Below are 72089 nucleotides of genomic sequence, written 5' to 3'. Positions count from 1 at the left end.
ATAATTTTAGGAATAATAATTAATATTGGGCCCTCCTCTAGATCATTGGGCCGTATTAAAATAATTAACCGGGCCCAGTCTAGTATTTTGGCCATAACTTCCTCAATATTTATCGGAATTGGGCTTATAATATGTCGTTGGAAAGGTCTCTCCGAGCCCCATCCATCTACACTATTATTGGACCTTAATTATGGACCAAACTAAACTAGTTCGGCTATTTTCAAATAAATAAAGTCATTTTCAAAAACAGAGAGAAAAGAATTTAATTAAAACTAAACCGCAACACTTGGCTTTCAAATCACTTTCACCTAATTCGATAATAACACAACGTGCAAGGCATTCATCACTGGGTTTGGTTTTGGGGAGACATAAATGGGTGTCTACAAAGTCTAAGGAAAGAAGTGTCACTAACAACTACTTAAACGAAGAAACCAAACAAAATAAAGAGCTAGGGATCAGGATCAGCAAATAATAGCAATGAACATAGCAAATTGGAATGGAAATTCGACTAAGTCAAGCAATGGGAGGGAAAATCAAACATGCAACCAAAAGAGCATATCAAGCTATTCTCCTAGAGGTCTAACTAGCGTCAACTACGATAAACTCTAGCTAGGAAACATCACAAGACACCTCAATCGTGTAAATGCAAGTCACAAATCAATGGTCCGTATCAATGTGAACTTACAATGCAATCTAGTGCAATAATCAAAGTTAGCTACTCTTTAATTAATCACACACATGCACATGATCAATCAACCAAGTTTAATCATATCATCAACTCCATCAATTATCCCCAATTTACATCAATCCGTTACATCCTAAGCTTCACCAAATCCCTAACCAAACAACTACTCTAACATCATCATCTAACCAAAAAACGACTAAAGAAATCAACAATCAACAATCTAAGAAGAACAAATACACTAATCAAAGATCAAATATCAATATCAAACCAAACAAACATGAATATCAAATATCAATCATCATATTCCAATCAAAATCAAGTAATCCAAACATGAATATTAAACAAAGCAATAAATGAGATAGAGTTTAGAAATGCTCTTTGATAATAGAGAAGATCTCCAATACAATTGCCACCATTGAATCTTCAATCTCTCAATCAATCACCATTGAAATTCCTCACTTTCTCTCTCTAAAATCTACTCCTAAAATTAACCCTAAATCTAGAGAGAGAAGTTCTCAACTAAGCTAGGAAAAAATGATCTAAAATCTTTCCTAGGATTTGTTAGGATTTGTTATTAATCTTGTTAGTATCATCACTACTACAAAAAAGGGCAAAGAGACCCGTTAAAATATGCATAAGAGACCTCATTTGGACGGGTCTCTATCTCAGGGGTCTCTTTGATAAAGAGACCCGTCAATAGAAGGGGTCTGTTTAGTAGAACAACAAGACCCGTTGTTAGAGATAACGGGTCTGTTAGGTAAGGCATGAAATTAATATTTTAGAAGTTAAACAAACCCGTTATCTGAGATAGGGGGTCTCTTTAGTGGTATCAGTGAAACCTGTTATGTTAAATACCGGGTCTCTTTGTTGTATTTTTGAAAAATAAAAAAAATTAGGAAAAAATTGCTTTTCATATGTATTACGATTCACATTTGAAATTTGAAATTTGTATTTTTATTAGGAATTTAAATTGGCGGAAAATTTCTAAAGTAACTTCTAGAGTTCAAGACCAAACAAAATACCATTGGACTAAATAGAATTCATAATATACCATCAAAATCAACAAAAAAATAAATTAAACTATATAAAACAAATTAAAATCCAATACAATAAAATAAATAAAAATACAATACACAAAAATAAAATAAAAATACAAAACTCTATAAATGATAACTTCAGGTTCCTGGTCTTCTAGATGATAACTTGTAGAAATCTTTACCTGTAAACAAATATGTAAAACCAAACAAAAATTAGTCTCCAATAAAATAAAACAGAAACTTTGTCAAAAAAAAAAAAAATCAGAAAAAATATACCAACATAATTAAAAAAAAAAATCAAAACAAAGACAATTACGGAAACTTAACCAAAAAAAACAAATAAGTAATTTAAAACATATGAAAAACAAACAAAAACAAAGATCTAAAAATTGAAAAGAAAAATTCATAATTGATGAAATATGGGGTGTAAACTAAAAATTTGGTTAAATGGAAATCTTTAAACACAATAAGAAAAAATAAAAACGAAACTTGTAAAAATAATTTTAACTAAGTTAAAAAACGAGCAAAAAGAATGATTGACAGGAAAAACTAAAAAGATAAATCTTAAAAACGAAAAAAAAAAATCTAGCACTTCAATCTGAAGAACTAAAAAAACAATATTGAATATGAAAATAAAAGAAATACATCAACATATCAGATCTGGCTATCATTAAAGAAGAATAAAACTAAAAATAATATTAAAAAAAGTGAACAAAAAATCAATTAAACTAGATCTAACAGTACAGAAGATTTAAGGGAAAGAATTGTAAAAATAAAAAAATTAAAAAAAAATTAAAAAAAGGCATAAAACTAAATGAAAAATCTATTATCATAAGTAATGAAGAATTTTAGTATAAACAAAATTTTAAAAACAAAGGTTATAATCAATTATAAGATGGTCAGATTTGTTTTAAAGACGACGAAAAAATGAAGATCTACACTTAAAAACGGGAAAAAAAAAATGCAAACTCACCTTCACAGTTTCGAAGGAGGAGAACGAAGCATGAAGCGATTATTTAAGCTTTGATTGATGGTGATGAAATTACATGAGGAGGCGTTGAGGAGGAGTGGAAGCGACCATCGACGCTAAGAAGGAGGCCGGCGAAAGCAGTAGTTTATGCTCAAGAGAAAAAAAAAATTAGAGGGGAGAGAAAGAGAAAAGGAAAGAGGCGTGAATAATGGAGGATGAATAGTGATGGGAAATGGGGAATATGAAGATAAAGAAATAGGGTTTTGCTATCAATCTTAAGTGGTGGTCCCTTACACATATAAGAGACCCGTTAAGTCAATTAAGGGTCTCTTATTTTTTTTTCCACCATTTGGTGGGCCCTTACACATATAAGAGACCCGTTAAGTCAATTAAGGGTCTCTTCTCTTATTTTTTTTCCCTCCATCATTTCGTGGGCCCTTTGATATATATACGAGACCCGTTATCTCTAATATCAGATCTATTATATTAAAGAGAGCCGTTGAATTAATTAACGGGTCTTTTATTATAGGTTCCTTTGACCATTTTTGTAGTAGTGCATGCCTAGGATCTTGCTATTATTATTAAGCTTTATTATGCCTTATCATGATTATGATTATATTATGATTATGATTATTATGTTGCTTGATATTCTTTATTGTTATTGCTTGATCACGCCTTTTATGCTTGTTAAAGGGAATTTGTACTTGAAATCACGCTTAATAAGATAATTAATAATTTGGTTTAGGCTTATTTGATTTTAATTCAAGTGTTCGCCAATAATAGTTTTGTTTGTGCATTAATATTCAACCAACATGGATAAACAGGTTTAGGGTTAAACCTAATGTTTGCGTGTTAGTCAAGAAGCGCACATGAATACGAGTAGAATAAAGTAGAGGCCTATTTTATAGGGCGAGCTCAGATTGGATTCGTACCCTCATCCCCGAACCCTATTAGGTTCTAGGCCTTAAGAAAGTTGACGATCTCCTGGATCGTTTAAGGGGTGTAACCTTCACCTCGTGATTAGTTTACAATTTCCTAAAACTTGTCAGCAACTCTTTTGCTCTCTTTTCTTTCCCTTTGGAACGCCACCATACTTAAGTGTATGATCACAGTGGGGTTCAAGCTTGGGGTTATGATGCTTGAAATATTCACAACAGTTTTTTAGCGACTCCACTGGGGATCGAACCCAGAATCTCTAAAATAGTGACCGTCGCTTGTAAAGAGCTTCTGTCGCCTGGCGACAAAGGTTATTTTGCGGCGACTGTTCCTGTAGTCTGGCGCCAAGTTCTTCCAATACCGAGCCAGAACTCTGCCTTCTTGTTTTGTCCAATTCTAGCACTGTTGGCTCGATTCTACTTCCTGATTGAGTTTTTCTCACTTTTCTGAAAACCCATATGTGTTCTACATATGGCTATAAACCTCAGGGGGTTCACGCTCCATCTACCCAATCGAACGCTCCTGGCAACAACGGGTACATCCAAGTTTGTGAATCCACCAAACCGTGGAAGCAAGTTTTTAACTTGCGGGGTCCCATCCATACGCGCCAACCCTTCCAAAAGTAAGGCTTCCGCGCGATTCATCCGGACTCATAACCATGGACCCTCTTTGACTTAACCTATATCCTTGAACATTACAGAACTAGAGCCATGGTTAGGTTGCAAACTCATTGCATCATATTGTGACTATGTGAACTACTTGTGCATTCTTGCTTGTGCATACTATATATGTACTAACCGTTTGTTTGACTTGTGTTTAAGACTAAGTAAATCGACTAATGACTAAAAAGGAATTTGTCTAAATTAATTAATTCATTAATTTGACTAATTAAAGGCTAATAAATTAATCAACTTGACTTAGTACGACCTTAGGCATGTCCCTTTAGAGTAAAATTACTGGAAACATTCCTAATTAATGTCCCAGCAATGGCGCAAAAATCTGGGCTCTGGCGCCTCTGTTTACTGTCTGTCGCTTGGCGACATGCTTTAAACAGTGGCGACAGTCCTGTTTTTATAGCAACAATCCAGTTTCTTACTTGAGTCCTCACGACGAGTCTAATGAAATAAGTCTACTAATCAGTTCACCGATTTATTAATGGTTTAAACCATGTTCAAGTCTTTAATTGTGTATAGGCACTTAAGTCCCATGGTCATACACAAGAGTCAAAGCATGTCACTCACACACACTTATAATGCACACACATAACATGTTTGTCACACCATGACCATGTCTAGAGAGTCTTGAATGCGTGTTTTCCGTCATTTTTTTAGGGGGGGTAAGTCGAATATTAATCCTCCAATCAACCACTTGATTGAACCCATTCCTAAAATATGCACCCTATTTTGCACCCTATTTTTGCTTTTTTTCTTTTTTGCTTTTCAAACCATAAAATAAAAGTCGATTAGAGTCGGGTCATTAAAACGAATATGGTTTTATTTACAGCGCGTGGACAAGAAAGGAAGGGCGTCGAATCAAGGACAACACTTTCGTTCAAGTAGCACTTTTTGACAAACTAATCGGTAGGAAAAGGAAAGCTAAGAAGATAATGGCAAGTCAAGAAGAACTCAATGAAGTTAGGTGAGAGGTAGCTAACTTGGCTGAAATATTGAAGGGTTTAACTCTTCAAATCAACGACCCTGTGAAACAAGAACAAATGGACCTAATCCAGGATAGTTTGAGCAAGCTGTCCAATGACTTTAGGTTCCAAGGCATTAGCTTACAAGGGGTCTCGGTGGACAAGGACCTTCTTCTGCAGAACTTCAATGCCAATGACATCCCGAAGTTCAAGCCTATGGACAACCCTTATTTTCATTTAAGAGCTTTCGAAACTATAATGAATATTAAGGGAATAGACAAAAAAAGCATTTCATTCTGTATTTTCTTTATCATTAGAAACTGTGTGTCAACAATGGTACTTTTCTCTTGACAAAGAGAAGACCTCTAGTTGGGAGTCCATTGTAAGTGCCTTCATTGATATATATAAGTGTAATATTCAAGTTGAAACTGATCATAGAGAACTTGAAATATTAAAACAAAAAGAAAATGAAGGCTTTACTTCCTTCTTTAATAAATGGAGGGAAACTACCGCAAAAATGGTTGAGGTACCCAGTGAAAAGGAATCTGTAAGGATGTTCATTAAGAACCTCCAAGAAAAATATTGAAAGCACCTTAGGTACCAAAGTAATTTACACACTTTTAAGGCCGTCTATGACATTGGTATTAATATTGAAGACGACCTAGCTAAACAAAAAGCTGCCAACAATAACTCAAACAGTGGCTGGAAAGGTAAGAAGAACGAAAATCCTTCTTCTTCCAAAACCACCCACTCAAATAATGTTGACACCTTTAATTTAAATGAATTCCTAGCTATGAATAACAACCAAGGACAAAAGAAACCGTTTAGGAAGAACTTTACTCCTATAGGTATGAGTTATGACACCGCGTTTGATCGCCTACACGTAAAAGGTCTTATAATTCCCATTAGACCATTTAGGGACCCACCTGTCGAAAAGAGAACGGCTAGATGGAATCCAAATGCACATTGTAAATATCATCAAGGTAGGGGCCATCCTACGGAAAATTGTAGGAGGCTTAAGGAAGCCATCCAAGATCTAATTGATAGCAACAAACTTCCATTGCCACCTGCAAGTAAGAAGCCAAGCATCAAAACCGCACCACTGTCGGATTCTTTGGCCATTTCCGACGAAGAAAGTCAAGTAGACCCATCAAGTCTTATTGAACCTATTGAGACTGTCGAAGAAGAGGAGATCTTCGAAGATGCTAGTGACTCTTACGGGCAAGAATCTGTGACTAAGCAAGACATATATGCACTTACACTTATGGCAGAAGCAAACAAGCTATTGTTTCAGGCCATGGAGGATCTAAAAGAACAAAATGAGTTACTAAAAAATAGACCTCCACCCAAGGAGAAGAAGCCTTTCTCCATACAAGTAATTGACACTCCCAAAAGGAATAACAGGCTATACACTCCAATTGGGACATCCTATGCCAACATGTTTAAAATGCTCTCCGAGAATGGTAAAATCCAACCTCTCGAATCGAGACCATTTGAATCACTCAAAAGGACAGACAGGTATTACTGTTCATATCATCAATTAGGGGGACATACAATAGAGAACTGTTTCAAGTTCAAAGAATTAATTCAATGACTGATTGATGAAAAGAAACTAGTCCAACTCCCACAGGATGTCACAATTAATGGAGTTTGGGACAGTGACGATGAGGATGTCTACCTCAAGGATTTCGAAGAAACTCCTCTATCAACAATGTATCTAGTAAGTGACATTTGGGACGAGGAAGATTCACTCATAGATTTCCTCACAGGGTCCGGGAGAATGCAACCTCCCATTACAACACAACCTATGCTTACTATTCAACAAGTTCCCATACCAATCATGGAAACAAAGATGTTGTCAAGCAATGAAAGAAGACCAAGGTTGAAATGAATGTATGGAAACTCCTAGCCACATCTCCAGAACATAGAGTTGCAGTTATGGATGCTTTGGCTAAGGTAGGCATAGATTCGGACACCACTCTTGAGGGGTTAGCCAATTTCCTCATGAGTGATCTCCCAAGTCCTATTAACTTGGTCACTTTTTCTGACAAGGATTTACTGCCGGAAGGTGACAAGCATAACAAGGCTTTTAACCTCACAGTAATCTGTAAATGGATGAATGTCCTATGACCCTTATATACAACAGATCGGCAATTAATGTTTGCCCACTTAGAACTGCAATGATGTTAGGCACAAGAGATGAGGAATTATCCCCATTAACTCAAGGAATAAGAGCCTACGATAACTCACGTCGCCAAGCATTAGGTACAATTACCATGAATATAACGGCGGGAGCAATCGAGCATGCTACCACATTTCAAGTAGTGGATATTAAAGCATCCTTCAACCTACTATTGGGACGCCCTTAGCTTCATGACCTAAAGGCCGTCCCTTCATCTCTTCATCAACAAGTGAAAGCTATAATCGGAGGAATACCAATTACGATCGATGCTTCACCTATGAGAATTAAAATAGTGGAAAACCCACTAAACAATGTAGAACATGATGAGAATGATGAAGACTTGTGGGGCTTTAGCGAAGAGGTATCCTTGATAGAGGAAGATGAAAGGACCCCTTTCACTACGACCTCCACTCAAACATGATGACTAATGCTATCTTAAGAAAGCAAAGACACTTCCTTGGAATGACCCTAGGAAAGATGAAAGAGATAGCCAAGTACATGGGATTACCTGGCTTCCCTAAGTTGGACACTTTCGGACTTGGTTTTGAACCAACTCTCGAAGACCTTAAGCGAGCCCAGGAAAAGTCAAAAGCACGTAGGAATGCTCGCACACAAAAGAGAGTAATACCAATGGATCAATATCCTCTTACCTTAAATGGACAATTCATAAGAGAAGGAGAGGATTATCCATGTTATGAATTTCCTGAACCCTTTGTCGTAAATGGCATAAGACAACCTGGGTTCGAAATATTCTTAGACTGTTACTTTCTAGATGAGATGCCAACTCCTAATTATAAGGAAAAAGCACCCCCTTGCTTTGACTTTAATGTCATGGCACTTCTCTTTGGGCGAGAAAAGAATGAGCCAAGATACGTGGAAGACAACTCTTCACTCATTCAAACGATCCTACAAAGTGAAAACTTTGATCCATCGAAGTTCATCACTCCAATAGAAGATCAAGAGCGAGGATGGCGCAAGACGGTAAAGGTGACCACTACAAATGGAAGAAAGATCTCCGTAACTACAGGACAAGAGCCAATGTTTGAAGAGTCGTCCGAGTTAGAGTCCGAGTCAGAGTCTTCCCCTATCGAGTCTTTCAAATCTCTAGTTGTAGCACCTCCAACTTCTACTTCTACTCCTAGGATAGTTAGTAGTCAAGTCCCAACGGACATTTCTTTATTCGATGTAATGATTTCTGAATTTAATAATATGTCTTCTTCCCCTTATTCCTCGTGTTTTTCTTTAACCAAAGATGACGATCATTGCTTAACTAATGCTGAAAATTACAAAGAAATTATTAAAGCAATGGAAACACTTGAAAATAAAACACCAATAATTGATGATACTGAAACGGTTAACATCTCAAAAGATCCAACCACTAAAAGAGAAGTTAAAATCGGACTTACACTAAGCAAAGATGAAATAACCGATTTAATTAATCTACTTAAAGAATTTATCGATGTATTTGCTTGGTCATATGAAGATATGCCAGACATTAATAGAGAAATAGCTCAACACACAATACCATTAATTCCTGGAATGAAACCTGTAAAACAAAAGTTACGTCGAATGAAACCCGACGTAGCTCTTAAAATAAAAGAAGAGGTACAAAAACAAATAACTGGAGGTTTTATTAGGGTATCCAAATACCCCGAATGGGTCGCAAATGTGGTCCCAGTTCCGAAAATAGATGGTAGGGTTCGAATGTGTGTCGACTATCGAGATTTAAACAAGGCAAGTCCAAAGGATGACTTCCCTTTACCGCACATCGATATTTTTGTAGACAATACAACAAATCACGCACTTCTCTCGTTTATGGATGGATACGCAGGGTATAACCAAATTCTCATGGCTGAAGAAGACATGGAGAATACAACATTCATAACACCTTGGGGTACTTATTGTTACACGGTAATGCCATTCGGGGATGAAAAACGCGGGTGCTACTTACCAACGAGCAGCGACTGCCCTACTCTATGACATGCTGCACAAGGAAGTAGAGGTTTATGTAGACGACATGATCGTAAAGTCCAAGGACCGTCCAGGACATCAACTAACCTTAAGAAAGTTCTTCGAAAGGCTAAGGAAATACAACATGAGGTTAAACCCCTCCAAATGTGCTTTCGGAGTAACCTCAGGAAAACTCTTGGGATATATCATAAGCTCTAGTGGAATAGAGATATACCCAACCAAGATTAAAGAAATCATGTCTATGCCACCGCCCAAAACCGAAAAGCAAATTCGGGGATTCATTGGCCGGTTGCAGTACATAAGTAGGTTCATATCTAAGTTAACCACGATATGTGAACCAATATTCAAAAAGCTCAAGAAAAATGTGCCAGTTATATGGGACGATGAGTGTCAAAAAGCCTTTGAGAAGATCAAAGCCTATCTCGCAAATCCTCCCGTATTAGCTCCAGCACTTTCAGGAATACCTCTAAGGTACTTGACAGTTACCAAAGAAATAATGGGAGCTATGCTTGCACAAGAAGTAGAAGACAAAGAAAATGCTATCTACTACCTAAGTAAAAACATGCTCGAATATGAAACACGCTATACATCACTTGAGAAATTGTGCCTCGCATTGGTGTGGGCCACAACCAAGTTAAGACACTACATGCTCGTCCACACTGTCTATGTAATGTCACGAATGGATCCTCTCAAGTATTTATTCGAGAAATCGACACTTAATGGACGAATTTCAAGGTGGATAGTTAACTTAGCCCATTTTGATATAAGGTTCATGCCTCAAAAGACAATTAAAGGATCTGTGGTCTCGGACTTTCTAGCGGATTTTCCAATAGAAGATTCGACGCAAATGCATGATAACGAATTTCCAGACGACGATTTAATGATGACAGAGGATGATACATGGACTCTATACTTTGATGGGGTCTCAAACCAAAAGGGATGTGGCGTAGGAGTCCTATTAGTATCACCTAAAGAGAAACACGTTCCCATCTCGATAAAGCTAGATTTCGACGTTACCAATGACGCGGCTGAATATGAAGCATGCGTGGTAGGCCTCGAAACGGCTCTAGCCTTAAGTGTAAAGAAACTCTGAATTTTCGGAGATTCCTCTTTAATCATCAACTAAATCTCAAAAAGATGGAAGGTTAGGAGCGAAAGCTTAGCCCCTTACCAAACATACCTGGAAACTCTTACTAATCAACTGGAAAAGGTATAATACACCTATCTACCTAGGCAAGAAAATCAATTCGCCGATGCTTTGGCAAGACTAGCCTCAATAGTTAGAATTCCTAAGGAAATTGAGCAAATGCCTTTAACCATAGAAAAAAGGCATAAACCAACATATATTCAAGCTATAAAAGATGACGAAGTAGTCCAAGAGGAAGAACAAGAAGAAGAAGATCCATGGTACACCGATATACTCAATTATGTCACCAAAGGAGAATACCCTCCTCATGCTGACAAAAGAGCAAAACGAGCCTTAAGAATTTTGGCTTCCCAGTACGTGCTCATAGGAAATGAGTTACACAAAAGGGTACCAAAAGGTCGAGTTTTATTATGTGTAGGCAAAAAGGATGCTAAGAGATATGAGAGTCGTCCATGAAGGAATATGTGGAACACATGTTAATGGCAAAATGCTAGTCCAAAAGATATAGCGGGAAGGATAATACTGGACTACCATGAATAGGGACTGTCATTAATATGTAAAGAGATGTCCCAAATGCCAAATCCATGCAAATTTTCAACATGTTCCTCTGTCTCTTCTCTACACATACACTTCACCATGGCCCTTCTCAACATGGGGAAATGACATAATTGGAAAATTACACCTCCTGGGACAGGAGGTCATGAATACATTTTAGTCGCAATAGATTACTTCACAAAATGGGTTGAAGCACAATCATATGCTAAATTCACTGCAAAACATGTAGCACTCTTTATCGAAAGAAACATAATTTGTCGATACGGAGTCCCACATGAAATAATAAGTGACAATGGAACTCACTTTCAAGCCGAATGTGAAGAATTGCTACAAAAATATGGTATTCGACATCACCATTCTTCCCCTTATAGACCTCAAGCTAATGGAGCAGTTGAGGCCGCCTATAAGAACATAAAGACTATCATCGAGAAAATGACAGAGAATTACAAAGATTGGCCTGATAAACTCCACTTTGCACTGTGGGGTTATCGCATGTCAATCCGAACATCAACAGGGAATACGCCAATCACCTTGGTATATGGAATGGATGCCGTACAACCTGTGGAGTTAGAAATACCTTCTCTACGCATCGCGTTAGAAAGCAAACTCGATGAAGTGGAATGGACTAGAGCATGGTATAAAGAGCTAATTCTACTCGATGAAAAGCGACTAGAAGCTCTACATCATACGCAATGTTATCAAACTCGTATGGCTATACACTTCAACAAAAAGGTCAAGACTAGAAATATCAAGGTTGGGGACTTGGTATTAAAAGCACTAAGGAAAAATGTTTTGGATCCAAGAGGCAAGTTCAGGCCTAATTGGTCCGGACCATACATTGTCAAGACAATCCTTTTACCATACATTGTCAAGACAATCCTTTCAGGTGGCGCAGCTAAATTCACTGACATGGATGGCAACGAATTTTCAAATATGACGAATCTTGATCAAGTTAAGAAGTACTACCCATAATTACTTGAGTAAGATACTCAAGAGAGCTACGTTTGGTCTGATTCCTTGAGAAAGGATACGTAGGCAACCCATTAAAGGGTGCGGCCACTTTAATTTTTTAAATTCTCGCATCCCAGAATTGAAAGAATCAAGACTGCAAATAAACAAGTCTGGTGTCAGAAAAAAGACCCTGTCGCCAGACAACATTTTTGTCGCCAGGCGACAGAAGAAATACTCCGGCGACAGAACAATTAAAAGCAGCGCTGGTCTTTAGCGAGCATCTGGACAAATTTGGTGCATTTCGGGAAATTTTTTCGACTTCCGTACTCGAAGAAATCTTCCGAAAATAAATATTTTTGATTGTTTTCATTGCATTAAATGTAAAGTTAATTTAAAAAACAGCTGAAATTGCATTAATTAATAAAAAATTACATTATTAATGAAATAAAGCTTAAAGAAATTAACTTAAAACAAATTTAAATTGTCTAATAAATCAAAGGAAAAGCAATGCTCTAATCTTTCTTTTCTTTCTTAATTCGTTTCCAAGTTTTATCCGCATCTTCTTCTTCCTAATCCATCACCTTTGCTAGGAGGCACCCATTAGAAGATCTACATTCTATTTTGGTGTAGATAGTCTCTCCCTCCATTAAAACTCCATGCTTCTTCTCCACCCAAACTTTCTTTTCTGTAGAGTCAACTTTTCTTTTCCCTTTGTCTTTGTTAGAATTCTTCTTTTTAGGCATAATAGGAGTCTTAAACTCGCTTCTTCCACCTAGGCGTTCCTTAACAGGAGCTTTCTTGTCTCCCAGACGAGTCTTCACATTGATCTTCTCACTTTTGATTTGGTCCTTTTGAGATCTTCCATAAAGCCATTGCTTCACACTATTGGACAAAGAGGGTGGAACCTTCTGGGTAATCACCTCCCATAAAGGTCTAGCACACCAATACTTATCAAAGTGCTCAACTTCTTGTGAAACAGGGATTTCATAAGGACGGCGAAGATCTCTCGTAGGGATAGTTTGTGCAATGCCATATTGTCTCTTCACTCTACATGGATAATAAAAGGTTAATTTCGATAAACTAGGGAGACGACAAAAAGGTTGGTTGTTAAAACCAATCATCTTCACAATCTTCCACCAAGGGACAACCCAGTTTATGGATAAGTCACCAGCAGCAAACACCTTGCCCCACTCACGGCGACCCATCTTTAAAGAAAAGCATTTCTTTCGCCGAACAAAACAGTTGGGAGTATACTTGTCAATATCATCAGGAGGACTAATTCATCCTAGTCTCTCCATGAGCTATATCTGTAAAAATGCACATGATTAGTATTACAATACAAAAATAATTTATTAATTTCTGTAATTAAGAATATTATTTTTCTACCTGTAATTAAATTGGAGAACCTCGAAGGGGTGCTTTTGGATTCTTTTTCAATTCATCAAGACCCAACATAGTTTCTCCAACAATTAATGGCATCGGGTTTCTCCCTGATTCAATTTGTTCTAAGACAGATATGATTATTGCTTGGCCCTCATTATTTTTACCACTAGTAAGGAGATATTGGCTAAGCATGGAAAAGAGGAAAGCTCATCTTCTATAAACATGAAAAGATTCGGAGCGTGGTCTATCAAAACAAAAACCTGCAAATTCTTTTAAATCAATAGTATTACCGTGCAGTATGTTTTTTTTAGATCTTTACCCCTAAGATCAAAGAAACGCTCATAATATTTCTAATAGTACTCACTTATCCTAGGCATTACCGCAAGATTTAAGGAGGGGAAGCCTAGAATGGCTCCAAATTCATCCGGTAAAGGGCAAATTTCATCATAGAATAATTTAAAACAGTGAGAATTAGAATCCCAATATTCTAAGGCGGTATGAATAAAATCTATGTCAAGATCTACCCCCTTTATGCCACAAATACCCCCCATGTGAAAAAAGTCTAGTTCTTTTCTCTCTTTAGCAGTTAAAGAACGACACCACTCACGTGTGAAATCACAAAAATTTTTCTTAATTAAAGACATGATTAATTGTTAATTTGTTTAATTATTAATCTGCTCGAATTATGCAGAAAATGTCAGATCTGGGGGCTATTTATAAGTTTTTTCTCGCCAGAATTCGATTTATGAAAGGATTCAGAAAATCAATTATGTCGCCAAGCGACAAGTCTGTCGCGTGGCGACAACGTCTGTCACATGGCGACTGGCGACAGACTCTGTCGCGTGGCGACAGAAATAAACGGGTGACCCCAGTTTATTTTTTCCAGCGACAGCCACGCGCTTCGTAAACCGCGTTTTTCCTAATTCCAATTCGACTTTGATTTGGCCTTTCAAACCCATATCGTTTCATCTTTATCCTTTTCTCTCTCGATTAAATTAAGCTTAATTAATTTTAGGCTTATTTGAAGAATTTTAACTTCATTTTATTTTTTCATTTTTTCTTTTTGGGGGAGACAGTCGGTACCCTTCGTTAATAATAAAAATGACGAAACTTTTTGCGCAAAAATCACAATTTTTTCACACACTTACATGCACATAAAATAAAATGAAAAAATAAAATGCAAAATATAAAATGAGTTTAATAATAATAATTGCATATATACAAATGTCTAATATATGAGTCATATAACACAAATTAGACAAAGTCCTACAAAGTCAAAATAAACAATAATAAATACAGGTACAACTACGGTGCGGGAGGCCGCAAATGATGGGGTACACCCATCGCATCAAAAAACGCCGTAGTACGGGGAGTGTGTCCCTCACCATCTCCTGATCCACCAACCGTCGGATTCCGCAACTCATAGCCAGCCCAACCCGACTCACCCTGATATCCGATAGACAGCGGCTGAGGCTGTAAGGGCTGTTGCGACGACGAGCCAACCTCGTACGTCCCACCACCCATGAAAGGAGCCCCTGTCATACCTCCTCGGTTGGTCGGCCCAACTGGAACCTCCTCAGGAGATGAGGCTGAATCCTCTGCGGGAGCGGCCTCAGAACGACCACCCCGACCACCCGAAGTAGTACGGCGACGCCTCGCATCGGACCTAGTAGTCTCCCTCCTAGGCTCAGGTCTCGACCGTGTACGTGGAGAAGGAATAGGCTGTTCCTGCAAGAATGAATCAAATCAAAAAGCAAGTAAAGATAAACAAAGAAGTAATGCTAAAGCAAAAAGTAATACCTCCTCGGCATCGTTGCTACGACAAGTAGCACGGTTCCGCAACCTCACGAGCTGGCTGCGAAAGGCGTCTATGCACCTCGCCATAGCTGTCACCACCTCGCAAGAAAAAAGTCAAAATGACAAAGTTAGTAATAGTATCTGATACAAAAACAAAACAATATACAAATATGCTTACTCGAGTCTGGTGACGAGGAATGGAGCGCTCCACGAACCCCTCCTCCTCCGGAGCTGGCGAATCAGCTCCTCAATCGGCCCGTACATGCCCTGGTAGCGTATGGACATCCTCAAGGGAAGGAACTCCCTAGGACCCGCCTGATAGGGGTAAAAACAAAAGGTTAGAAATGACGTGGGGAAAACTAGGTCGTTGGGCTAATTCTCCCTAAGCCAAACAAAATTTATAAACACTCAACAAACTTAAATACAAGTATAGAGGTAAGTCAAGGGTCGAACCCAAAGGAACGGTAATGTCTAAGTGCTTCCAATTATATACCTAAGCTAGGTCGAAGACAAGGGGTAAAAGATGACTCTAACAACTAATAAAACGAAGAAACGAAACAAATATAAGAGCTAGGGATTAGGATTCACTTATAATAGCAATGAACAATGCAAATTGGAATGGAAAGTCGACTAAGTCAAGCAATGTGAGGGAAGATCAAACATGAAACCAAAAGAGCATATCAAGCTATTCTCCTAGAGGTCTAACTAGCGTCAACTACGATAAACTCTAACTAGGAAACATCACAATAAGACACCTCAATCGTGTAAATGCAAGCCACAAATCAATGGTCCGTATCAATGTGAACTTACAATGCAATCTAGTGCAATAATTAAAGTTAGCTACTCTTTAATTAATCACACACATGCACATAATCAATCAACCAAGTTTAATCACATCATCAACTCCATCAATTATCCCCAATTTACATCAATTCATTACATCATAAGCTTCACCAAATCCCTAACCAAACAACTACTCAAGCATGATCATCAATTCTATCAATACAAACATGAATATCCAAAATCAATCATCAAATCATAAAATTCCAATCAAATCAAACAATCAAAACAATGAATATTAAACAAAGCAATAAATGAGATAGAGTTTAGAAATGCTCTTTGATAATAGAGTAGATCTCCAATACAATTGTCACATTTGGATCTTCAATCTCTCAATCACCATTGAAATTCCTCACTTTCTCTCTCTAAAATCTACTCCTAAAATTAACCCTAAACTAGAGAGAGAAGCTCCCAACTAAGCTAGGAAAATGATCTAATTCTATTACTACTTGTCTAATTGTTTCTCTCTCTACCCAAAAATGGGTATTTATAGATACAAGGATCAAAGAAATAAAAATAGAAAAGAAAATAAAAGAAAAGAAAAGGAAATAAAATAAGAAAAGAAAATGGAAAATAAATAAACAAATTAAAAATAAAAGGAAAAGAAAATCATAAAAACCAAACAAAAATCCTCACAATACGTCAGCCCAAAATTCACGAAGTAGCTGCTTGAATGAACGGGATTTAATCCCCTGCTACGCAAGCACAACAATCCCCTGCCACGCACAAAACAGACCCAGCCACGTGCGGCCGCACCTGCTGAGGTTCAAATTGAAGGCGGTGCTGCTGGTGGTTGCGGGAATTGTTGGCTGCGGTTGAGGAGGTAAAAGGGGCAGCAGTTGCGGGATGATTGGTGGTGTTTGTGTGGGATGATGGTGGCTGGAGTTGGTGGCTGAATTGGGGGTTCGATGTTGCGGGAATAATTATTGTTGTGGTTGCGTGGTGGCTGAGCGCAATTGGAGGTGTAATTGCGGTGGGTGTTGCGCTGGTGGTTGTTGCGGTTGCTGGAGTTAATTGCGGTTGTTGGTGGAAATTGCGTGAGGGAGTTGGAGCAGCAGCTTGGTTGTTGGAGCAATAAGGAGGTGCGTGGCTGCTTTGATGGAGTTGCTGTTGCGAGGAGCTGCGTGAGGATTGGAGCGTGGCTGGAAAACAGGGGAAGGCAGGGGAAATAAGGGAGGAGTTGCTACTGCGGGAAGTGCGGGAACAGGGGAGCCGTTGGAGGAGTTCCTGGCAGCTTTCAACACCATCACCATCATCACCATGATGGTGATGAAGGTTCAACTATGCAGTAGCTAGAACCAAATTGGACTTGAACCAACACCTACAAAACACACATAAAACCGAGAAATAAAACAAAGTGAAATAAAACTAAAACCGACAAATAAAGTAAAAGAAATGAAATGAAAATAAAATCAAATAAACTAAAATAAATTAAAACTAAATCTATAAAATCTAAAATAAAGAGAAAACAACTAAAATGACGAAAATAAAAGAAATAAGGGAGAAAATACTAGAAAACCATAGAAAGGTAGAAAAGAGAGAGAAAGCATAGAACCGAGCATTTATTGAGCAAGAAAGCTATGAAAAGAGGATAAAAAGGACCTAAATGCTCATCAAATGTGTGCCATTTATGACACACATCAAATACCCCCAAGCTTACCTTTTGCTCGTCCTCGAGCAAAACAAAACCAAGGGAGTGAAAATGACGAGCTTATTTAAACAAACTAAACAAGAGACGAGATGAGAATATACACTAACTCACTGTCGTAGGAATCACGGTTGTTTTTAGCTACAACAAGCCCTTTAAACCCCAAAGTCGCCTATGAGGACGAGTGAGGGTATCCTAAGAGTTTGACCCATAACTCTCATAATAATACAAAGGAGGCAAAGCATGAAAAAGAAAACAAAATACAAGAAAAACAAACAAATGTTCATGAAATGACTTTTTGCAAATGTACAAGCACAAGTGGATGCAAATCTTTCTAAACAAGTAAGGGAGTGCACGTTCCAACATACCCAAGGTTGATTGAAACATAAGTATGCTAAGCATAGGAACTAGCTTTCACAATCCACTTTCATCCCAAACGATCTTACCGCGTTCTTCCTAATAGCTTCAAATCGACCTTTAAGGAGCATCCCATTGATTCCACGAAGGAACCGGAAAAAGAGAATTTTTAGGCTACTCGACATCTTGACTTTTGCATCCCCTCTCTCTATTCCTAAAACTCACATTCCTCTCTACCGATGAATGACTCAACCATTTAGGTCAAAAGGTCTTTCCCCAAGGTTGTAACGTAAGGCAATAAGGGTGAAGGTAGGCTAAAAAATTGAAATTTGGTGGTTTTCCTAAAAGTGAAGCAAAGAACGGGCCCTTTCTTAGAATCACAATCAAGTAATCACCAAACAAAAACAAACTAACACCCCCAAGCTTATTCAAAGCTATAAACCACAAACATATACACAAAAAGCGTGAGAACGCTTCCCCCCAAGCTTAAATGGAGCATTGTCCTCAATGCTTAAAAAGGGAGAAAACTCACATCAAAATATTTTTGAATTTTTTTTCAATTTTCACTTTTTTTTTTTTAATAGTTCTTTGTCCTCGCGTCTTTTAACTTTGGACGGCTTTTTCGATTTTGCACTTATTTGTCCATGCCTATTAATTATAATATAGGACGGCTTTTACTCAAACTCATTTGCCATTATTCATAAAGAAGACATAATACAATCTTGCTTTCATAAGAACCAAAACCAAATTTACACACCACAACTCCAAAAGATGACCATTTGCCTCACAAAAACCAAAAATGGAACAAAAAAGAAACAAAAGGCTCAAGAATCTAAGTACGTGGCTAGAAAAGAAAGGTATAGGCTCAAATGGTTGCAAGAAGGCAATTGTAAACCCAAAAATAACAAAAATGAATAAAACTATCCTAAAAATGAAAAATACCACCTCGAAAAAGGTGCCTTTGTCCTCCTTAAATGGTTCGGTCTCGGATTCAAGATCAATGAGTCAAGTTTCAAGATTAGGTTTGGAAGAAGTCCAAGGATCCATGCCGCTCATACAAGTAAGGTAGAAGGCTTGAAAAACAAAGAACTCACACGGATGTAGCAAAAACTCACTATTGGCGTCAAATCGACTATAGGAAGCAACTACCAAACATGCCACAATCAAGTAGAATCCGGCTTCATGTTCCCACTAGTTCTAACCAACTACCTTAGCATGCTTTATCCTAGAATCAACCAAGCGTACTCTCAAACCGTGCACACCGTTACCATTTAGGAAGAAAAGCATTCAATTATACAAGTCCAAATGTTATTATGTCCAAAGCAAGAACAAAACAAAACACATTGCAAAATTGCCTTGATAGAAACAAAAATCTTTTTGGAGTTTTTCAAAATATAAGAAACATGGAAAAGCATATACAAAGGTGCATAACACATAAGAATCATCATTCCACCAAACATGATAGAATACTCTCCCCCAAGCTTGAATGACACAATATACTCAAACATAAATCATATAATCCATAGGAGGGGAAAACAAGGAGATTAATCCAACAAACCAACATATGTCCAACATGGCATCATCCACTAGAGAAAGAGCAAGGAAAGATATTACCGGATATTAGGTGGGTGTAAATACCCACAAATGACCCAATTTAAACCTTTCAAAGCTAATTTCTCAAGAATTAAACCTTTTCTCCATATGCACGCAAAGATAGGATTCAACCTTCCTTGATTCTTGATCCAAATCGAAGCACCAAAGTATATCAAGTCATGTACCTAGCAAAAGGCACACAAAAATTTCCATGAGAGAAAAATTTACTCTAAAAAGAAAAGGAAAACTAATCTAAAACACGGGTTACTTCCCGAGAAAGGCTTGCTTAAGGTCCAAGCTTGACCGCTCTAGTAAAATAATATGGCAACGATCGCAAGAACTTGTCAAATGCACTACTACACATTTCATATGATAGAAGGTAGGCAAATGACGGAAGAAAATCGTGCAACAAGATCATTGCACGCAAGTGAGAAGGGAGGTGCCAAAAGAAAGAAGAAGAAGGATCAAAAGGAAAATCAAGAAAATAAGAAGAAGAAGGGGGAAAAGAAAAAGAAAAAGGCAAATCCTCCTCACTAGAATATTTTTGGGTGGCAACATCACCCTCTTCCTCAATTTGAGACAAATGAGCCACATGCAAATCCTCGTAGAAAAAAGGGTCCCCAATAGGCTTACCAACAAAGGAAGGGAGAAAAATAGGGCAATAGGGTATGTGGTCAAACTTTTGAGAGAAAGGGGTATGAGAAATAGGTAAAGGGTTCGCGACTCCCTCAACACAAGGTCTCTCATCGCCAATGAGGGCATGAAAATCAATCATAGAATCCTTAAAAGAAGAACACTCATGATCACCATCTCCCTCAAACATCCAACTCCCAATAGGAACCACATAATCTCCTCCACTACCTTCATGAACAATAGCTCCCTCAACTTCCTTAAAGCCTAAAGTCTCAAAACTATGCATGAATGGAGGCAAATATAACTCAAAATCATCTCTCTCCCATGAAGCTTTCTCAATCAACTTGCTTAAAAGGCTATGGCTATTCTTTATGCACTCAATAAACACATTTGACATAACCTCAAACGAGTCCAAATACTCGTGGATAGAAGAGTCACATTCATACACTTGAGATTCATTACAAAGGGTGGGAGGGTTGGGATTTTCAAATTCAACACTCTCTTCTCTCCCAACTCCTTCACCATCACTCATATGCTCACCAAAGGTATCCTCACACACTCTTGGTTGCTCAAAATCACCACCATCATCATCAACACACACATTGGATTTGTTATTTACACACACAAGCATCAAAGATGACAATTGGCTTTCTAGCTCTTCATTTCTCCTTCTTCCCTCCTCAAAACGCTCCTCACTCTTTTTCATCATCTCCAATTAACTTCTCAAACAATTAAGAGTAGACTCCATTTTAGGCCCAAGATCATCACTAAGCTCAACATGCCTAATTCGAGTTTCCAAGGTAGCAATAAGAGATTCAAAGGATGTAGGAGATTGAGGTTCAACAAAAGAAGGAGCATAACCAAGATTGGAAGAATCAAAATTGAAATCATGAGCATGTACATCACATTGGGGGGTGGGGGCACAATCAAACATATGAGATTTGTCATCAAGGGAACGAAGCACATCACAAGAAGGCATGGTAAATAATGAAGAATATTGAAACACACCATTAGCATCAACTTGAGCATGTACTTCATCATCATGAACAAAAGGGGAAATAGAGTTGAAATCACGTGTTCTAGGTTCACTAATGGGATGTGACAAATCATGGGAAATCATGCTAACATTAGAAGAATCAACACATTGCATATCAATATTAGGAACATGATTATCCCTATTATAGGCATCCCTAGCAAACAAAACATAAAAATCCCAAGCATCGTCAATTGACAATGCTCTAAATTCACCATTGTGCATGCATTCAACTTTATCCCTAGTTTGCTCATTCAAACCAAAATAACAAATCTCACAAGCCTCCCAAAGATCATAACCATGGTAACTAATGAAGTCCTCTAATCTATTAAAGTACACCCCAAATGGCTCATTCTCAAATTGAGGAAATGAGGTATTTTCCATTTTTGTACAAAACAAGCAAAAAATCAAATAAAAGAAAAGTATACACAAAGACCTAGACTCAAGCAATCAAAAACACTCAAACATAGACACCGTTCCCCGGCAACGGCGCCATTTTGACGTGGGGAAAACTAGGTCGTTGGGGTAATTCTCCCTAAGCCAAACAAAATTTATAAACACTCAACAAACCTAAATACAAGTATAGAGGTAAGTCAAGGGTCGAACCCAAAGGAACGATAATGTCTAAGTGCTTCTAATTATATACCTAAGCTAGGTCGAAGACAAGGGGTAAAAGATGACTCTAACAACTACTAAAACGAAGAAACCAAACAAATATAAGAGCTAGGGATTAGGATTCACTTATAATAGCAATGAACAATGCAAATTGGAATGGAAAGTCGACTAAGTCAAGCAATGTGAGGGAAGATCAAACATGAAACCAAAAGAGCATATCAAGCTATTCTCCTAGAGGTCTAACTAGCGTCAACTACGATAAACTCTAACTAGGAAACATCACAATAAGACACCTCAATCGTGTAAATGCAAGCCACAAATCAATGGTCCGTATCAATGTGAACTTTTAATGCAATCTAGTGAAATAATCAAAGTTAGCTACTCTTTAATTAATCACACACATGCACATAATCAATCAATCAAGTTTAATCACATCATCAACTCTATCAATTATCCCCAATTTACATCAATTCATTACATCATAAGCTTCACCAAATCCCTAACCAAACAACTACTCAAGCATGATCATCAATTCTATCAATACAAACATGAATATCCAAAATCAATCATCAAATCATAAAATTCCAATCAAATCAAACAATCAAAACAATGAATATCAAACAAAGCAATAAATGAGATAGAGTTTAGAAATGCTCTTTGATAATAGAGTATATCTCCAATACAATTGTCACATTTGGATCTTCAATCTCTCAATCACCATTGAAATTCCTCACTTTCTCTCTCTAAAATCTACTCCTAAAATTAACCCTAAACTAGAGAGAGAAGCTCTCAACTAAGCTAGGAAAATGATCTAATTCTAATACTACTTGTCTAATTGTTTCTCTCTCTACCCAAAAATGGGTATTTATAGATACAAGGATTAAAGAAATAAAAATAGAAAAGAAAATAAAAGAAAAGAAAAGGAAATAAAATAAGAAAAGAAAATGGAAAATAAATAATTAAATTTAAAATAAAAGGAAAAGAAAATCATAAAAACCAAACAAAAATCCTCTCAAAACGTCAGCCCAAAATTCACGAAGTAGCTGCTTGAATGAACGGGATTTAATCCCCTACTACGCAAGCACAGCAATCCCCTCCCACGCACAAAACAGACCCAGCTACGTGCGGCCGCACCTGCTGAGGTTCGAATTGAAGGCGGTGCTGCTGGTGGTTGCGGGAATTGTTGGCTGCGGTTGAGGAGGTAAAAGGGGCAGCAGTTGCGGGATGATTGGTGGTGTTTGTGTGGGGTGATGGTGGCTGGAGTTGGTGGCTGAATTGGGGGTTCGATGTTGCGGGAATAATTATTGTTGTGGTTGCGTTGTGGCTGAGCGCAATTGGAGGTGTAATTGCGGTGGGTGTTGCGCTGGTGGTTGTTGCGGTTGCTAGAGTTAATTGTGGTTGTTGGTGGAAATTGCGTGAGGGAGTTGGAGCAGCAGCTTGGTTGTTGGAGCAATAAGGAGGTGCGTGGCTGCTTCGATGGAGTTGCTGTTGCGATGAGCTGCGTGAGGATTGGGGCGTGGCTGGAAAACAGGGGAAGGCAGGGGAAATAAGGGAGGAGTTGCTGCTGCGGGAAGTGCGGGAACAGGGGAGCCGTTGGAGGAGTTCTTGGCAGCTTTCAACACCATCACAATCATCACCATGATGGTGATGAAGGTTCAACTATGCAGTAGCTAGAACCAAATTGGACTTGAACCAACACCTACAAAACACACATAAAACCAAGAAATAAAACAAAGTGAAATAAAACTAAAACCGACAAATAAAGTAAAGGAAATGAAATGAAAATAAAATCAAATAAACTAAAATAAATTAAAACTAAATCTATAAAATCTAAAATAAAGAGAAAACAACTAAAATAACGAAAATAAAAGAAATAAGGGAGAAAATACTAGAAAAACATAGGAAGGTAGAAAAGAGAGAGAAAGCATAGAATCGAGCATTTATTGAGCAAGAAAGCTATGAAAAGAGGATAAAAAGGACCTAAATGCTCATAAAATGTGTGCCATTTATGACACACATCAAGAAATCACTTGGGGGCTACCTAGTGGAAAGCAAATAAAACAAAGTAAAAGAGCATACCGCTGTCTCCTCAGAAAGAATAGGAGCTGGCGCTCAATGGCAGAAGATCATCCTCGTAGCTCTGCTCGAGGAGAATGTAAGACCTCCAAGGAGTACCCCGAGACGATCCACTCGCTCGGTTCTGCTGTAATGCATCATAAAACATGTGCCGAGGCGGATGCGCAGGAATGACGAAAACCTCTGAGGAATGCTGAATGGCTACCCTCTCTCCTAGGTAGACCACCGCGTCGTATGTCCCCAAAAAATACTGATGCTCAGCAGTGTACTGTGCAGCTAGTACAAGTATAGCAAAGTTAGCTCAAGGTCGACAGACCGGGCTAGGCTCCTACAAAACAGCTATGTAAGATAACCAAAAGATGATAATTAAGAAGCATTGTTTACGAGAACCCACTAAGAGGATTATCTCTCGAAGATAAAGCGCCTCAGGTGGACCACGACGTCCTCCCCAACTAGTAGTAACATGGAGCTTGCGAGGTGAAGGTCTCGCAAGCGCGAGTGAAGGGAAATACTCGTAGAACCAGATCTACATAAATGGCAAAAATTAGTAAAAGTTTACACTAAGTCTAGAGCTAAATCTCAAAGGAGGAAAGAGATGTACCTCTACGACCCTCCAAAAGCTGGAATGTGCGACCTCTCCAGACAAGGCCCTATGACGACAAGAACGTCGCACGCCCAGCAAAAAGTCCGGATAGGCCAGGCTGGCCCAGTCATATGTCCCGACCAGGTGAAGGTCGCGAACAACGGACATGTAGTAAGGAAGTACTCTACTACCACTGTCAGGGGAAAATTTCCCTAATAGCAGAATAAGCACAAAGATGCGCACCCACTGCTCGCGATTGGTAGCATCATCCTCAAAAGCTGTAACCAGTGTGTCGCGACGAATGCATCGGGAGCTCAGCTGTCCCGACTGAACCTTAGCTCGGGCCCGAATGGCAATAAGACCCAACAACTCCAAAACGATCGGTGAATAGACCGTAATATCGCTGTCGAACGACAGAGGAGCAGACTAAAACTCTAGCCCCATGGTGAGACTAAAGTCAGCTAGAGTGACTGTCATCTCACCCCCGGGAAAGTGGAAGGTGTTGGTGGTATCCCAAAAGAACTCCACCAAAGCACGAACAACGAGGTTACCCCAATCATATGAAAGCATGGCCCGGTTGGACTGAAGAAGAGGAGTCAACCCACATGACTCCCAAAGCTGCCGCAAAGATGAAGGTGTCGTAGAGTTACCCGAGCCGTGACTACGGGTCCTCCCACTCTCAAGACCTCGTCGGACTCGATCCGACAAATGGTGCACAGGTGCGTGGAACAGAGTGCGCTCGTCCCACTCTGGAAGAAGTCCTAGTCTGGACGTAGATGGAGCATCCTCGCTCTCGCTGGCAGGCTCGTCTTCCCGACGCGGATCTCTCGATCGAGAACCAGAACCACGTCGTCTAGCCATGCTAAATTATGTAAAAGTAATTAAATTTAAGGCTCTATAGTATCTAAGGTTCGCCTAGCTGCATGATACTATGTTCGCAAAAAACAGAGTACGTAGTACTAAAACAGAGCAAAAATTCAATCTGAGCATAATTAGCATTTCAATCAAACAAACAATTTCTTGCAATAATGTAGCAAATATTGTGACAAATTATATAAGAAAAGACGGCAAAAACACAAAGAATGAGTGACATTGTTCTTCACGACTTTAAGAGGTCCAACAACGGTGAATTGTTCGTTTCTTCACCAAATTGAGTCAAACAAGTCTAAAAATACACCCAAGGAAATATACAAGCATAATCAAGTAAATTCAAGGCATAAAATTCAACTAGCAAAGCAAATTAAGCATAAACATGTTCGAATTTTTCAAAAATTCGTGATAAGAATGAGAAATTCAATAAAATCCGAGAGGAGTTTGAGCAAAACTTACATAGATCGAAAAAATAGATGGAATAAGCATCGATTTGCAACAAGTTTGAGCGAATTCGGGTGAGAATTGAGCAAGAACGAGTATTTTGAAGATTTTATGAAAAACGCGAATGCAGAGCAACAGAACAAAAATGAGAAAGAAAGAATACAGGTGTTTTAAAAGCCCGATTCTGTCGCCAAACGATAGGTTTGTCACGAGGCGACAGACGCAAATAATGGCGACAAGCTGTTCTGGCTGGCGCTTGAGCGGCGACAACATATGAGGCCCCATATTATGGTTATGTGGACCTCGTGCAGTGATGAGTGACATTTATGGCACTCATTTGATCTGTTTTTGGATGAATTTCATTTCATTTTATAGCTCTTTTCTTTAGTCTTCCTTAGTTTTGCTCTTTATTTCTTTACTTTGTGCTTTTCGTAGTTAGTTTCTTTATTTTGTGCATTTTCTCGTTTATTCGTTGTTTTTCTCTATTATTTGTTTCTTTTCATTTGTTTGTAGGTTATGATCGATCATCCAAAGATTTCCGAGCTTCCCTTCAACAATTATCATTGCTTTTGATGCCTTGTGCTAGTATTTTGAGCTTCAAGTCTAGAGGAACTCGAAGGGCAAGTTTCAAGACCGGTGCACGCATGCGGTGGGTGCACCATCTATGCCTCAAACCCACCAAAATCTCCTTGAACTTGCTGCCTACTTTGATGTTCATCACCATCACCAAAGTCGTGTGCATTAGATGATCAAGGTTGAAGAAGGGGAAGGAAGACCCTCCTTGGTGCGGGCGCACAAGGGGCCTGTGCGGTCGCACAGGTGGCGCATGCGACCGCATAGGAGGCGCGTTCGGGCGCACTCCTATGGGTTTGTGCTCGTGAGCCTCCTCTTCTCCCCTATGTGCGGCCGCACCGGCGTGGGTCTATTTTTGGACGTCATAACCGACTTCTCCTTTGTATATATAGTTGTTTTCTTCTATTTTTAGGACTTAGATTTCAATAAATCATAATTAGACTTCATTAATAGATTTTTGAGAGAGAATTAGAGCTTGATCATATTTTGCCGAGAGAGAAACTCAAGTTTGAAGAGAGAGAAATTCATGGCGTATTGTTGATAATTCAAGATTTCTTCATTGCAATTGATCTTTGATCAAGTTTTGTAAGGATTACTTGTAATACCCCGTATTTTTATACGTATTTTATTTAAAGTATGTATTTAATGAAATATTTAATTAGTTATAATCATTTTAATTAAAGAATTTTATTAATATTTTTATAAAAGGAAAGTTTATTTAATTATTTTTATTTTAAAAGAAGGGGTTTTAATTTAAGAAAGTTTATTTTTAACAAGTTTTATTTGGGAAGGGATTAGGAAAATTAAAAGAGGAAAGTTTAGGGTAAAAGGGTTGATAGAGAAGGGGTATAAATATCCCACTTATGAGGCAAATCAACTTTGCCCAGAGTGGAGAAAACCCAAGGTAAGCTTCTCCCCTTTTTTCCTTACTTTTCTTTCTTTTTTTCTTCCTCTTCCCCTTCCCCTTTCTCACGGCCGGCCACCACCTCAGCCACACACGTGGCCGGACCACCACCGCACACCACCACAGCCGCCGGCGCACGGCCAGCAGTTGCAGCGGCAGGCGGCAGCAGCCCAGCCTTGCCGCGGTGGCTGCTGCTGCCGTGGTTGGCTCTCGAAAAAAAAAAATTTAATCTTTCTTGTTTTTATTTAATCTATGCTTAGATCTAATTATAAATTATGAGTTTTGGGATTAAAACTTGATGTTTGAATGTTGTAATTATGTTAATTAATTTTCAGATTTGATTTTAATTAAAAAGCCCTAATTTTTGAAACCCTAGGTTCTTGATTTATGAAATTATGAAAGTATATGATGTATTAATGATTAAACCTTTAATTTAAGTGCTTTAAGACTAATTTTCAGCAAGTTTTAATTATAAAAATAGTGCAGGAATTTTATGTAGAAACCTTAATTTTATGTTTTTAAAGGGAATTTAAATTACCCATTAAAGGGGACTTAATTATGGTGTTCTAAATATAATTTCAGCTTATTCTAATTAATTTATGAAGGGTTTTAAAATAGTATATATTGCTGGAAATTTGTTTAGAGTGGACTTTGATACACTATTATAATTTTAATGTGTAGGAGACTTTGAAGTAAGCGATTTTTACTAGTCGTGGCGAATTTAAGATCATATTCAATGTACGTTCGCGTACTTAGCATACTTTGATGATGTTGAATCATGCTAGGCTTAAATTCAATCAAATACAAGTAGTATCACGCTAAGGTTCATGAATAGAATTGAGAATTATTGGTGTTGGTGATTGAATTGTGGAGCATGAATTATTTGTGATGATCTATGGATTAGAAAATTATATTTTGGCATGATTATATGGACTACATATTTATTTATGGCATGATAAAGAGCATGTTTAATCAAACTAATTGTTTAATTATGTTTGGATCATTGAAAAGGAATTTTATTATGGTTCATATAATTTTTATTGATGCTTTAAGCATGAAGAAGGAGCTATATAAGTGTCTATGTACACAAGGAATAAATTGTATGTTGGTGCCTTTGTGCACTTAAGGTGTTTTTAACACCGAGGGATAGGATTGTTGGCGCTTTATGCGTTTACAGTGTCTATGACACTGAGGTAGAATTTAAAAGGGTTAAACATTAAATATTATGTGGTCACTAAATATTCAAGAATTAAATTGGTATGTTTGAATGGTTGAATTATTATCGATGATTGAATTGTTATGCTTTGAGAGTCATCACCAAGTCTAATAATATGTAAATAACGTAAAGTGAAAGAGATTACGCACCAAAACTCTTAGAACGTATATACCTTGAGTATGAACATATGGGGGGAGTTATGTGACTTTATATTTGATCATAACTTCTAATGGAGTACAGGACGCTGTACATTCCTTTTATTTTTATTATTAATGTTATGCGCTGGAATTCCGCCACCAAAGGATGTGGCAGAGGTGATGCTGGCACGGTTAGCTCCCGTGTCAGTGGTCCTCAATTCATTGAGGAAGGTTTGGTTAAGTTAGAAACCCGTTCGATGCGTAATCAACGCTAAATAAATTATTTAGTGTCCAATTAAAGAGTCTTGTTGTTTGTTGTGTGTTGTTGTAAACAGGTGCAGTGAGGTAAGTGTGTGTAATGCTAGGAGTTCCATGATAGTGTGTTTACATACGCTTATGTACTCAGCTTTGCTGATTGTGTGTTTTATTTGTGTCTGGCTATGTCTTTATCTTGGCCCTACGATGATCCATTCTAATGGAGAGTAGTGGGGGCAAGTAGAGATACTCTTTTCAGGTATTGAGGCATGTTCATGATGGGGCATGAGTGAAGAGAGAACTATGCTAGTTTTCATTAGGATGTGATATGTTTATATTTTGATTATTTTGTTTTATTATTTGTTGGACTAACATTATTATTTGATTGGACGGTTTTGAATAAGGGCCTTGAAGGTTCCAAGTTGTAGTGGTTATTATTTAACTTGGTTTTGTTGATTTCCAACTTTACTTTCGTTTAGTTCGGTTTTTAAATTGTGTTATTTCTTAGTTTGACTTTCAAAACTTCCGCTGTGTGTCTTTGATAATTGCCTTAGCCGTTTTTACGGTGGCGGTAATGTCTTAGATATTCCTAAATCGTGTTTTAAAGAGGGTAAAGTGTATTTTAACGGAAAGGAATTTCTAGGGTATTACAAAGTGGTATTTGGGAGCTTTGGTTGAGATTTTAAATTACCACTAACACGAAAATGTTTTTTTCTATTTTTATAATTTAAACTTGGCCAAGTGCTTATTTAATTTTTATTATGTCTATTTCATTCCGATTTTATTTTATTTTAAATAATTTTTTTTTAAGAAGGTCCGAATTTTTTTTATTTTTAAAAGGGCCGAAAATTTAGCCCCTTTAATTTCAAAAAAAAAATTTATTTTTTTTAGCAGGATAAAATATTTTTAGTTTGTTAATTTTTGCAGGGAGCAAGGATTGAGGTAAGAATTATGTGTTAAAAGCTTTTATTAACATGTTGGTGAGCTTGGGTAGGAAAGGAAAGGGCATATAGGCTAGAATTTAATTTCTTCCCTGCGTGCATTAATTTTATTTTAGGGTGTTCAAGCATGTTGTATGATTAATTGTTTGTTGATTGAAGCATGAAATATACGTATTGTTTTGTGGGAATTATTCAAATTGTATGATTGAACACCAAACTTAAATTTTGCACGAATTGTATTATCTATTTTGTTTCTTTGGGGAAGGGAATTCTTTCTAAGCCTTTTTCCTCTACAGGATGCCTAACTTTCCTAGTAAGTATACACAAATGGGGTCATTAATAAAGAAAAATGATGAGCACCCCTATGACTTCGTAGAGAAAATCAGATATTTATTGTTCTTATAGGAGTAATGTCTTGCGGGATAGAATATTTGAGACCCTTGATCGTATCTCAGCAATGATTGTACAGTCTGCCTGAGGAGCCTCCTTATATTGCTATCAAGGAAAAATTTGCTGACTTTTACCTTCCAGGAGATGTTCCAAACTACTACAAGTACAAAAATTATTATGGCCAGTGGTACCCCGATTATGTTTATTTAACTAACTACATTGTAAGGGTGGAAAGAGCTCACTATCAGCGTTTAAATCTTCCCTACCCTAACTACTACTATGACAACCTAGTAGAGAACAACCCACCTTTAAATCAACAACCAGAAAGTTCCTCTTCTGCATCATCAGGGGGTAACCAAGCGGAGAATGGAGAGCAACAAGAGGGGGACAGTTCAATGATAGAGATATCCGATCCTAACCCACCTCCAACTCCAATTATAATCGACATATCATCAGACGAGGAAGAAGAGGGAGAATTCGTCCAAGTAGAACCGTAACCTGAGTCACCTGAACCAATGGAGGATTCTAATGACAATGATTTCGATCCTTCGAGTTATAAGCAATCTACTGACAAAAGGGACAATGTTCGAAAGGACTGATTATTATAATCTCTTTTATTAGGACTTTCAGTTTATTTTTGGTATCTTTATTATTTGCAACTAGGTAATAAGTGGTATTCCCACAAACATTTAGTGATCTTATGAACACTTTCTAGTGATTATACTCATTTATATTCCAGTATTTATTCATTATTCCTATCAATAAAATTCCACTTTTCTTTCCTTACTACTTCCTAATAATTTAATTATTTCAATTACAGCAATTACTCCATCTCCCAATAATTTTAACTTATGTTGCCATTCCAATTCTACAAACCATATTCCAGCAAATTAAATTCTAGTCTCAAATATCGGGGGTTAACGGGGACTATTTTATTTATTTTTGTGATGCTTTATTAAATGCTTGGTTGGTTAGCAATCAATAATTAATTGATAAAGCTATGAACTATGAATTTGGTAAATCTAATTCAAAATTTATTAGCTTCAAAAGAATTGTGCAAGTTTAATAATTCTAGACTTAACGAGTAAATGCCTTGGGAGCTAACCTAAACCACATTTAATTTAGAACCTGATTCTTTTACATCAGGAGAAGAAAGATGGCAGGAGGAAGCAGTACCAACACTGGTGGAAATGAACTTAGTGAGGTAGTAAGACAATTAGTAGCAGTTGCCCAGCAGCTGGCTAGAAACACGCCCGGCAATGGGGATACTGAGGGGGAACTTTTTAAGAACGTGGCACAGAGTAAGCCACTCACTTATCAAGGGGAGCCTGACCCTACCATTTTAGAAAACTGGTTGAGAGAGTTCGAAAAACTGTTTGAAGCAGTGGGATGCCTTGAGGATTCGAAAGTGGGCTGTGCTACCTACTACCTAAGGGGTGAAGCTGACCTCTGGTGGCAGCAAAATGAAGCTACTGTTAGGACCCTACTTGGATTTAATTGGACCAAGTTCCAAGAGAAAATGAGGGATAAGTTTTACCCTAGCTTTTTGCAAAAGCAGAAAGTTGAGGAGTTCTCAAACCTCAGAATGGGAAAGATGTCAGTTACGGAGTACTATACCAAGTTTATAGAGTTGTCCCGTTTTGCTGAGGAGACTGTTGCTACTGAAAAAGCCAAGGCTAGGAAGTTTGAGAGTTGTTTAACTACGGATCTGCAATTAAAACTTTGCGGGCAAGTATTTGAAACTCTGGATGAGGTGTATGGGAGAGCCGCACACCTGTATGCGTTGGAGGAAAAGAAGAAGAAGGAGCTGACTGATATGGAAGGGAGAGAGAAGAAAAAGGAGGTGGTGCAAGTTTCTGGAAACCAGCATGGAAACCAGAATGGTTTTAAGAAGCAGAAGTACCACCACAACAATAACTTCTCCAATAATAATAATTTCCAGAATAATAACCGTCAAGGTGGACGTGGCAACAATGGAGGGGTTAGAAACAATAACCGGGGGAATAACAGAGATGGAAGGTATCATCTTTGCAGAAGGTGCAGTAACAATCACCCTAGGAGGAACTGCGAAGGCAATCTAGTTACTTGTCGTTCTTGTAACAAGCTGGGGCATAGGGAGTACGAGTGTTACTCTAAGAGTGCTAACGGGAATAGGTAGAACAACTTTAACTCAAATGGAAACCAGAGGAATTTTCAAGGGAACAACAACAACAACAACTTTTATGGGAACAAGGGAGCACAACAGAATGGGGTGAGGAACGGTAATCCCAATAATAACAATAACCAAAATAAGGGTGGAGCTGCTGGAAAACTGAATGTGCTGAGTAGACATGAGGCTGAGGCCACGAATGATGTTATTACTGGTACTTTTTCTATTAACTCTATTCCTGTTAAAGTATTGTTTGATTCTGGTGTAACTTTTTCTTTTGTTTCTAAAGGTACTGTGACAAAACTTAGGGACTGCTTAACAGCAGTAAAAGCAGTAGATTTACCTACAACTATTCCGACAGGTGGGTAGTGAATTGTACTAAGGCATTTAGAAATGTGCCTTTAGAAATAGAAGGAAAAATATTTCCTTCTGACCTTATTGAGTTTGGGTTGAGTGACTTCGATATTATTCTAGGAATGGACTGGATGAGTAATTATAATGCTGAAATTAGTTGTAGGTCACGAAAAGTCAAAATGGTCACAAGCAGTAATGAATCAGTGACATACTGGATGAAGGGTGGTATTAAGTGCCCAAGATTAATCTCTATCCTAAAGTTAGCAAAATACATGAAGAAAGGACATCCAGTATATATTTGCAGTGTCAGGGATATGGACGAGCAAGTGACAAACCCAGAGGATATAACAGTAGTGAATGAGTACTTGGATGTATTTCCAGAGGAAATTCCGGGGATGCCACCTAAGAGAGCAATCGACTTTACCATCGATTTAGTTCCTGGAACAGCCCCTATATCCAAGGCACCATATCGAATGGCACCTGGAGATTTGAGTGAGTTGAAGGAGCATTTACAGGACTTACTGGATAAGGGATACATTAGACCAAGTGCTTTTCCTTGGGGAGCTCCAGTTCTATTTGTGAAGAAAAAGGATGGAAGCATGCGATCGTGTATCGATTACAGGGAATTAAATAAGGTGACGATAAAGAATAAGTATCCTTTACCACGAATAGATGATTTATTTGATCAATTAAAGGGAGCCACGGTGTTCTCTAAGATCGACTTGAGGTCAAGGTATCACCAATTGAGGATTGCCGATGAGGACATTCCTAAAACGGCATTTAGGACAAGATATGGACACTATGAGTTCACAGTTATGCCTTTTGGGTTGACTAATGCTCCAACAATCTTTATGGATTTGATGAATAGGGTGTTTCATCAATTTATGGATAAGTTTGTAGTGGTCTTCATAGACGACATTTTGGTATACTCCAAGAACAAGGAAGAACATGCAAAACATCTAAGGGCAGTTCTACAAACACTGAGAGAAAACCACCTTTATGCAAAGTTCTCTAAGTGTGAATTTTGGTTGGAAAAGGTAGCATTCCTAGGATACTTTGTGTCTAAGGATGGAGTAGAAGTAGACCCAGCCAAAATAGAAGCTGTGAAAAGTTGGCCTACACCCAAAACTGTATCTGATGTGAGGAGTTTCTTAGGTTTAGCAGGGTATTATAGGCGTTTTGTTAAAGATTTCTCCAAAATTGCTAAGCCTATGACTACTATAATGAAGAAGGATAAGAAATTTGAGTGGGATGAGAGGTGTGAAGAGGCATTTCAACTCTTAAAGCACAAATTAGTTACAGCACCAGTGTTTACACTTCCAGATGATAGTGGATTGTATGATGTGTATAGTGATGCGTCAAAGAATGGTTTGGGATGCGTGCTTATGCAAAATGGGAAGGTAATAGCATACACATCAAGGCAGCTTAAAACACACGAGGTAAACTATCCAACCCATGACCTAGAATTAGCTGCCATCATTTTTGCCCTAAAGATTTGGCGTCATTATTTGTATGGAGTGAAATGTAGAATTTACACAGACCATAAGAGCCTAAAGTATATTTTCACTCAGAAGGACTTGAACTCTCGTCAAAGGAGGTGGCTGGAGTATACAACGGATTACGACTTGGACATACAATACCACGAAGGGAAGGCGAATGTAATTGCGGATGCTTTAAGTCGTAAAACTAGTCACGGAGTAAACTCGTTAGTAGTAGCTAATGAGTTATGTAGAGAAATGGCAAAATTGAACTTAGAAGTCGTGGAATGGGGAGTACCAGCAGGTATTCTTGCAAATCTGATTGTCCAACCAACAATATTCGATGAGATTCGAGAAAACCAAGAGGGAGATGTGAAGTTGGACAGGATCCGTGAGAAGATTAAACAAGGGAAAGCTACAGACTTCAAAGTTCATGAGGATGGGAGTTTAAGGTATAAGGGTCGATGGTGTGTGCCACAAAAATGTGAAGAAGTGTAGAGAAAGTTGATGGAAGAGGGCCACAATACACCTTACTCAGTACACCCAGGAGGAGACAAGTTATATAAGGATTTAAAGAAAATGTTTTTGTGGCTTAGGATGAAAAACGAGGTGGCTGAATTTGTGGCAAGATGCTTAACTTGTCAGAAGGTGAAAATAGAACACAAAAGGACTCAAGGGACTGTACAGTCATTGGAAATCCCAAGCTGGAAGTGGGATTGTATTTCAATGGACTTTGTGACCTGTCTTCCTAAATCCAAGAGCGGCAATGACACCATTTGGGTAGTGGTGGATAGACTAACAAAATCAGCAGTGTTTATACCAATGAAAGAAACTTGGAAAATGGAACAACTTGCAAAAGCTTACATCAAGCACGTTGTGAGATTACATGGGGATCCAAAAGATATCGTATCTGATAGGGATTCCAGGTTTCTCTCAAAATTTTGGAAAAGTGTGCAAGAAAACTTTGGTACAACACTTAAAATGAGTACAGCCTTACACCCTGCCATAGATGGGCAAACCGAAAGAACCATTCAAACCTTGGAAGTTATGTTGAGAGCCTGCATTATAGATTTCCAGGGAGGATGGGAGGATAGCTTGGATTTAATTGAATTCTCTTATAACAATAGTTATCATGCGAGCATTGGTATGGCTCCATTCGAGGCCTTGTATGGGAGAAAGTGTCGTAGCCCAATTTGTTGGAACGACATTAGTGAAACTATAGTTTTTGGACCTCAACTAATTGAAGATACAATCAAACAAGTAAGGGAAATTCAAGCTAAATCCAGGCAGCTCAAGATCGCCAAAAGAGTTATGCAGACTTAAAGCGAAGAGAAGAAGAATTTGAAATAGGCGATAAGGTGTTGCTAAAGGTGTCCCCAATGAAGGGAGTTATGAGATTTGGGAAGAAAGGAAAGCTCAGTCCAAAATACATCGGTCCATATGAAATATTGCAAAGAATAGGCAAAGTAGCTTATAGGTTAGCTTTACCTATGGAACTTAGCAAAGTACATGATCTATTCCATGTATCACAATTGAGAAGGTACATCCCTGATAAGTCCCATGTGCTTCAACCAGAAACCATCGAGATAGATCAAAATTTAACCTATGAAGAGAGACCTGTTAAGATTCTTGACAGCAAGGTGCGTAGTACACGCAACAAGAATGTTAAGATTGTAAAAGTACTTTGGTCTAACCAAGAATATGAGGAAGCCACTTGGGAGGCAGAAGATGAAATGAAAAAGAAATACCCAGAGTTGTTTCAGGTATGTAGAGTTACGGGTGCGTAACTCGTTCTCTTTAAGGGGGGTAGAATGCGGTAGAATTTCGCGCTTTTTACCCAAATTTCAGTCATTTTTGGTGCTCTTTGCACAAATTTTAACAAGTATTTCAAGTATTTATACCCTCAAGGGACATAAAGCAGAAAAAGGGTGACAAAAAGTACAGCAATATTATACATTATTAAGAAAAAGGTATCAATTTCGTTCCCCAAGTTTCGGGACGAAACTTTTTTTAAGGGGGGCAGACTGTAATACCCCGTATTTTTATACGTATTTTATTTAAAGTATGTATTTAATGAAATATTTAATTAGTTATAATCATTTTAATTAAAGCATTTTATTAATATTTTTATAAAAGGAAAGTTTATTTAATTAGTTTTTATTTTAAAAGATGGGGTTTTAATTTAAGAAAGTTTATTTTTAACAAGTTTTATTTGGGAAGGGATTAGGAAAATTAAAAGAGGAAAGTTTAGGGTAAAAGGGTTGATAGAGAAGGGGTATAAATATCCCATTTATGAGGCAAATCAACTTTGCCGAGAGTGGAGATAACCCAAGGTAAGCTTCTCCCCTTTTCTCCTTACTTTTCTTTCTTTTTTTCTTCCTCTTCCCCTTCCCCTTTCTCACGGCCGGCCACCACCTCAGCCACACACGTGGCCGGACCACCACCGCACACCACCATAGCCGCCGGCGCACGGCCAGCAGCTGCAGCGGCAGGCGGGAGCAGCCCAGCCTTGCCGCGGTGGCTGCTGCTGCCGTGGTTGGCTCTCAAAAAAAAAAAATTAATCTTTCTTGTTTTTATTTAATCTATGCTTAGATGTAATTATAAATTATTAGTTTTGGGATTAAAACTTGATGTTTAAATGTTGTAATTATGTTAATTAATTTTCAGATTTGATTTTAATTAAAAAGCACCAATTTTTGAAACCCTAGGTTCTTGATTTATGAAATTATGAATGTATATGATGTATTAATGTTTAGACCTTTAATTTAAGTGCTTTAAGACTAATTTTCAGCAAGTTTTTATTATAAAAATAGTGCAGGAATTTTAAGTAGAAACCTAAATTTTATGTTTTTAAAGGGAATTTAAATTACCCATTAAAGGGGACTTAATTATGGTGTTCTAAATATAATTTCAGCTTATTCTAATTAATTTATGAAGGGTTTTAAAATAGTATATTGCTGGAAATTTGTTTAGAGTGGACTTTGATACACTATTATAATTTTAATGTGTAGGAGACTTTGAAGTAAGCGATTTTTACTAGTCGTGGCGAATTTAAGATCATATTCAAGGTACGTTCACGTACTTAGCATACTTTGATGATGTTGAATCATGCTAGGCTTAAATTCAATCAAATACAAGTAGTATCATGCTAAGGTTCATGAATAGAATTGAGAATTATTGGTGTTTGTTGGTGATTGAATTGTCGAGCATGAATTATTTGTGATGATCTATGGATTAGAAAATTATATTTTGGCATGATTATATGGACTACATATTTATTTATGGCATGATAAAGAGCATGTTTAATCAAACTAATTGTTTAATTATGTTTGGATCATTGAAAAGGAATTTTATTATGGTTCATATAATTTTTATTGATGCTTTAAGCATGAAGAAGGAGCTATATAAGTGTCTATGTACACAAGGAATAAATTGTATGTTGGTGCATTTGTGCACTTAAGGTGTTTTTAACACCGAGGGATAGGATTGCTGGCGCTTTATGTGTTTACAGTGTCTATGACACTGAGGTAGAATTTAAAAGGGTTCAACATTAAATATTATGTGGTCACTAAATATTCAAGAATTAAATTGGTATGTTTGAATGGTTGAATTATTATCGATGATTGAATTGTTATGCTTTGAGAGTCATCACCAAGTCTAATAATATGTAAATAACGTAAAGTGAAAGAGATTACGCGCCAAAACTCTTGGAACGTATATACCTTGAGTATGAACATATAGGGGGAGTTATGTGACTTTATATTTGATCATAACTTCTAATGGAGTACAGGACGCTGTACATTCCTTTTATTTTTATTATTAATGTTATGCGCTGGAATTCCGCCACCAAAGGATGTGGCAGAGGTGATGCTGGCACGGTTAGCTCCCGTGTCAGTGGTCCTCAATTCATTGAGGAAGGTTTGGTTAAGTTAGAAACCCGTTCGATGCGTAATCAACGCTAAATAAATTATTTAGTGTCCAATTAAAGAGTCTTGTTGTTTGTTGTGTGTTGTTGTAAACAGGTGCAGTGAGGTAAGTGTGTGTAATGCTAGGAGTTGCATGATAGTGTGTTTACATACGCTTATGTACTCAGCTTTGCTGATTGTGTGTTTTGTTTGTGTCTGGCTATGTCTTTATCTTGGCCCTACGATGATCCATTCTAATGGAGAGTAGTGGGGGCAAGTAGAGATACTCTTTTCAGGTATTGAGGCATGTTCATGATGGGGAATGAGTGAAGAGAGAACTATGCTAGTTTTCATTAGGATGTGATATGTTTATATTTTGATTATTTTGTTTTATTATTTGTTGGACTAACATTATTATTTGATTGGACGGTTTTGAATAAGGGCCTTGAAGGTTTCAAGTTGTAGTGGTTATTATTTAACTTGGTTTTGTTGATTTCCAACTTTACTTTCGTTTAGTTCGGTTTTTAAATTGTGTTATTTCTTAGTTTGACTTTCAAAACTTCCGCTGTGTGTCTTTGATAATTGCCTTAGCCGTTTTTACGGTGGCGGTAATGTCTTAGATATTCCTAAATCGTGTTTTAAAGAGGGTAAAGTGTATTTTAAAGGAAAGCAATTTCTAGGGTGTTACATTACTCATCTTTGATTTCAATATAAGTTTGATTTTAGTTGATTTCATTTGTTTTTCATATGATTGTTGATTGTTTGATGTTTTATTGAAGTTTCATTGATTTTTGTATTGAATTTCAGATTTCTAATATGTTGATGATGAAATTTTTGATCAGTTGTGTTTTGAGCTTAATTACTATGATTAGTGAGTAGTTTACTTGCTAGGGTAATGGTGAAACATGTATGAGTAATGGATTAGTGTTAATTGGGGATTATTAATGGAGTTGATGATGTGATTAAACTTGGTTGATGAATCATGTGCATGTGTGTTATTAATTGAAAATTGGCTAACTTTGATTGTTGCACTAAAGTGCATTGTAAGTTCACATTGATACGGACCATTGATTTGTGACTTGCATTTACACGATTGAGTTGTCTTGTGATGTTTCTTAGCTAGAGTTTATCGTAGTTGACGATAGTTAGACCTCTAGGAGAATAGCTTGTTTTGCTCTTTTGGTTGCATGATTGATTTTCCCTCACATCGATTGACTTAGTTGATTTGACCTCCCAATTATCCATCTCCATTACGAATGCATGTGGATCCTAACCCTAGTGTTTATCACCTTTGATTTCATATAAGTTCATTTGCATCATTAGCTCTAGTTCTAGCTTATAACCCCGCTTTTGACTTCGGAATAGCTTGGCGTAAGACAATAGACTTTCAATCACCGTTCCTTTGGGTTCGACCCTTGACTTGCTACTATAATTGTATAGGGGTTAGTTGAGTGTATAAATTTTGTTTGATTGATTAGGGGAGGTAGCCCAACGACCTACCATTCTACCACTCATCAAAATGGCACCGTTGTTGGGGAATGGTGTCTTGATTGTGTATTGTTGTTGAGTCTATTCCATTTATTTGAAAAAATACAAAAATATTTTATTTCTTTCTTTTAGGCTACACTTGTCGCCGTGTTTCTAACAATTTCTTTGAGATTTTGCATGCATAGTGCTCGTTATCGATCTATTGTGCCTTTTGATCCGGAAATTGAGAGAACACTCTCAAGGAGAAGAATAACAAATAGATCTTTGCAATATAGTTCTTCAAGTGAATAGGAATTTGAAGAAGAGATGCAAGAAGGAGGAATGAGAGAGAATGAAAGGGTAGCCTTGAAGGAATTGGGGATTCCCAGTCCATATAGGTTCGAGAGTGGGATTGCTCCACCTACAACACCAGCGAATGATTTCAAGATAAGACCGGCCATGATCACATTAATAGAGTGGAGGCAATTTAGTGGAGTCAAGAGTGAGAGTCCGTTGAATCACCTCAAGGAATTTGAGAAATATTGCAATACCATCAAGGTGAACGACATTTCTCAAGAGTTCATTCGGCTAAAGTTGTTTCCCTTTTCTCTCATTGGTCGTGCCTTAGAGTGGTTGGACAAAGAGGTTAAGCCTAATTCGCTTAGGACATGGGATGATGTTACTAGAGCTTTCTTGTCTCGCTTTTACCCACAAATGAAGACGGCGGAGGCTAGAGCATTAATCCAAGGATTAATGAATTTCTATGAGGCATGGGAGAGGTACAAGGAGTACCAAAAAGAATGTCCACATCATGGGGTTCCTACTTATCAAGTGATTCAAATTTTCTATGGAGGTTTGAGTGCTCAAGGCAAGTCATGTCTTGATGGAGGAGCCGGTGGTCCTATAATGAATAGGACGGAGGAAAAAGTGGTAGACATAATTGAGGATGTTGTGAGGTACTATAGAGATTGGCAAGAAGGAGAGAGAGAGTCTATAAGCAAGAGTGGCTCAATGATCTATTCGGTGGATCACCTTAATGCAATCAACAACTTGTCATCCTAAATTTCAAATCTAGGGAAAGAGATGACATCAAGCAAAGCGAAGCTTGAGAGTGTGTCCGTGAATTCTTTGAGTCTTCCCTCCTAAACCAAAGGGAGAGGTACAATCTCTAACTCTTCTCCTTCTGCTTCTAATAACATGCCAAGTGGTTGTGTGTTTTGTGATTTATGTGGATCTTACGATCATGATTCTTCCATGTGTTCACAAGCTTTTGTTGATGGATGTGATGATGTTGAAAATAATGAATGTGAACATGTGAACTTTGTGTCTAATGCTAATGGTGGTCAAAGGTTTGAAGGACCTAAGAACTTTGGTAATAGGAATTCTCACCCTCAAGGAGGTGGTTTCGATAATTATAACAATGGAGGATATAGGAACCAAGGAAACCAAAGTTTCCGAGGCAACTATAACCATCAAGGTTGTAATAATCAAAACACAAGCCATGGGTATGGAAATCAAAACCAATCTCAAGGTTTTGGTAACCATTACCAAAACGATGGCAATAGTCAAGGAAGAGGAAGTTGGATCAACAACCAAAATAGGGGAAATTTTCAAAATAACAATCAAACAGGACCCCCTCCCGGTTTTCCTCCAAAGTCCCAATCTAATGGTGAAAGTCCTTATTCCCAACCATCGTGTTTTAAAACAAATTTGGAAGAATTGATTGACAATCAAACTAAGATCATTAACACCTATATGGCGATTAGTGATAAGAAGTTCAATGAGATGATGACTCACAATAAGATGCTTGAGACCCAAATAACCCATTTAGCAAACACTCTCAAGGACTATGCTAGTCCTTCTTTACCTTCCCAAGGTGTTGAACCGAAGAAACCCTTGTATTCTATTGCTACTATGTGTGGGAGTGATGAGTGTCATTTATGGCACTCATAAGGTAGTCTTTTAGGTTATTTCTTTCCCTTTTTGTTGCTTTCTTCTCTTAGTTTTGGCCCTTTTTCCTTTAGTTTCTCCTTTTACCTCTTTCTTTATGTTTCTCGTGTTTTTATCGTGTTTTTCCTTTATTTTGCTCTTTTTCCCTTTTATTTCCTTCCTTTGTTTACTTGTGTAGGTATTGTGAGATTCACCTTGGCAAAGGATGCAATTCGGGACCTCAATGATCAAGCAAGGAAGAAGCATTTGGCTAGAGAGGACTTAGAGAGGCCTTAGAGAGACCTCGGAGGTCTCCATGGCATTCCTCCAGGCCGCGGGCGCAGGACTTCAAGCCGCGGGCGCGGGCTTTCATTGTTCAAAAATGCCAAAAGTTGGCAGGAACTAGCCGCGGTTGCCCCGCGGTCTCTCCGCGGGCAATTTGGAGAGGTCTCTCCGCTCGGAGAGACCGCGGCTCCCCTGATCAGCCTTTGGGAGCAGGGGACTTCACCGCGGGCGCGGATCATCAAGCCACGGGTGCGGGCCCCTGAGGCCGCAGGCGCGGGTGTTGCCTAGGCAGCCCGCGGAGGGTTCCGTACCAATTTTTCCGCGGGCGCGGGCTTATCGAGAGAGACCGCGGGAGCTGCCGATTTCTTCATAGCCTATAAATTGAATTGTATTTCCTTTTTGAATCCAACTTTTTGATAATATTTCATTAGCTTAGTTTTAAAGAGAGAAGCTAGAGAGAATTTCTTGGTTTTGGATTTGTAACTCAATATTTGATCAATCAAGTTTGGATTTCTTCATTTTCAATCATCAATTTTAGTGAGATTCTCTTCCTTCTTTCATATTTTACTTACTTGTTATTTGATTCTTTTGCTTGATGTTTATTTTTCTTGGATTTGAGTTTGATAATATTGAATACTTTGATTTCTATTAGATTTTGATATAGAATGATGATCAATGCAATTTTTAGTTATTTGTTCTTGAATTTCACCATGATTAGTGAGTAGATTAGTTGCTAGGGAAAGGGAGAAGCATGTTTGATTAATGGAAATGCTAGTTCATGCTCTTTGATTGGTTGATTTGTTGCAATTAAATTGGTTGACATAGTTTTGCATGAGATTGATTAGATTAGGATTGATCACCCTATAAGATTAATCTAGATTGCATTGCAACTCTTAATGACATGACCAATTGATTTAAAGGTTGCTCTAATTGATTGAGTTTGCTTATGATTCTTCTTGGTTTGCCTTTCATAGTGACCACTACATTGGCCTATAGGAGATAGTATTTGAACTCTCTTGATTACTACTATTGTTTGTCCATTGCAATACTTGAATTAATTGATTGAGCTTTAATCTAGCATTATCATTGATTTTGCATGTGGAACCCATATCCCTAGTGTTTAGACCTTTGATTATTTGTTGAATTTGATCTAGTTCATTTTAGTACCAACCAATATCTCATTTTCGACTCCGAGGTAGCTTGACTTAGACTTTAGTTTTCATCATTGCATTCCCTCGGGACCGACCCTTAACTTACCCTATATTCATATAAGGTTGGTTAGGTGTTTACAAATTTAGTTTGGCTTGGGGAAAGGGTAGAAAACGACATGCATTTTCCTCTTGGGGAGAGTTCCCGAGACCGCGGCAGTATCGGGAGAGGGCGCGGGTTCCTGGGTTACTTTTACCCGGACGCACCCCCCTCTCTCTCTCTCTCCTCTCTATTTTTCCCCTTTATCTCTCTACATACTCTCAAACCTTAACCCCAAATCATCAAATCCTTACTCCTTTCTTCAAATTTCCATCAATTTTTCACAAAATCTACCTTATTTCTCCATTTTCATCACTTCTACTAAAGTTTCTCGTGGTTTTTCGGCAAATTTCGGTAGTGTGTGGTGTTCTATGCTTGATTTGTGTCTCCAATATTGGTATACTTCTAACCTTTGTATTATTCTTGTCAATTTCATTTGATTTCTTTACATTGGTTGGTATTATCTTGATTTTGAGCATGATTTTGTGTTTCATGGTTATTTTTGTGAAATTTGGTATTTTTGAGTGTTGATTGTTTTTCTTGATAAATCTTGCATATATTTGATGGATGATTGTTGATATTGGTATTTGTTGTTGGAATTTTGGTTGTTGTGTTGATTGAAACAGGTACTTTGTAGTTTTTGGGGGTTTGGTTGGATTTGAAAGGAGGATTGTGAGTGTTTGAGGTGTTTGTTGCATGTTTGAGGGAGTTGGATTATTCCATTTGATTTTCTTTTGTGAATTTGTGTGGTAAAAAAAAAAATATATATGAATTTGTTAAGACGATCCAAGAGTAGCAAGAACCGCTCGACCCAATCTCCCGGCCAAACTTCTCAAGGCCAATCCTCAAACCCTAACCCCCAAACACACTCCTCAACCCAAGATGACGCCCCTCCTCCTCTACCACCTCTAAAATTGTGGAACCGGTCTAAACAATTGCCCATTTATAACAAAATGAAAGACCGAAGGTTTAGACCCACCCGCCATTATTTTCGTGATGGCATGGCCAAGCTCGGGATAGATAATGACCTTGATGTGCTTCTCAATAACCTAAGTTTAGGTGAGTTTTTAAAATCTAACCCCCGTACCTACTTGGAGCCTTCAATTGAGTTTTTCTCCACCTTTGAGTTCAATAGGGTAGGGGAAACCGACTACATCATCTCCTTCCAACTCTTCAATGTTAAACACACCATGAACCTAGCCGAGTTTAATGTGGCCCTAGGTTTCAACCCAAATGGTGATATCTTCGAGCCCCTTATCTCCCTTGCCCAAAGTGAGTACAATGAGGTTGTTTGGTGGAGAACCATAGCCCACAAAAAGCAATTTGACTCCAAAATTTCCCTTGCTAGTGAGATCATTCACCCGGCCCTTATGATCCTCCATAGAATTCTCGAGTACTCGGTTTATAGTAAGCAAGATTTGGGAAAGTTGTCTCGAGAGGAGATCATGGTTTTGTGGATGGCTACTAAGCCGGAGTTGGGATCTAGGATTAATTTTGGGTACATTTTCATGGAAGGGTGCAAGGAGATCATGCATGGGGTTAAGACGGGGGAGGTTCATTGTGGGGGCATGGTGACCCGTTTGGTGAGGTATTCTAACCAAGAACGGTTCTTAGAGTCTTGCACTCCGGTTGGAGGGAGTGAAGACATTTGGATTAGTTTGGGGCAGGTTAACACCCTCCGTTTCATAACTAGTACTAAGAGAGCCGGTACCTACTCTTGGCTAGTGAGGAATACCCACCATTGCCTTCTCCCTAACCCGGCCGCTACCTCCATTTTTCGCCAAGCTAGGAATGTTTGGATGGTCCCTAGGGACAATGGTAGGATTGATGAGGATGAGATGGAGGAAGATGCTGATTTTGTTGAGGGAGCAGGGTTTGAGGATGTGCATGGGGAGGAGGATGAAGGAATAGGAGAAGAACAAGAGGAACGACAACAACAACAACCGTTTCAACAACAACAACAACAAGGAAGAAGAAGAAGACAACAACAACAACAACAACAACAACAACATCAACAACAACAATCGCCACCCGATTTTGAACAAGATATGGCGGCTATGTGGGCGCAAATGGAAAGCAAGAAACTTTCCATGCAAGGTATGTTTTCTGACCACCAAACTCTTTCTTATCAAACTAGCGCCTTGTATGACGCTAGTGTACGTATGGGGGAGGTCGCACCCCCGGTCAACTACCCTTATGTGCCGCCCCAACAAGGGCCGGTACCTTACCGGGGTGGTGACGGCCTCCCTACGTACCCTTATTGGCAAGGGGTTGAGACCCCCGATGTGCCAAGGCGCAACTTCCCGCCTTATGATTATAGGATCCCGGGGGGGGGGGGGAGTGATTACAGGGGTGACCCCGCTTATTATTATTTTGACCCCCGTCACCCCGAGCCCCTCGTTCAACAAGAGCCCTTTGACCAATTGACCCCATCCCAACAAGACCTATTTAAGAGTCATTATGGTTGTCCTCCCGGTTTCACCGGAGGTTGGGATGAGGGTGATGGTTTTGGAGGTGATGATGGTGCCGGCCCGAGCGGCCAATAGTCCCCTCTTTGCATATTTGTCTCCCTTTTTGTTCTCCCCTTTCCCTATTTATGCATGTTTGTCGGCATCGGGGTCGATGCTTTCATTTTGTGGGGGGGAGGGTTAAAAAGGATGTGTTAGCATGGGGGCGGCACCTTGGGCTCGGTGGGAAGTTTTTCATAAGGTTTTTGGTGGATCTTGGCTATTGGTCTTGTTGTTTTGTTGCTTGTTGTTGATTGTTTCCTCAGATGATGGTTTTTGGTTTCGATGATGATGGGTTCTTCTAGGTTTTTGTATATAGTTAGTGTTTAAGTGTTTTTTATTGTTTGCTTTTGTTTGGAAGTTACTAACAATTTCAATTTGTATATATAGCCTTCTTTTCTTTTACTCACCTTGTTCGTAGCTCATGCTTTGGATTGCGGTACCCTTTAGAGAAGCTCGTTCTCACTCTTTGGGTACTTTAGTCTAGCATGGACGCTTGGCGAGGCCTTTCTAATTTTACTCCTTTTTATTTTCACTTCTTTGTTTTCTTGGTTGCTTAGATTAAGATTAGACTTAGGGGAAGTTGAACGGTTCAAGGATGTATGAATTTAACACCTAGTGTGTTTGGGGTCTTTGGCGATGTGGCCATTAGACCACTTGTATGTCGATTGGGATAAACGTGTTATGATTGCATCTTTGCCCTTTCCTCTTTCCCTTTCTTATCTTTGTCTTAGTTTTCCATCTTTTCCTTTCTTTTCTTATCTTTTGTTCTTGTTGGTGTGCATTTCTTTTTGAGGCTTTCTTTTTACTATTTCTCTTTTTGAATGTCGGACTTGTATGCAATGGACTCTTGCTTTTGAATAATAGTCTTCCTAGGTAATTATGGTATGCACGGTTTGAGATTACGTTTGGTTGATTCTAGGATAAAGCATGCTAAGGTAGTTGTCTAGAACTAGCGGGATCATGAAGCCGAATTCTACTTGTTTGTGGCATGTTTGGTAGTTGCTCCCTATCTTCAATTTGACAACCTTAGTGAGTTTTTGCTACAACCATGTGAGGTGTATATTTGTTCAAGCTTTCATCAAATTCTTGCATGAGCGGCATGGATCCTTGATTTTCGCAAACCTAATCTAGAATCTTAGCATATGATTCCTAAGACCGTGACCGAACTACCTAGGAAGGACAAAGGCAGCTTTTTCGGGGTGGTATTTTTCATTTCTAGGATAGTTTTATTCATTTTCTTTATTTTTGGGTTTACATTCGCCTTCTTGCAACCATTTGAGCCTTATCCCTTCTTTTTCAAGCCACATCTTTAGATCTTTGGCCTTTTGTTTCATTTTCTTTCTTTTCTTGTTTTTATGAAGCAAATTGATCATATTTGATGGAGTTTGCGGTGGTGAAGTTGGATGTTTGATTTTTATGAGTGCAAGATTGTGTTAAGTTTGCTTTGTAAATAATGTCAAGTGTTTGAGTAAAAGCCGTCCTTAATCATAAAAGGCATGGACTAATAAATTGCATTATAGAAAAAGCCGTCCGAATTTAGCAAAAGGCAAGGACATTGCAAGTTTAAGTAAATAAAAAAAGAAAAAAAAGAAAAAAAAATTGAAAAAGTAAAAGTTCACAAATATTTTGTTGTAATCTTTTCTCCTTCTAAGCATTGAGGACAATGCTTCCTATAGCTTGGGGGGGAAAGCGTTAATTCTTCACGCTTTTTGGTCTTATTTTAGTAGAGTATTGCGTTGAATAAGCTTGGGGGTGTTAATACATTTTTGTTTGGTGATTACTTAAGTTTGGTGTTGAGATTTGGCCGGTCTTTGCTTCACATTTTAGGATAACCACCAAATTTTTAAATTTTTAGCCTACCTTAACCCTTCTTGCCTTACGTTACAACCTTGGGGAAGACCTTTGGACCTAGGAGTTGAGTCTTTCATCGGTGGAGGGAATCATAGGTTGTGGACTAAGGAAAGGGGATACGAAATCAAGATGTCGAGTAGCCTAAAAACTTTGATCTTTTTCCGGTTCCTTCGCGGAATCTATGAGATGCTCACTAAGGGGAGATATGAGATTAGTAGGGGGAACGCGGTAATACTGTTTGGGATGAAGGTGGAGTGTGACAACTAGTTCCTATGCTTAGCATATTTATGTTTCAATCAACCTTAGGTATCTTTTAACGTGCATACCATAATTCACTTTAGAAAGGTTGTTATTCATTTGAATTATAGTCTCTTTGTAAAGTCCATTTCGTAAAGAATTTGTTTCCTTTTTCCTCTTTCTTTTCTTTCTTTGGTTTGTCTCTTGGGGGTTTGGTGGAGAGTTATGGGTAAACTCTTAGGATACCCTTACGAGAGCATCACTCGTCCTCTTGAGCGATCTAGGGGTTCAAAATGGCTTGTTGTAGCTAAAAACAACCGTGATTCCTACGACAGTGAGTCCTAGTGTAAATTCTTACCCCTCTTTTTCTTTTTATTTATCCCTTCTTATTCCTTCTTGGCCTTTGTTTTGCTCGGGACGAGCAAAAGTCTAGCTTGGGGGAATTTGATGAGTGTCATTTATGGCACTCATAAGGTAGTCTTTTAGGTTATTTCTTTCCCTTTTTGTTGCTTTCTTCTCTTAGTTTTGGCCCTTTTTCCTTTAGTTTCTTCTTTTTCCTCTTTCTTTATGTTTCTCGTGTTTTTATCGTGTTTTTCCTTTATTTTGCTCTTTTTCCCTTTTATTTCCTTCCTTTGTTTACTTGTGTAGGTATTGTGAGATTCACCTTGGCAAAGGATGCAATTCGGGACCTCAATGATCAAGCAAGGAAGAAGCATTTGGCTAGAGAGGGCTTAGAGAGGCCTTGGAGAGACCTCGGAGAGGTCTCCATGGCATTCCTCCAGGCCTCGGAGAGGTCTCCATGGGACTTCAAGCCGCGGGCGCGGGCTTTTATTGTTCAAAAATGCCAAAAGTTGGCAGGAACTAGCCGCGGTTGCCCCCCGGTCTCTCCACGGGTGCGGGCAATTTGGAGAGGTCTCTCCGCTCGGAGAGACCGCGGCTCCCCTGATCAGCCTTTGGGAGCAAGGGACTTCGCCGCGGGCGCGGATCATCAAGCCGCGGGCGCGGGCCCCTGAGGCCGCGGGCGCGGGTGCTGCCCAGGCAGCCCGCGGAGGGTTCCGTACCCATTTTTCCGCGGGCGCGGGCTTATCGAGAGAGACCGCGGGAGCTGCCGATTTCTTCTTAGCCTATAAATTGAATTGTATTTCCTTTTTGAATCCAACTTTTTGATAATATTTCATTAGTTTTGTTTTAGAGAGAGAAGTTAGAGAGAAGTTAGAGAGAATTTCTTGGTTTTGGATTTGTAACTCAACATTTGATCAATCAAGTTTGGATTTCTTCATTTTCAATCATCAATTTTAGTGAGATTCTCTTCCTTCTTTTATCTTTTACTTACTTGTTATTTGATTCTTTTGCTTGATGTTTATTTTTCTTGGATTTGAGTTTGATAATATTGAATACTTTGATTTCTATTAGATTTTGATATAGAATGATGATCAATGCAATTTCTAGTTATTTGTTCTTGAATTTCACCATGATTAGTGAGTAGATTAGTTGCTAGGGAAAGGGGGAAGCATGTTTGATTAATGGAAATGCTAGTTGATGCTCTTTGATTGGTTGATTTGTTGCAATTTAATTGGTTGACATAGTTTTGCATGAGATTGATTAGATTAGGATTGATCACCCTATAAGATTAATCTAGATTGCATTGCAACTCTTAATGACATGACCAATTGATTTAAAGGTTGCTCTAATTGATTGAGTTTGCTTATGATTCTTCTTGGTTTGCCTTTCATAGTGACCACTAGATTGGCCTATAGGAGATAGTATTTGAACTCTCTTGATTGCTACTATTGTTTGTCCATTGCAATACTTGAATTAATTGATTGAGCTATAATCTAGCATTATCATTGATTTTGCATGTGGAACCCATATCCCTAGTGTTTAGACCTTTGATTATTTGTTGAATTTAATCTAGTTCATTTTAGTACCAACCAATATCTCATTTTCGACTCCGAGGTAGCTTGACTTAGACTTTAGTTTTCATCATTGCATTCCCTCGGGACCGACCCTTAACTTACCCTATATTCGTATAAGGTTGGTTAGGTGTTTACAAATTTAGTTTGGCTTGGGGAAAGGGTAGAAAACGACATGCATTTTCCTCTTGTCAGGAAGTGTCTTAGGTGAGGGAGTTTCTTGTTCTATCGAGGAAGAAGAGGAGAGGATTGCTTTGGAGAATAAAATTGAGAGGGTTGAGTCCAAGGATGTCTATTGTGAGGAGGAGCAAAAGAAAAAGAATGTTGTTGAGAAGATGTGTGAGGAAGAGAGATTTCCCGATGTACCTTACCCTCAAAAGTTCTTGAGGTATAAAATGAATGAGCAATTTGGGAAGTTCCTTGAAATGCTTAAAGAAGTTCATGTTTCCACACCTTTTGCCGAGTCAATTCCCCAAATGCCTAAGTACTCCAAGTTTCAGGATTGTAATGAGGTCAACTCGGTGGAAGGAGGGAAATGTTTTAGTGCTCTTATCCATGGGGAACTACCGGAGAAAATGGATGATCCGGGGAATTATCTATCCCTTGTAAGATCAAGAAAATGATGTTTGAGAATGCTCTTTGTGATTTAGGAGCTAGTGTGAGTATCATGCCTTATTCGGTCTTCAAAAGACTTGATTTAGGTGAGCTTCTACCATCCAATATAACCCTTCAATTGGCCGATCGATCTATCAAGATTCCTAAGGGGAGAGCTAAGGATGTCCCACTTAAGATTGGGCAGTTTGTTTTTCCCGTAGATTTTGTGGTGTTAGAAATTAAGGAAGATGAACACATTCCTATCATCCTAGGGAGACCTTTCTTAGCTACCTCGGGAGCTTTGATAGATGTGAAAGGAGGCCGCATTACTTTGAGATGTGGTAAGCAAGAGGAGAGTTTTAAGTTGAAACCAATGCATGAATCTTTATCTTTTGTGCAAGAAATGTTGTGTGCTAGTTCCTCTCGTTCTATTGATAATGTATGTATGATTGACTCTTCTACTAACAATGCTCTTGAGAATTTTGATGATGTTCTTGCAAGTTTTGATAGCATGAAGGTTAGTGAAAAGGAAATTATGATTCCCAAGCTAAAGGACGAGGAGGAAGTTGAGATTCCAAGTTGGTTTGAGCTTATTCCTCAAGATGAAGGGGAGGTTTCTATGATTGTGGATGTTGAATTTCCACCTACATTGAACAACTAGCCAAAGAAGAAGGCTCGTGATTCAAAGAAGTTGAGAAAAAGAAAGAAGTTGAGAAAAGAAAAATGTGATTTTGAGAAGTGTTTCATGGAAGTTTCATCAAGCAACAATGGAAGGTTGCCAAAGAATGCAGAGGATTTTGCTCTTTCTACTACCTTGAAAAAGGTGGCGTTCTTCGACCCTCCATGATTTGGAGGAAGGGTCGAGCTTAGAACCTTAAGCAAGCGCTTCCCGGGAGGCAACCCGAAGTTTCTAACCTTTCTTTTTCATTTTTGAACTTTTCTTGTTTTTCCCTCTTTTATTTCCTTTTCTTTTCTTTCACTTTTCTACTTGTTTGGATTTATAGAATGAACTTTTCGGGATTTGATTTCTTCTAGTTAGCATGATGAATGGAAGGTGTTTGCGGCATTTGTCAAGGTTATGTTCAATTCTAATCGAAATATGAGGTAAAGGGGTAAGAATCTTAAGGAGGTAAGTTAGGTAATTCATGCTTTGAAAGTTGAAGGAAGTTAATGCCTAGTGAGTTCTTGTGGTGGGTTCATGAATCTCAAACTTTGGGCTCACTAAAAATAAGTTTTGCTACTGCCTATGTTGGTGTTTATCACCATCATGATTCATGTACGCACCTAAGAACACACCAAGCTTCAAAGAAAGAAAAAAAAAGAGAAAAGAGGAAGAAAGGGGATGTGCGGGCGCACAAGAGGAGTGTGCGGGCGCACAGCTATCTGGTGCGGGCGCACAGTTAGTGTGTGCGGCCGCATACCCTTGGCCGGATCCCTTATCATATTCTTCTTACTCCTTTCTTCTTTCATTCCCTCATCTCTCACTCTCTCTCCAACGCCCCTCATCACCAAACCCTCACCCTTGAGCGCACCTCACCTTCTCCATTCACCCTCATTTCTTCATCAAATCTTCACAAAAATCACTCCAAATTCATTAAAATCCACTCAAAAATCCATTCTACTCATCAAAAATCACACAAATTCACCCAAACAAGGACTCAATCTCTCTCCTCCATAGTTGGTTACAATTTGGGGCTTTTGTGTATGGTTGAAATTGGAAGCTCAAACTTGCTCAAACTTGATTCTTGTATGGTATAATCATCTTCTCTAACTTCAATTTGCTTAATTATATCATATATATGCATATTTGGAATTATTGTATGAGCATGAATAGTGGTAGTATGGTTTTTGTGAATTTTGATGCTTGATATTGATTTTGGATGAAATTTTGTGATGTTTGTTGATTGATTTTGCATAACGTTGCTTTGTTTGTTAATTTTGTAGCATTTGTCATCATTTTTGGTTGAAACTTGTTGAGATTGAAATTTGGAATTTTGGTAGTAAGGTTCCATATTGATTTTGGTTGTTTGGTTGTGTATTGGATTGTTGGTGAAGGTTTTTCTTGGTTGATTGGTGTTTTTGGTTGAATTGGATTGAAGTTGTGTATTGGAGGAAGTGTTGGTTCTTGATTTGTTGTTTCTTGGAGTATTGGAGTTGAACTTGATTGATTGATTTTGGTGAACAACCTAGACACAAAAATGTCAAACCTAATCAATAAGTTTACCAAAAAGAGGAAAACCAATGTATCCATTGAAGAATCGAGACCTAGCACATCTTTTTCACCTTCACAAAAATGACCACCAACGCCACTTCCAAAGCGAAAAAAACCTTGACCTCGACCAAAAGATCCTCAACCAAAAGCTCAAAGATGAGAGGACCCTCAAACCAACCCACCACTATCTCCAAAGAGACATGACAAGCTTGGGGATAGATGAGGATGTTAGAGAGTCACTCCTCAACTTGAGAATGGGTTCCTTCATCAATGATGCCTTTCACACCTACAAGGAGCCAACCTTGGAATTTTTTGCTACCTTGGATCTTGTGCCCATGGGAGGGCAATATAGGGTGAGGTTTCAAATCTTTAACGTGTTGGGGTTTGGTGAGTCCGACTCACCGCGGAAACAACCCCGACCCAAGGAACCACTCGTAATTAATAAAACCATAAAGCATAAATAAATAATCACAAGAAAAGGAAGAACAAATCATACCCTTGAAGAAAGCGTCGCCCTCACAAAACAGACTCTTACTTGAAAGCCTTGAGCACCACAAATGCCGTGCCTCCAACGGTATCCACCCACAAAGGACGAACACGACTTTTTAGGTCCGCTACCTTGGAGTTAGCAAGGTCCGACCAAAACCCAAGTGTTAATGGAGTTTAAGAGTTTTCCCAAAAATATGGAATGCTCTTTCTAACTCCCACTCAAGCCAAGCATTCTCAAGCCATGCCATGACTATTTATAAGGATGTATGGTTTGTGAATTCCACTCATCTTTCAATGTGGGACTTTTCACAAAAAGATCCCACATGGAAAGAGAATTAACCATGTGTCACCCAACCTTGAGCCCCAAGTTGGGATCGGTTGGCCCATTTTATTTTGGCCCATATCCATGACCCATCAACCCGGGTCCACGGCCATTTGCCACATGTGTCGCCACCGTGGCGTGCCACTTGGTGGCTGCCACTTGGCGACTGCCATGCGTGCTGCCAAGTGTGCTGCCACATGGAGTTTTTCCATGGCTGCTGCCACGTGGCACGCTCCTATTGGGCATGCATTCCTAGCCTTTTGCGTGGCTAGGATTTTACTTGTTACTTGAAGCATTTTCCCGTCTCGCCAAACCGTAAATTTTGGCTCGACATTTGAGATTCTCCGACGCTCGGTTTCGACGCTCCAAGCTCGAATTTCCGACTTCTAAATGTTTAACACTCAGGCGACGAATAAATTTCTTCCGAATTAATTCGTCGAGTCAGTTCGTATATTTTGCTTGGGTGTGACCCGAATGGTTCAGTCAAGATTAAGCTGTAATATTAATTATATTAATATTACTGATCGGAAGCGGCCTCCACCCAGGCATTCCGATCACTTGACCTTGCTGAATATATTAGCTTTCTAATAATTTTGAACCCGCTATCAGAATAATACACTTGTTGGAATTGAAGGACACCATTCCTTTCAATCTCCCACTTGTCCTTTCGGACAAGTGTGCATTTAGTGTATAGCCCCTTTCCTATGTCTCTTCATGAACTACAGAGTAAGATTACTCGTCATCTCTGTTACGTCAAGAAGTGTTTCTCGAAATCCGAGTTTGACTTTCAATAAGCAGATGGTTTTTAAAATCCATCTGAGCACGGCCATGCATTTTCACAGTCTCGCTCTTCGAGAGGCCTTGTAAACAACAAGACATGTTCTCTATTGTTAGTAGGGGGACATTTCCAGTCTTGTAATGTAGCTTCTCTTACTAAGAGGACCTACCCGCCTGATATCTGTCGTTATAATCCCCCCAGTTACGGCAGACGTTTGGCGGATACCAAAGCGGACTTGTACTCAAACAAGAGATCTCCCACTACTCATGGTCAAAGGAAAAGAGTTTCGATAGTAATAATGAGAAAAATACTTATGACGATTTTTAAATCTCTTAAAGTATTCTCATAGGTCGATCCAGTATGGTTCTAAACCAATACCTGTGCAAATGATTTATATCCTCATAGCACAAGAAATAGTGCTATAAATCATACTACACACTAATCTCTAATGGTCATTAATCGTCCACAAAAAAAGACCTTGATTAGGGATAATTTTCGATTAAGATATTCAACGTTCACTTAGTAGGTGTTTCTTTATCCAAGCCATTGACTTGATACCCAATTTTGAATATTTATTAAAATCAAATGGACTCATTATTTAATTCTAAACCACAATTAAATAGTTTTGTGGAATATTTCGAAATATTTTATTCCACTATGAAACTTCACAATGTTTCATCTTATGATAAATGGTTTTTCCCAGATGTTTTAAGAGTAGTACTCTTCATAAAACATTCATAGAAATCACACTCATATTTAATATGCTTGATTTCTTTCATGCAATTATGAATGTTGTCGTTCACTTGTTGCATATGTTTAGTTATAATTACTTTGCAAACCTTAGCATCTTCATTATCCACCATTTCCATAATAAGATGATAAAATTTTGAGAGTGTTAATGGATTACATGTGATTCAGGATTTATTGTCCAAGCAATGACTCCTACTCATTTTTATGATTTGAGACCTTCTACTTGACAACCTACAATCATCAACGTTCAACAACGAACTTTTCCATTTAACATCTTTCCTTATTATTGCTTTTAAGGCAACAATTTTCTCAACGTATATTTTAGTAGACTCCCTGATGATGCCTTTCTTGGGTTTCACTCCAAGCGACTCACAACGATTTTAGATACCCTAATCACTTGTGAGCATGGAAATTTTACTTAAATTCCCACACATTATACATGGATGCACGTCCATGTTACCATTCTCAAGCCACGACACTTCTTGTCTCGTGCTTATAAATGGCTTCCTTGCTAAGGATCTAGTTCTTGTTAAGGTTTGTGCTTGCAACATCAAAACTCAAATTATATTTGTTTCCATGCGTCAAGAACTCATCCAACTACTTATCTAAGTTCTATGGATGTTCTTGACTATAATCTAATGATCTAATACTTAGATCAATGTCGATTGGTATTATATACGTACTTCACATGCTCTAAGCATGTAAGTCATCTGAATATTTCATATCATAGCTTTACATGATGGAATTAATTCTAGAATGATTCTCAATTTTATTCTACCTTGTTACATTTAGCTCATACAGTTACACTGAGTCTTGCCAAATTATTCGCTATATGATATGGTTGAAAGTCTCTTACTAGAGTCTTTCTTGTTTGACATAGTACTTAGCCTAGCTTATACTTAGTTCAAACATTTACTTAGCTTCATACATATGGGTCGAAAGCCTTTCAAAGTCCTTCATGTTTAACATGGTAATTTCTTTTACTCATTTAAACATTTTAATTAAGTCTATACCATAGAACTTAATTCCCAACATGTACTAAATATCGTCTTTAGCTCGGTCCATTGTCGAAAATACTTTCAAAACTAAGCATTTAGCATTTGATAGTTGTTTCACAATAGAGTTCGTAAACTTCTTGTTGGACCATCACTTTTGCTCCCACTAAACTTCTTGTTCATTAGAATTTCTATGTTTCTCCATAAGTCAATTAACTTTATGAGAAAACACGCTCCAATTCCTTCATGCAATGCTTCCTTTAATCCCATGACGGATTTTATGTGCTTGCTTTCAAATCTAGCATTTATTTAGATTTTCAAAACCCTTAGACTATTCCATAGTCACTTCCAAAATCCTATTTTGGGAAGGCAGTTTTGGTATTTATTTTTCCATATTTCCTATGTTAGTTTTCTACATTTGCTAGTTTTCTCCTTGAAAACTTATTTACAATCGATGGATCTTTCATCTTTCATGCAAATTAATCAAGTTTCGAACATGATTTTCAAACATGGAGTCTATTTCGGATTTTCATGGCCTCTAACCATCATTCAGAATTTGGATTTGTCGTAGCTATATTACAAGACATTATTCCTTTGCTTGTAAGTCTTAGTTTAATTTCTAACTTAATAGAAAATTTATAGGATTCAATCCAAGCCTTTGGTGAATTCTATACTTATGCGGGGTAATTGCATCAAACAATGAGTTTTAAGGCGCTTTCAAAGCCCTTTTATTATGTTGATCTTACTCCAACATTTTCAATGTTTTGTGAGTAATGAATTCTCTTTTAAGGCACTTGTAAAGTCCTATTGAGTATTCTTGACCAAGCATTCTCATGAAGTCCTTTAAGATCTTCCGAGATTCTCAGTTCTAGTTTGTTGCTAAGCTCGATGGTCATCAAGTTCATTTTCCTCCCACTTGTCGTTTTGGAAACGTGTTACTTTCTAGAAAGACACCACTTAGAGCAACAAACATTATGTTCTCAATTACGATGTGGAGGTAATGCCCGTAGTCTCACTTGAATGCTTACAAAGAGACATGTATACTGTCTTTGGGTAAAGTTCGTTGTGAAACAAACAGTTAGCTCCCACTTGAGCTATCTTAGTCTTTATTGAGCCATTCAGCTCCCACTGAGCCACCTAGCTCCCACTGAGCCACTTAGCTCCCACTGAGCTAGTGAACTCCCACTGAGACTAAGAGCCTTAGACATATACTTGAAAAGACTTTTAGAAGTTATTTCTATCCATAACTGAATATGGCGTCCTTTCTTAGCTTCGACATATTGTTTAGTGTAACATTAGTGATTTGTGCAAATCTTTAAGAACTTTATAGGAAGGGTTGTAAAACATCATCGTTCGAGTCATTTTCAAATGACACTGAGGTCTCCAAGAGGACACACTATGTTCTTTATGGAGTTATTTATGAATATTTCCATTCACAACTTTGAGATGGTCATGCTTGGCTCAAGCAAAAATCGCTCGATCTAATCTAGACGTTTTGATATCTTGCCAAGTCGATTCTGAACTTCATTGGACTCTTGAGCTACTCAAGTCAAGTTTGTTCACATTTGATGAATATAGCCATATCCTTTCAAATTCTTTGTGAAACGTTGAAGTAATTGAATCCTCTTTAGCCTTCGGAGTCAATTGTCTATACCAAGAACAATGACTCTCTGCTTTGTCGGTTTCATTTAGTAAGACTTGCTTGTCTTAGAATGATTCTAATTCGATTAACTATCAAGAGCCTATCTAATAGACTCTTGAGTACATTCTTGTCGACGTGACATTGCTAAGGATGTTTGGAACGCAAATCAAGCCCATGACTTGAACTTAGTTGCTAAGGATGTTTGGAACGCAAATCAAGCCCATGACTTGAACTTAGTGATTTTATCATGTTAGGGAAATGTTTGTTTATAATCAATCGTTCTTGACTTAATGCTTGGATAACCATGCTATTTAAATAAATCTCGCAACTATTTCTCATTACTTTGAATGTGAGTCTTTCCGTGTGTAAACGGATCAATTGCTGATTATGGAACATAATAACCATTACTTGTTCCATCCTTTGGCTTAAAAGGTCTTTAAACAAAACATACGACCTTACAACTGATGTAGCTCTTCTTGCTTAATTCTAAGCTTGTAAGTCGATAACTTAGCTTAACTTCAATAGTTTGAGGTCACTATCATAGTGGAACACTCAAGCAGTATCCGATACTTGTGAAGATAACGAATTGCTAAGTTAACTACAATAACATGAACTCATGAGTTGAAATGAAATCTAATTCCTTTTCTTCGTTCCTTCTTTTCTATATTTCTTATCATACAATATATCATAATCTTACTTTAAGAATCATTTCTGTAAGTACCTTGACTCTTATACTTTGTTAGGCATAATCAAGCACCTAGTGCGCCGTAAAACAAAGTTCCATCTTTTCCATTAATTCTTACTCGAATTACTACATCAATGAGTCCTACTCAATTATGTATGATGCGAAAAGATACGTTGGTTGTCAAACATTGAGAATCTTGAGTTTGCAACTCAATAACTCATGTTTTATCAAAACTACCTAGTATTTTAAATACATGATGTCCAACCGTCCTTTCGGACTTAGTTATAAAAGTCATTTATGAGAATTGTATTTTAGAAATGCTTTTCCTTTCTTTGAGAACTATTCTCAAGGATTTCCTTTACCAATCATGGAAACAATATTATTTGATTTAGAATACTATAAATATAAGTGCAAAGTATAACCATTTATCAGGAACATAATAAGTTTGAAATTTAATAGCATTCATGCAAACTTCAATCTTATTAAACGTCTTATTTACGCATGAAAATTGTCCCTATTTGGCGAAAATAAGGCGATTCCAAGATCTGAAGAAACAAAGAGTGCTTATGCATGCTTTGGGTTGTCTTAAACACTCAATCTTCTAGGGTAAGCATTGCCTTGCTAGTGGCTCAAAGCCACACTTGGTTAGACAATCGTCGCATCTAATGCATCTTTGACGATGTATCTCTTTTGCCACGGTATGTGAGGACTCCTCAAACATACCGATGAGTTAAACCAAAACCAACGTGCACACCTGGTGTGCCTTACGCGCCTTGGAGAAGTGATGGCACCTCGCTTTGGCGTAGCCTACCATCATCCTCACCCAGTGAATAAGTGTCGTTTTGGAAAGGCAAGTTTGACCCAATATTATTAGGGACCTAGGATTTCTATGTTGGTTGATTTAAGTGAACTTAACTAATCATCGAACATCAAGAAAACCTAAACTTGCATCTAACGAATAATTCACACATATATATAAGCATAAAATATAAAGAGAAATTATAGATGCATATTGGCAACTAGAATGACCCCTTGAATTCATCAAATCTTCAAAAGGTCTTCATTTACAATTCAAGGCTTTGTCTTCCAAGATACGCCGTCTTCAAGACTTAACCAAATCTCTTAATTCTCACACCTTTGTGTCTCGATACACAAGTGCACAAAACTCAAAAACTCATTCTAATAACTAGACAAGGTATCTTAACAACATGCTATCCCAAACACAATACTCACACTCATGTGATGATGTGTATCCAAGATATCTTCCAAAATACCTCTCTAATAAGAAAATAGAAGCAAACAATCCTAAAATAAGCAATTGAGCTATCAAAATCCTTAACATTCCTCAAAATTCTCATCATGATAACTCACAATGTATGGGTTTAGGGATCCTACAAGAAAACGGGTTTGACTATCAAAAGAAAACCCTTCCCATAACAATATAATACAGTTCTTGTAGAAAATTAAGTTCGGTGTTCAATCAAACAATCTTGATAGCTCACATATAATAATTCACATATTGCATGCTTTCATCAATAAACATGTAGTCATACAACATGTTTGAACACCTCATATAAAAATATGCACATAGGGAAGAAATTAAATTCTAGCCTATATACCCTTTTTGCTCCTACCCAAGCTCACCAACATGCTAATAAAAGCTTTTAACACATGTTTCTTACCTCAATCCTTGCTTCCCTGCAAAATGAACAAACTAAAAATATTTTTGACTCCTCTTTTTAAAATAAAATTTGAAAATAAGCTTCGAAAAAGAGCCAAAATATTCGGCCATCACAAAAAAAATTCGGACATACCATAAAAATTTCGAATGTCCAAACTTAAAATTTTGGACCTCATAAAAAAAGTAAATAGATATTTTGGTCCTCTTATAATCAAAATAAAGTAAAATCACTCGCTTTTAAAACTACTTTATTAAATAAGCACTTGACCAAGTTTTAAAATAAAACACTTAAAAACACGTTTTTGGCTTTAGTGGTAATAAAAATCTCAACCAAAGCTCTCAGATACCACTTTGTAACACCCTAGAAATTCCTTTCCTTTAAATACACACTTTACTCTTTAAAAAATATGATTTAGGAATATCTAAGACATTACCGCCACCGTGAAAACGGCTAAGGCAATTATCAAAGACACACAGCGGAAGACTTAACTCAAAACCATTCAAAACGAGTCACTTAAAAGTCAACCAAACGAAAGTAAAGATTAAAACCAAAGTCAAACGAAGTCAAATAAAATCAACCTACAACTTGGAACCATTGAAGGCCCTTATCAAAACCAATTAAATTATGAAAAGCTTTGCGTTAGTCTCATAAGCATAACATAATATAATATTTGAAAGAAATAAACCACATCTCAACTAATAGAAACTAGCATGATTCTCTCTTCACTCATGCCCCGTCATGAATATGTTTCAACACCTGAAAAGATTATCTCCACTTGCCCCCACTACTCTCCTTTAAAATGGATCATCATAGGGCCAAGATAAAGACATAGCCAGACACAAACAACACACACAATCAGCGAAGCTGAGTACATAAGCGCATTTAAACACACTAACATTGATGTGTGTCATAAATGGCACACATTTGACGAGCATTTAGGTCCTTTCTATTCTCCTTTCATAGCTTTCATGCTTAATAAGTGCTTAGTTTTATGCTTTGTTGCTTAGTTTTACCTTTCTTCTCTTATTTTGTAGCTTTTGTGCATTTCGTTGGTTTTCTAGCCTTTTCTTCTTTATTTGCTCTATTTTCGTGGTTGTAGGTATTGGACGAGGTTCGGGTCTTGATTTTGGTGATGCACTATGGTGGAAGAAGCTTTAGGATCAAGTTCATGGAGTTTGGGAAGCTCAAGATGCAAAGAAGTGGAAGTTCCGAGTCATGGCTCTTCTCTTGTGCTCCCTTCAAAGGAAGTGTGTGCCCTCAATATTAAGCCTTAGCTACTGCCTACCTTGTCCTCCATCACCATCATAAATCATGTGTGCACCCCTTGAGCTTGAATTGTTGAAGATTCGAAGAAACCCAGTTGATTGCGGCCGCACGCGCAGAAGGTGTGGGCGCACATGAAGGATGTGAGGCCGCACATAATGGTGGTGCGGGCGCACACCCTCTGTTGTGAGGCCGCACCAACGTGGGTCTTTTCCGATCAGATTTCGACGATTTTCTCTCTCTTCTTATACCTATTTGAACCCAATTTTTGTAAGAAGTTTTCATTATAGAATTAGATCATATTCTTAGCTTAGTTGAGAGCTTCTCTCTCTAGATTTTAGGGGTTAGTTTTAGGAGTAGATTTTAGAGAGAGAAAGTGAAGAATTTCAATGGTGATTGAGAGATTGAAGATCCAATGGTGACAAATGTATTGGAGATCTACTCTATTATCAATGAGCATTTCTAAACTCTATCTTATTTATTTTTTTGTTTAGTATTCATGTTTACATTGTTTGATTTTGATTAGATTTTGATGGTTGATGTTTGATTAGAGTTATTGTTCTTCTTTGATTGTTGATTCTTTGATTGTAGATTGTTGATTTCTTTAGTTGTTGGTTGAATTGATGATGTTGCTAGAGTAGTTGTTTGGTTAGGGATTTGGTGAAGCTTATATTATGTAATGGATTGATGTAGATTAGGGATTTTGATGGAGTTGATGATGTGATTAAATTGGTTAATTGATTATGTGCATGTGTGTGATTGATTTAGGCTTGATCACCCTAGTTATTCACACTAGATTGCATTGTAAGTTCACATTGATACGGACCATTGATTTGTGGCTTGCATTTACACGATTGAGGTGTCTTGTGATGTTTCCTAGCTAGAGTTTATCGTAGTTGACGCTAGTTAGACCTTTAGGAGAATAGCTTGATATGCTCTTTTGGTTGCATAATTGATCTTCCCTCATATTGCTTGACTTAGTCCACTTCCTAAACCAATTTGCATTGTTCATTGCTATTATAAGTGAATCCTAATCCCTAGCATTTTATTTTTTTGATTTCTTTGTCTTAGTAGTTGTTAGTGTCCTCTTTTACCCTTTGTCTTCGACCTAGCTTAGGCACATAATTGGAAGCACTTAGACATTACCGTTCCTTTGGGTTCGACCCTTGACTTACCTCTATACTTGTATTTAGGTTTGTTGAGTGTTTATAAATTTTGTTTGGCTTAGGAGGATTAGTCCAACGACCTAATTTTCCCACGTCAAAATGGCGCCGTTGCCGGGGAACGGTGTCTATGTTTGAGTGTTTTTGATTGCTTGAGTCTAGGTCTTTGTGTATATTTTTCTTTTATTTGTTTTTGTCTTCTTTGTAAAAATGGCATGTCTATCTTTTTCTCAACATGATGATGAGCTTTTTTGTGAATAATTCAATAGACTTAAGGAATTCCTTGACTATAATTGTTGTAGTCTTCGGGAAGCTTGTGAGATTTGTTATCATGGTTTGAATGAGCAAACTAGGGATATAGTTGAAGCAATGCATAATGGTAATTTTAGAGCATTTTCTATTGAAGATGCATGGAAATTTTATGTTTGGTTTGCTTGGGAAGTTTATAACAAGGGTAAACGTGCTTCCATTTTTGATGTGCAATGTGTTAATTCTTTCAATGCTAGCATGATTTACCATGATGTGTCACATGACCCCATAGTTGAACCTAGAGCAAATGCTTCCAATTCTATTTCCTCATTTGTTCATGATAATGTGTTGCATGTTCAATCTAACAAATCTCATACATTTGAAAATGCTCCCAACCCCCTATTTGATGAAAATGCTCATGTTTGTAATGATGATGATGATCCCACTTTTGGTTGTACTTCTTCTTCTCTTGTTGAGCCTCAATCTCCTACCCCTTTTGAATATCTTATTGCTACCTTAGAAACTGAAATTAGGCATGTTGAGCTTCGTGATGATCTTGGGCCTACAAAAGAGTTGACTCTTAATTGTTTAAGAAGTCAATTGGAGATGATGAAAAAGAATGACGAGCGTCTTGAGAAGGGAAGAAGGAGAAATGAAGAGCTAGGAAGCCAATTGTCATCCTTGATGCTTATGTGTGAAAGTTACAAATCTAATGTGTGTGTTGAGGGTGATGATGGTAATTTCGAGCAACCAAGAATGTGTGAGGATCCTATTGTTGAGCATAGGAGTGAAGGAGAGAGAGTCGAGAGTGATGATGAGTTTGATGAAATTTTAAGTCTAGACATCTCTTCCTTTGTTGATTGTGATGAGTTTCAAGTGTATGAATGTGACTCTTCTATCCATGAGTATTTGGACTCGTTTGAGGTTATGTCAAATATGTTTGTTGAGTGCATAAGGAATAGCCATAGCCTTTTACGCAAGTTCATTGATGATGCTTCATGGGAGAGAGATGATTTTGAAATTAATTTGCCTCCATTCATGCATGGTTTTGAGACTCTAAGCTTTAAGGAAATTGAGGGAGCTATTGTTCATGAAGGTAGTGGAGGAGATTATGTGGTTCCTCTTGGGAGTTGGATGTTTGAGGGAGATGGTGATCATGAGTGTTCTTCTTTAGAGGATTCTATAATTGATTTTCATGCCCTCATTAGCGATGTGAGACCTTGTGTTGAGGGAGTAGCTAACCCTTTGCCTATTTCTCATACCCCTTTCTCTCAAAAGTTTAACCACATCCCCTATTGCCCTATTTTTCTCCCTTCCTTTGTTGATAAGCCTATTGGGGACCCTTTTGTCTATGAAGATTTGAATGTGGCTCATTTGTCTCCAATTTGGGAAAAGGGTGATGTTGCCAACCAAAAATATTTTGAGGAGAGTTTGCCTTCTTTTTCCTTTTCTTCTTCTTTTTCTTTTTCTTTTTCTTCTTATTTTGTTGAGTTTTCTTTTGATTCTTCTTCCTTCTCTTGGCATCTCTCTCCTCATAGGTGTGCACTATGCTTGTTGCATGCCTTATTTTTGTCATGTGCACACTTACTTTCTTCTGAAATGTGTAGTAGTGCATTTGACAAGCTCTTGCGATCGTTGCAATATTAATTTATTAGAGCGGTCAAGCTTGGACCTTAAGCAAGCCTTTCTCGGGAAGTAACCCGTGTTTTAGATTAGATTTTCCTTTTCTTTTTAGAATAGATTTTTCTCTCATGGAAATGTTTGTGTGCCTTTTGCTAGGTACATGACTTGATATACTTTGGTGCTTCGATTTGGATCAAGAATCAAGGAAGGTTGATTCCTATCTTGGCGAGCATATGGAATTCTTGAGAAATTAGCTATGAAAGGTTTAATTGGGTCATTTGCGGGTATTAGCACCCACCTCAAATCCGGCAATATCTTTCTTTGCTCTTTCTCTAGTGGATGATGACTTGTTGGACAGATGTTGGTTTGTTGGATTGATCTCCTTGTTTTCCCCTCCCATGGATTATATGATTTATGTTTGAGTGTAATGTCTCATTCAAGCTTGGGGGAGGGTATTCTATCATGTTTGGTGGAATGTTGATTCTCATGTGTTATGCACCTTTGAATATGCTTTTCCATGTTTCTTATATCTTGAAAAACTCCAAAAAGATTTTTGTTTCTATCAAGGCAAATTTGCAACGTGTTTTGTTTTGTTCATACTTTGGACATAATAACATTTGGACTTGTATAATTGAATGCTTTTCTTCCTAAATGGTAGTGGTGTGCATGGTTTAAGAGTACGCTTGGTTGATTCTAGGATAAAGCATGCTAAGATAGTTGATTCTAGGATAAAGCATGCTAAGATAGTTGGTTAGAACTAGTGGGAACATGAAGCCGGATTCTACTTGTTTGTGGCCCGTTTGGTAGTTGCTTGCTATAGTCGATTTGACACCAATAGTGAGTTTTTGCTACACCCATGTGAGTTCTATGTTTTTCAAGCCTTCTACCTTACTTGTATGAGCGGCATGGATCCTTGACTTCTTGCAAACCTAATCTTGAAACTTGACTCATAGATCTTGAATCCGAGACCGAACCATTTAGGAAGGACAAAGGCACCTTTTTCGGGGTGGTATATTTCTATTTTTAGGATAGTTTGTTTCATTCTTTATTTTTGGGTTCACATTTGCCATCTTGCAACCATTTGAGCCTTATACCTTCTTTTCAAGCCACATCTTTAGATCTTTGGCCTTTTGTTTCATTTTCTTTCTTTTCTTGGTTTTTGTGAAGCGATTGATCATTCTTGATGGAGTTTGTGGTGGAGAAGTTGGAATGTTTGGTTCTTATGATAGCAAGATTGTGTGATTTCTTCCTTGTGAATAATGGCAAATGAGTATGAGTAAAGCCGTCCTATATTATAAAAGGCATGGACAAATAAGTGCAAAAATCGAAAAAGCCGTCTAAAGTTAAAAGAGGCGAGGACAAAGCACTATTAAAATGAAGAAAAAAAAGTGAAAAATGAAAAAATTCAAAAATATTTTGATGTGAGCTTTCTCCCTTTTTGAGCATTGAGGACAATGCTCCATTTAAGCTTGGGGGGAACCGTTCTCACGCTTTTTGTGTATATGTTTGTGATTTATAGCTTTGAATAAGCTTGGGGGTGTTAGTTTGTTTTTGTTTGGTGACTACTTGATTGTGATTCTAAGAATTGGCCGTTCTTTGCTTCACTATTAGGAAAACCACCAAATTTTAAATTTTAGCCTATCTTCACCCTTTTGCCTTAACGTTACAACCTTGGGGAAAGACCTTTTGACCTAAATGGTTGAGTCACTCATCGGTGGAGAGGAATGTGAGTTTTAGGAATAGGGAGAGGGAATGCAAAAGTCAAGATGTCGAGTAGCCTAATAATTCTCTTTTTCGGTTCCTTCGTGGAATCATTGGGATACTCATTAGAGGTCGATTTGAAGCTATTAGGAAGAACGCGGTAAGATCGTTTGGGATGAAAGTGGATTGTGAAAGCTAGTTCCTATGCTTAGCATATTTATGTTTCAATCAACCTTGGGTATCTTGGAACGTGCACTCCCTTACTTGTTTAGAAAGATTTGCATCCACTTGTGCTTGTACATTTGCAAAAGTCCTTTCATGAACATTTGTTTGCTTTTCTTGTATTTTGTTTTCTTTTTCATGCTTGGCCTTGTTTGTATTATTATGAGAGTTATGGGTAAACTCTTAGGATACCCTTACGAGAGCATCACTCGTCCTCTAGGGTTATCTAGGGGTTTAAATGGCTTGTCATTAGTTACTAAAATTGACCGTGATTGCTATGAAAGTGAGTTAGTGTACATTCTCATCTCGTCTCTTCTTTAGTTTGTTTGAATAAGCTCGTCATTTCCACTCCCTTAGTTTTGTTTTGCTCGAGGACGAGCAAAAGGTAAGCTTGGGGGTATTTGATGTGTGTCATAAATGGCACACATTTGACGAGCATTTAGGTCCTTTATATTCTCTTTTCATAGCTTTCATGCTTAATAAGTGCTTAGTTTTATGCTTTGTTGCTTAGTTTTACCTTTCTTCTCTTATTTTGTAGCTTTTGTGCTTTTCGTTGGTTTTCTAGCCTTTTCTTCTTTATTTGCTCTATTTTCGTGGTTGTAGGTATTAGACGAGGTTCGGGTCTTGATTTTGGTGATGCACTATGGTGGAAGAAGCTTTAGGATCAAGTTCATGGAGTTTGGGAAGCTCAAGATGCAAAGAAGTGGAAGTTCCGAGTCATGGCTCTTCTCTTGTGCTCCCTTCAAAGGAAGTGTGTGCCCTCAATATTAAGCCTTAGCTACTACCTACCTTGTCCTCCATCACCATCATAAATCTTGTGTGTACCCCTTGAGCTTGAAGAGTTGAAGATTCGATGAAACCCAGCTGAGTACGGGCGCGCGCACAGAAGGTGCGGGCGCACACGAAGGATGTGCGGCCGCACACCATGGTGGTGCGGGCGCACATCATGGTGGTGCGGGCGCACATCCTCTGTTGTGTGGCCGCACCAACTTGGGTTTTTTCCGATCGGATTTCGACGATTTTCTCTCTCTTCTTATACCTATTTGAACCCAATTTTTGTAAGAAGTTTTAATAATAGAATTAGATCATATTCTTAGCTTAGTTGAGAGCTTCTCCCTCTAGATTTTAGGGGTTAGTTTTAGGATTAGATTTTAGAGAGAGAAAGTGAAGAATTTCAATGGTGATTGAGAGATTGAAGATCCAATGGTGACAATTGTATTGGAGATCTACTCTATTATCAATGAGCATTTCTAAACTCTATCTCATTTATTGTTTTGTTTAGTAATTCATGTTTAGATTGTTTGATTTTGATTCGATTTTGATGGTTGATGTTTGATTAGAGTTATTGTTCTTCTTTGAGTGTTTATAAATTTTGTTTGGCTTAGGAGGATTAGTCCAACGACCTAATTTTCCCACGTCAGAAAACCACCCCTACAAGCTAGCTTTGCCCGATAACTTCACCCCTCTTGCTCCTTGGCAACAAGATAACTTTAAGGGGAATTATAGATGGCCCGATGGTTTCACCGGAGGTTGGGAGCCTTATCTACCCTCATCCTTCGATGACCACATGGGCAACAATGACCCCAATGGGGCAGGGCCTAGTGGTAGTGGTGGTGATGGTAGTAGTCATTAGTTCCCTTGCTTTTTGTGCTTTTTGCCTCCATCCCTTATGTTTTTGGTACTTGCTTTGTATTGTTAGGATTTTGAGATGTATCATTATTTAGCTTGGGGGAACTGATGCTTGATACGGTAGCCATTACTTATTGTTGTATGCATTCTTTGTTTGCTTGCTTGTTTTTATGCTCTTCTTGTTTGGTTTGCTTCATTTTCTTGTTCTTTATGCTACTCCTCTTGGTGCATGCATGCTTGCCCGATTTGCTTGGTTTCATGTTGTTGTTGTGATGATTTGACTATGATGTTGTTGTTGTGTTTGCTGCTTTATATCCAAATCCCTTTGATCCAAAACCCTTTGATCCAAATCCCTAAAATCCAAATCTTGTAGTTTAGTTTAGTTTTCTAGTTAGATAGTTGTTTTTCTTGTTTTCCTATATTTTCTTTCTTTTATTTCTTATAGTCTTTGATAGTTTAGTTCTTGCATTGCTTAGTTGTTTATAGTTTTTGCTTAGTTTAGTTTCCTTTTATTTGTTATTTTCTTTTCTTTGTTTTGAAGTTACTAACCATTTTCTTTGTTTATAGCTTCTTTTATTTTTTTTCTCACTTGGCTTCTTGAAGATGCTTTTGGTCTTGGATTGCAACAAAGGTGGTTTCTTTTTGTCCTCGTTTATTTTGCTAAGCATGGATAGCCCGGTGAGACCTTTCTAATTTTTTTCTTTATTTTTCTTTGGTTGCGTAAACTAGGATTAGTTTAGGGGAAGTTGAATGGTTCGAGGATGAATGCTTGTTAACACGTAATGTGTTTGGGATCGATGACGATGATGTCATTCGATCACTTGTTTGTCGATTGGGATTTATATGTGTTTAACTTGCTTTCTAGTCCATTTCACCATTTTTCTCCTATTTTCCTTTTGGAAATTTTGCGAAGAACTACCACTTAAATGACGAGTTTTGAGAACAACTACCATTTAAAACTTTATTTTGAAAAAACTACCACAAAAACAAAAAAAGTTAGAGTAGCACTTGAAGGAATTATGTCTTCGATAAGTGCAAGTACTATATCAAGGATAACTATTATGGAGATAATAAGTTCATTCTATAGGGTCGTCAATATCTGGTGCTAGATATGATAATTGATTTTTGGGTTAGTAAATAGCCCAAAGCCTTATAGAATGGATCCTATGAGGTCACACAACAAGGGTATTGGGTTAAACAAGTAAGAGGCCCATTAATGGGCCTTATGAGGATATAACAAGCCATGTAAGGAATAGAGCTAGTGTAGTTAGAAGTGGGCTAAGTGTTTGGGCTACACATGGACTCTAATTATATATGTGATATATAAATAGAGGCCATGCCTATGAAACAAGCAACCAAACACTCTAGAACTCTCTCTCACATGCCTCTCTCCTTCCCCTCATCCGTACAACTGTACGGACTACCCTAGCAAGGTGGTTGCTCGTGGTGGTGGTGGTGGTTCGTGGCTCGTTTGTCTCCTCTCCTCTCCGTTGAAGGTTGATTGAAGCGTTCAGTCACGACTAACTAGCATTAGTGGAGGTTTAACTTGTGCCCGTGGAACAAGTAGAGGAATCACGCTTGGGGTTCTTTATCACCCATTGTTCTTGCTCGATCGCACGTTGAATCACGCTTCAAAGGTACAATTATTTGTTCTTTATGTGTTATGCAATAGATCCTTGGATTAGGTACTGTATGAATATGATTCATGTTTATTTCCGCTGCGTAGTACCTATAAACTCCTACAGTGATATCAGTTAGCCTATTGCATTTACGCATATTGCCAATAATTCTTTGATAATCCACAATTTTAATTCAATTAGGAGGGAGAATATTTAATTATGGTTAAATTGTTAAATTTAATGGGATTAAACTTTTGGAATAGATTAAATGCGATTTAATTATGCTCAAAATAGCCATGAAGAGGCCCGAAAGTTAGCCCTAAAGTGTTCGAAATTCTCGAACCCCCTATCCCTATTTTTCGAATAATTTCAAATTTCTAGCCTTAAAATATGATTTTTGTGCTTGATTTTGATTTAATTCGATTTGTTTTATATTTCATAATTTTAATTGGATTGATTTATGCATAAAAATGTTTTATGTATGATCAAATATTTAATTTTAAAAGTTAGAATTAAATTGGGATTAATTTTATGATAAACCCTAATTTTAAAGTTGAATATGATTTTATTTTAATTTTATGGACTGATTTAATTTAATTACGATAAGTGTTATTTTAATTAAATTAAAACACAAAAAAAAAAATTAATTCGTAGCCAGCAACCGCGGCTGGGTGGCGCACCCACGGCGGCTGCGACCAGGTGGTCAGTCTAGAGGGAGGGAGGGAGGGCAGGTGGTCCGAAAGGTGGCTGGACAGCAACGTGCAAGAGTTGCATGGCTGCTGTCACAGCCACGCTAGGCTGTTGCTGCTGCCTCCTTTGCGCGGCAGTGGCTGCTAACCGCAGCCAGCCACCGTGGCTAGCTTTGGCTGGTCACGCACGGTGGCCTGCTTCCCCAGCAGAGGCAGCTTCCACGCTGCTGCCCTTGCGGCAGTGGCTGCTGTCATGGCAGCCATCCACTGTGGCTAGCTTCGGCTAGCCAACCACGGTGGCCGGCGTTGGTGGCTCACAGTTTTTAAAAAAAAAAATGTTTTTTGAAAAATTATTTCAAGATAATTATAAATTATTTTTGGATAAAATCGGTTTTATTTTGGATAAATATTGTTTATTAAAGGATATAATCAAATCTTTCAAAAAGTTGTTAAGCTTGATATTATCCATATTTAAAATTGTTATTTTGATAATTATCCATAATTAAAGTGGTTAATTATGGATAAGAATGATTAAGATATTCTGAGCATATTCCAAAAGGATAATAATTGATTTAAATAATGTGATTATCCCATAATTATTTTTGAATATAATTGATTTAAAATTTTGTGATTGGGTAGTAATTAGGATAGAATTTCCTAACTTTGTTAGGATAATCTTTGAGGATAAATATGATTTATCTTTTAAGATTAAAATAAGATTTGATTCTATCTCATGACAAATTTAGAATATATGATATTTTATTGATGATCTTGAATAATATATGATATTATCTAATTACATTAATTAAAATATGAGATATTTAGATGCAATGTTTCCTTAATTATGATCATTCGATGTTATTGTTTAGGAAAGCATGATGAGTGATTTATTATGTGGCAATTTTATAATATATGATGTTGTTTATTGCTATATAATGACTAGTATGGCCCAGTAGATTGCTAAATACGATCTGCGCATCGTGATGTATTTTTGTAATCTTAGTACGGTCTACGAACCGATAAAGTATTTTGTAATTTTATTTTATTTTATTTAAGTAGTAGATAGAATAGAGTAGAATTACAGGTTGCAGATAATCCAAGAATCCCATGAAGTGAAGGCCAAAGGAGCAAGGTGGATGAGATCCATGATGATTCAAGTGGGACTTTTTTTTTTTACTTTAATAGTTTTCTAAGGATTAGGGGCCATGCTATGTCTTATTTATGCATTCAGTATTTTATGCATGTTAGATTGTATTGATGTTTTGTGATGATGCGCTAGAGTTCACTATTTAATCACAACATAATAAATCTAGATCCCAGTAATATTGAGGCAGCTTTTCCAATTTAAAACCCGATGAAACCTTTGACATTTATGATGGGTCATACCAAAGCTGGGCGTCATAATTTTCATTGGGGAGTGAGGGTAGGACAAATTCTACACGTTTAATTGGTTATACTCAACAAGGTTACCTAAAGATAAAGTTTAGAACCTTGAAGCTAAGGGTAATAATTAAACATGTGATGGTAAATTATTCAACCAAGAGTTACAAGAGTTGTAATCAGTAAAGAGTTTACTCACCTTGAAAATGTAATGGTTGATGGCAGGGCCAAAGTCCGGTCAATTATTGCACGAATAAAGGATCTTGGAATAATTTAATTCAATTGGGATCAATTAATATTGAATAAATGCTTTAAAGTTACCAATTTAATTCGCTTTTGGTACTTTAAATTTAATAAACATAATTGAATTTTGCGTTTACTTATAAGTAACATGTCGTTCTAATTTTATTATTATATATAATCTCCTCGATTGAAAATAAAGTTGAGAAACGTTCTCAAAAGGTTTAAAAGATAATCTATAAACCTATATTCCAATTTTGCTAAGATTATTCTAAAAGGCAAGTTTTAGAAATTCATATCACATGTCTAAGGTTGTTTTTTATTCAAAATGTTTGAGTAAACTACCAACACATCTTCATTTTGAAAAATGTTTGAAGGGATATAATGAGATGAGAGGTACAAACCCTCCAAAAGACAAGTATAAAAATCCAATAAAATCTCTTGTCCTCAATATGATTGAATATAAGAAAGTGATTGG

The 72089-nt window shown here is 37.8% G+C and overlaps 1 protein-coding gene and 1 pseudogene across 1 annotated transcript; one reads left to right on the top strand and one right to left on the bottom strand.

Moving 5' to 3' along the window:
- Positions 1-31514: 31514 nt before the first annotated feature.
- Positions 31515-38370, top strand: LOC145607084 (uncharacterized). The gene is made up of 8 exons (XM_081662853.1): positions 31515-32438; positions 32544-32721; positions 32797-32868; positions 32982-33496; positions 33899-34197; positions 34390-34791; positions 35880-35979; positions 38362-38370. Exons 1-8 carry the CDS (start codon positions 31515-31517, stop codon positions 38368-38370), a joined length of 2499 nt encoding a protein of 832 aa, XP_081518979.1.
- A 2075-nt stretch (positions 38371-40445) lies between these two features.
- On the bottom strand, positions 40446-40529 carry LOC145609851 (small nucleolar RNA R71; annotated as a pseudogene).
- Positions 40530-72089: the final 31560 nt, after the last annotated feature.

This window comes from Chenopodium album, chromosome 23 (genome assembly GCF_948465745.1).
Source record: "Chenopodium album chromosome 23, dcCheAlbu1.1, whole genome shotgun sequence".
Classification (NCBI taxonomy): Eukaryota; Viridiplantae; Streptophyta; class Magnoliopsida; order Caryophyllales; family Amaranthaceae; genus Chenopodium; species Chenopodium album.
Note: the sequence above shows the minus strand (reverse complement) of the source record. Positions and strands in the feature narration are given on the sequence as shown.

Bases quoted from the DNA above. Each gene is read 5' to 3' on its own strand.
- LOC145607084 (XM_081662853.1), top strand. From the start codon at position 31,515: ATGGCAGGAGGAAGCAGTACCAACACTGGTGGAAATGAACTTAGTGAG. The intron at 34,198-34,389 runs GTATGATGTGTA...AGTGAAATGTAG, and splicing joins CTTCCAGATGATAGTGGATT to AATTTACACAGACCATAAGA. The intron at 34,792-35,879 runs GTATAAGGGTCG...ACAATTGAGAAG, and splicing joins CATGAGGATGGGAGTTTAAG to GTACATCCCTGATAAGTCCC.